The sequence below is a fragment of the Saccopteryx bilineata genome, chromosome X, assembly GCF_036850765.1.
Source record: "Saccopteryx bilineata isolate mSacBil1 chromosome X, mSacBil1_pri_phased_curated, whole genome shotgun sequence".
Taxonomy (NCBI): Eukaryota; Metazoa; Chordata; class Mammalia; order Chiroptera; family Emballonuridae; genus Saccopteryx; species Saccopteryx bilineata.
Window position 1 is genome coordinate 68431544 of NC_089502.1, and position 72089 is coordinate 68503632.

General features: G+C 34.3%; 2 protein-coding genes across 4 annotated transcripts in view; both read right to left on the bottom strand.

Annotated features, from left to right (window-relative positions):
- Window positions 1-5291: 5291 nt before the first annotated feature.
- LOC136316901 (putative P2Y purinoceptor 10) lies at window positions 5292-38200 on the bottom strand. Of its 2 annotated transcripts, XM_066249249.1 has the most exons (4): window positions 38082-38200; window positions 14345-14423; window positions 7780-7877; window positions 5292-7091 (listed from the first exon to the last, which is right to left on the bottom strand). In XM_066249249.1, the coding sequence occupies exon 4, from the start codon at window positions 7040-7042 to the stop codon at window positions 6011-6013; it is 1032 nt and encodes a 343-aa protein (XP_066105346.1). In that variant the 5' UTR covers window positions 7043-7091; window positions 7780-7877; window positions 14345-14423; window positions 38082-38200; the 3' UTR covers window positions 5292-6010. The 2 variants fall into 2 exon arrangements, with proteins under 2 accessions (XP_066105346.1, XP_066105347.1); XM_066249250.1 differs by lacking the exon at window positions 14345-14423.
- A 28551-nt stretch (window positions 38201-66751) lies between these two features.
- Window positions 66752-72089, bottom strand: part of LOC136316913 (putative P2Y purinoceptor 10) — a 23822-nt gene continuing 18484 nt past the window's right edge. For both annotated transcript variants that reach the window (XM_066249270.1, XM_066249271.1), the window contains one exon: window positions 66752-67809. In XM_066249270.1, the coding sequence (XP_066105367.1) occupies window positions 66774-67760 (987 nt within the window). In that variant the 5' untranslated portion in view covers window positions 67761-67809 and the 3' untranslated portion in view covers window positions 66752-66773. The remainder of the gene's footprint in view (window positions 67810-72089) is intronic.

The window sequence follows — 72089 nt, forward strand, 5'->3', positions numbered from 1 at the left end:
AAGAAAACATGTCTAGGTTATTTTGTCATCAAATTATGTTGCAAACCCCTCGCCCAAAGTCAGATTGTCCTCCGTCACCCTCTATCTAGTTCTCTGTGCCCCTTCCCCTCCCCCTAACTCTCTCCCTCCCTCCCTCCCATGTCCTCCCTCCCCCCCACCCTTGGTAACCACCACACTCTTGTCCATGTCTCTTAGTCTCATTTTTATGTTCCACCAATGTATGGAATCATGTAGTTCTTGTTTTTTTCTGATTTACTTATTTCACTCCTTATAATGTTATCAAGATCCCACCATTTTGCTGTAAATGATCTGATGTCATCATTTCTTATGGCTGAGTCTGGGTTTTTATGCCATTTGCAGTGGATGCCAAAAAAGATATACTGAGGCAGGGAACTAAGAGGTGATAATAGAATGTAAGGAACATATGAAACCAGACTATAATCTAGTTATAAGCATTAACAGAGGTTGTTTCCTTGTATGGCCTTTCCTATTCCAGTTCTGGACTGATGTGGTCTTTAATGGCCTTCTCCTCCTTCCCCAGAGTTGCTCTTCTATTAACCCACTTTCAAAAACAGTCAAGGCATTAAATTGCATTGAGTTCCAGTTGGGACAAACCCACAGATGTACAATGAAAATCTAACTGAGAAGCACCACTGGCCAAGAATGGCTCATAGAAAATGGAGTGACTACAGAATGCTAAGCTGAAGTAGTAGCAAGAGTAGAAGCAGATTTATGGAACTATAAAAATTTGGATGAAGCTCACTATGTCTGACTTTATCAATGCTTTATTGAATCCATTGGAAATAAAATAAAGAATTGGGAATATAGATGAAATAAAAGGTAAATGATCTTGTGACATATTATCTTTTTTGCACTTACTCCTTCATACCTTCAATTCCCAATTGAGAAAGGGAAGCATGAGTGATCTTTGTTAATAGCAACAACCACAGCATGGAGACAAAAAGGAGTAAAAATTCCAGAAATATTTTTATTGTTTTAATAAACAGATTTCAAACATATTTTAAAGCACTACAAAAGTCAGTTTACTGTAATATGATTGATTACCTAGTTAACTGAGAGACAGCCAGACACTGGACCCATTTGTATTAAAAAAACTCAACTAATCTCCACTATATATGCCATATAGTCATTCTAGTGGCATATATGCATCAGATATGAATTTCAAATCATCATGTTGTATAATTTAGATATATACAATTATATTTACTTATTTATTAATAATACTGAGAAAAATAATATCTTCTCAAGCCCTGATCTTTTCGTATTTATGATGGTAGTTAAAGACAGAAAGAATGAAGGCATAAATCTTGTGACATTTATTGATGTTAACTTTATAAAAAATATTTTTTCAATACTTAACTAGTCCCTATAAATTTTCTTTTAAATCAGTCAACATATATTTATTGGGCACCTACAATTTGCATGGTGCTGATAGAATTAGATTAATTATATGATTACCATATATCAATGAACTCTCTAGTTTATGTTCAAAATGTAGTTTCTCACAGAGAAACATGCAAGCCTTAATTAACCCAGCAACAGAAACTAACTACCAGAGTCTTAATATCCATATTAGAAATTAATTTTAATTAAGTTCAATTAATATCTTATAGAGTATAACATATTATACTGTCCTCAATGGGTACACTCAAAGACTTGACTGTATAGAGGAGATGATATGGTTTTACAGTGAAGTAAGATTTAAGCAAAATATCAACTAATTTGTAAAGCTAGATAGACTAAAGAAGCAAAGACATACATGATAGAGAAACAGTGTGAGCAAAGGCAGAAGTGTGTATGTTTAATGATTTTTAGAGACTTTGAGATCTTATGTTTATGTAGCTTTGATTACCCCATATGTTTAATCAAATCAATTATCACAGAACTGAAATAAAGTTATTTGAACCTTTAAATGCCCCACAACCAATATATCTATGTCCAAATAGTGAGTCTAGGTAATCTATTCCTTCCCTCAGTCCTCCTACCCCTTTACAACTGTTAAGTTTCTCTAGGTTTGTTTCCAATACATTCCTTCTCAAAGTTCTGGAGACCTTGCTTTTTAAAAAAATTTTATTTAAAAAGTTACATTTAAAGAGGTGACATTGATCAATAAGAGTACATAGATTCCAGGTAAACATTTCTACAGCATTTGAACCATTGATTACCCATCACCCAAAGTCGTCATTTTCCGACACCGTATATTTGTCCCTTTAGTTCCTTCTACAGAATTCATTCATAAGAACACTGACTGTACTCTACTTTTTCTGCATTGTTTTCCCATGGCTATTGTCAATCTCTGGTTATTTATTTATTCAGAGATCCTTAACCGTAATTATAACTAACTTAACTGAAAGGCTGGACATAACTGATAATAAGCGACAAGATAAATAGCTTCTGTTAGCCTTAGGGGACTCAGCCAACATTGCCTTAACCCTGGGAACTATTTCAAACCTTTAAGTTATCTATTCTAATAGGTTGTTCAAAATCTTTAATAGTAACCACTGTGTTGTTATGGGTTGAAGAGGACACTTTATCTCCCATCCTTGATTCTTTTCCAAATATTACTTCTCCTTGTGTCCTTATGTTTAAATAATCGTTATAGTTTTGAAATAAGTCTCATCAATACTTATTATTAGATTTTTACAAGAGTCTTATGAAGAAGAAAGGGTAAAAATTATTATCACCATACTGCTGATGAGCAAATAGCTTCAGAATGGTAAAATGTCTTGCACAAGGTCATGCAATTAAGAAAGGGCAAAGATTGTACTACAACCCAAGACTATCCAATTATTATCAATCAGTTACAATTGTATACTTAAAGTTGACATTCTTGAAACTCCTGCACTCCAATATTTTGTGAGGACAGAGAGTAGAACGATGTAGTTGGACAATTGCCTGGCTCCAGAAATACTGGATCAATGTGACTACGTGTAACCTCTCCACTTCACCTATAGACATAAAAGTAAATTGGAGCCATCCAGATAATTTTGGTAACTTCAAGAAAGCTGATAAACCAGTCTGTTATCTGTGCTTCTAAAAATATTTTGGGAAATTTTTATTATTCATGGTATCAATAGGCTAACTTCAAAAACAATTAACATATCTCAAATAGAATTTTCAATAATACATAGGCAATATCTACTAGAGTGAGCAGATATTTTATTAAGACATTTATAAGAAATATAAAATCTTCAAAACAAAAACAAGTAATGATTTTGGAATTATATATATATATATGAACTTTATAAATATAAATGACTTTATATATCAATATATCTCTATATCTAGGTATAGATATAGATGATATAGGTATATGCTTGTGATATTTATATTCCAAAAGTGTCTGATGTTATAAACAGCTTGTCACAAGTCAGCAAACTGGAATATCTGGCAACCTCCACTATTCAAACACTGCTGACAGAACCAAGAAGGAAGAAAAATTGTACTGCAAAGCAAAAATGCATGTCATGAAGTCCATAAAATAAAACCCATATACTTTGTTCCATAGGATATTTTCCCTTTTTAATGCATACCCTTTCCAAATAAAATAAAATAAGCAGGTTTTTATTCATTTTTGTTTACTTTAAACTCTGTTTTAACTAGCATGATTAGTGTATTTTTAAAGCCATAAAATATTAGAAAGTACTAATTAAAATTATAAAGGCTATATTAGAGAATCTCATTGACAATGGCAACAAGTAAAAACAGCCTAATATGGTGAAGAAATAAGCCCTCATAAAATAAAATATATAAAAACTAAAAATTCATAGAGCTAATTTAGTGTAGATACAAGTAATACTACAAATTTCAATAGCCCTGAGAGAAACAAATGTGTACAGTACAATAACTGATGCTTATAATAGTTATCCTCAGTCATCCTGAAAAAATTACATTAAATGTTAATTTGAAGTTCTTCTTAAATAATAACAACAATTTTGATACCAAAAACAATCATTTGTTAAGTGCTTTGGGTTTTCAAAAGCATATTCTGCAAAGTATGTCTTATGTTTAAGATAATCTAGTCTAGCTCCCTTCTGAAAAGTTAATAAATATGAAAACCAAAGAGAAAGAACTTGCTCAAAGTTGCAGAGTTAATCAATGGCAGACCTGAAACTAAGATCCTGACCCTCTGAAACTGAATGAATACTTCTTTCATACACCATGTCCTCTGGTTTAAAACAAATGGCATTAGTGGGTAGGAGATAAAATAATTTAGAAACGTTTCCACCTAAAATGGTGTTTTAAATATTTAGGTACCTAAAGAGATTGTTAGATCATTTATATAAGATACAACTGTGTAAAATACAGATCTTTCATTAATGAGTTTAGAGAACTTGAGTTTTCCCCTGTTAATTTTTCCTCCCCCTGTGGTAAATGTTATCTGATTTTGTTTTGATAGGCAATAACTATTACAAAATAATTCACATACACACAAAAAAACATTTTGCGAATTTCCAGTCATAAAAATAAGATAATATTTGATAAACACATTAGACAATTTTATCATTGATGGAACAAAATAGAGTGCACTTACATAAATCTAAATGGTAGAGTCTGCTACAAACCTAGGCTATATGCTATAGCCTATTGCTCCTAGGCTAAAAACTTATATAGCATGTCACAACAAAACAGAGCAACACATGATTAAATCAAACACAAGATGAAGTAATGCAATCAAGAGACAAGGTAAACATGAAATGTGTAAGCTTGCTGCCAGTGTAGCACAACATATTATTTTATAACATACACTTTTTTCATAAGTAGAAAGAGTACACTCTAAAATAATAATAAAAATAGTATAGTGAATACATAAACCAGTAACAGTCATTTATTATCATTATTAAGTATTACATACCACAGAGAATTATATGTTACTTACTTTTTTATGACTGGCAGAACATAAGTTTCTTTGCACTAGCATCACCACAAAAATTATGTTGTGTTATGATGGCTACAATTTTATTAGGCAATAATAATTTTTCAACCCCACTATAACCTTAAGGGACCGCCATAATACATGTGGTCAACCATTGACAGAAACATTGTTATTCAGTGCACAACTGTAATTTTATAAAACTAACCACCGCTTTTTAAAATATTATTTTAATACAACTAATATATGAAATTTTAAGTTTCAAATAGAAATAGCTTCTATTGATAGTGATTTGTATTACAAAATGATTTAACTGCGGTGATTTTAAAAATAACAATTTTTCATTTTCCATTTTAATTCACCAATGTTTTATTTCCAAATATATTTACCTGTGAGAAATGAGATCTACTAAAAATTGATATGCATATGTGTAAATATTTGTTTTTTAAATCTGTCAAGGAAAATTTTGACTGAGGTTGTATGTGGGTTTATTAATCTAAGTAGACCATGGTATAATTGATTTTAACAAACACATGAAATATTTTCTGAATGAGTGTCAATATATAAATGAATTATTTGTTTTCCAGAGAGGAGAAAGAAAAAGTCTCAGAGATATTTCAAATTAGAAGAATATCAATTCTCATAACTTTTATTAATATTAATAAACCTTTCTTCTTTAGTGTATGCTGTTCAAGTAGTATGTTAGTTTCTAAACAAAACCAAGACCATAATGCTTTCATGTACATTTTTAAGCCTTTCAAAAATTCACCCTTACATCTGTTTTCAATTTACATTTTTTTGTATGTAGGTTTTTGTTTTAGTTGGTGAGAAGGTAAAAAGACTGGACCCATTGCTGAAAAACAGTTTTGCATTTCTTTTTGTTGCTCATCACTTTCTGTAAAGAAAAATATTTTTTCATGCTCTCCATAGAACAATATGTTCCCATTTGAACAGAAAATATTGCATAGATATCTACTTGAAAGGAGTAATTTTGAGAATGAAGGAAAGGGGGCTATGTTTTATTTAGGCAACCAACAACACTGTTTTTAAGAAAATTCTTCAAAGTGACATAGTTAAATTGATAGAGCATACAGATCATTCTTATTAATTATTTGTTTATGTTGTCTTGGAATCATCCAAAAACTCAAGAGAGATAGTTTGAAGATCCTCCTTCTTCTGGTGAATTTTCTTGCATCTCACACATGACTGAAAAACCAGGACACCGTGTTCTGAAAATCTGTCACGAAATTCTGAGGTCATAAAATAATATACAACAGGATCAAGACAGCAATTCAGATTTGCAAGACACAGGGAAATTATATGGAAACACAGAGTACTCTTAATAAAGGAGCAATTTGAAAACACATCTTGCTTCACCATCATAAAAAGTGGAAAGTTCAGGTGGTAAGGGGTAAAACACACAACGAACACCACTGCACAAATCAGGACCATCCACAAAGCCCTTTTTCTCTCTTTTGTATTCTGAGGGGTAACTTGGAATTCTTGTAAAGATTTTCTTGTTTTCCATGTGCAATAAGTAATAATTATCACAGGTAATACAAACCCTCCAAGTTCAGCTACAGTTACCATGACAATGGAGGAAGCCATGTTAATATGTTGAAGCCCTAAATCAGCAAAGCAGGATTCAGTGTTGTTGGTTAAACCATTACTTCTCAGAATTGGAAGTGGCAAACAAGCAGTGCCCACGATGACCCAGATGGCAGCACTGATGCCCACATCGTACCTACGCTTCCAGTCTCTGGCCCTGAAGGGCTTGAGGAGAAAGAAGCACCTTTGAAGGCTGATGCAGGTTAGGAAGCAAATGCTGGCATACATATTGAGATACTTTAGATAGAAACACAGCAGACAGAGGGTCCTCTGGAAAGGCCACTGGTGGCTGATGTAGTAGTAAATCCGGAGAGGTAAGGACAGCACATGAGCAAGGTCAGCCACAGAGAGGTTGATCATGAAAATGATGGCTTTATTTTTCTTGCTGATGAAGCGGCACAGAATCCACAAGGCTGCACTGTTGGCCAGAAGACCAGGGATAAATATGAGAATGTAGGTAGTTGCATAGAGGGTGTACTGAAATGGCATTTGAAGATCAGTGCATTTTGCTCTTGTACTGTTTGTGCTGTTACTTCCCATCTTGAGGATTTATGTTCCTTTCTTAAGGAAAGCATCAGAGTGATGATTTCTGCACAAAATATAGTAAAAATAACGTCAAGGGCATGTCAGTCCATATTTGGCTATATAAATGGACCAAAATATATTTGTTTCCTACCAAAGTAGTATTTAAGTGTAACCTTTTATTCATTCAAAAAGTCTTTTCTATGTAAACTAAAGATATCATGCCAATCCACAAGTGGATAACAGTATTTTGGAAAATATACTGAGGAATCCACAGGATCAGTATTTTGGCAATAACTTCAGGCAGGGTTTCCTTGACAGTCTGAGGGAGTAATCAAACTTGTAGTGATAACAAGCAAGCAAGACTTCACTAAAGAATACCCCCAAACATACATTCCAACACTTGTGAGGGTTCTATATTTTAAGTTTTTAGCTGTCTCCATCTGTGTTGTACCTTTGAAATTTGCCATCAACTCCGGAAGAATGAAAAAATTAATTCATTTTTAACTACATTTCTGTCAGGGATTCGGTGAGTGCTGAGGTGAGTCTATAAAATTTTGGGAATGAAACATGGTATAAGAGCCTGGGAAATGGCTGTCAGATCTCCAGGTTTGGAAGGATAGGGGCTTGGAAAGATGGTACAATTCAGATGACCTTTGCCTTTTTCAGAATTTGACCAAGGACAAAATTAGTTCTGCTTATGAGTCCTGACACTCTAGAAGCTTCTGTCACTTTAAAGATCTTTGTTTACTTACAGAATTATAGTAGCTTCAGACATTTGCATGTGTTGAGACTATTCTTGCATACAATCATTTCAAGAAACTTCCAGAGTATGTGAAGAAGTAATAGGTATCTGTTGGTAGATACAACAAAAGAGGCTATTTCTATTTCAGATCTCAGGGAAAGCTCAGTGAAAAGTTATTAATATAGATGGTTACACTTTAAAATATTTTAAAGCATATGTGACATACTACATTATATTATTTTCAGTTGTACAACATAGTGGATTAGATATTTATGTACCCCGATAATACTAGTACCCATCTGACACCATACATATTTATTATTATATTATTGACTATATTCCTTATGCTATATTTCACATCCCCATGCCTACTGTTATTATAACTAGTAATTTTTATTTCTTAATCTCTTTCATTTTTTGATCCATCCACTCCCCAGCTCTTCTCCTATCTAGTGGCCTTCAGTTTATTTTCTGTATCTATGAGTTTCTGTTTTGTTCCTTTATTTCATTCTTTAGATTCCATATATAAATGAAATCAAATGGTATTTCACTTTCTCTGACTTATTTCACTTAGCAATCAGGGGTCGTCAAACTTTTTATAAAAACCGCCCACTTTTGCAGTGCTGGTCGACCTGGTCCCTACTGCCCACTAGTGGGCGTTCCAGCTTTCATGATGGGCCAATCGCAGTGCTGTTTGGTTGCACAGTAGGGACCAGGTCGACCAGCACTGCAAAAGTGGGAGGTTTTTATAAAAAGTTTGACGACCCCTGCGCAGGATCTGTAATGTTGCAAATGGCAAAATTTCATTCTTTTTATGGTTGAATAGTATTCTATTATATATAATATTTATAATGATTATAATATATATAATTTTATCTATTCATCAATCAGTGGACACCAAGGCTACTTTCTTTTTTTTTTTATTTTCAATAATGATAAACTAAACATCAAGTGCATATATCTTTCTGAATTAGTGCTTTTGCTTTCTTTGAATACATACCTAGAAATAAAATTACTGGGTTATATGGTATTTTTATTTTCAATATTTCGATGAACCTTCATACTTTTTTCAATAGTGACTGTCCCAACTTACAATCTGATCAACAGTGCATGAGGGTTCCCATTTCTCCACATCTTCACCAATGCTTGTGATTTGTTGAATTTTTAATTAATAAGCATTCTGAAAGTTGTGAGGTGATAGTTCATTGTGGTTTTGATTTACATTTTTGTTATGATTAGTAATACTGAGCATCTTTTAAATGTCTGTTGGCTATCTGCACATCTTCCTTAGAGAAATGTCTATTTTTAACTACTGTAATTGTTAGAAAGTTCTTTCCTCTACTGAGTCAAAATCTGTATCCTTGTCATTTCAACCTAGTCCTATCTACCAAAGCAAATAAAATCCTGTTTTATATAAAACTCTGCAAATATCTGAAGACATAAATCCTATCTTCTCTCAAATCTTCCCTTGTTCAGGTTAGACATTAATTTCTAAAATAGCATTGCCCTAGCCCTGGCTGGTTGGCTCAGTAGTAGAGTGTCGGCCTGGTGTGCAAGAGTCCTGGGTTCGATTCCCAGCCAGGAAACACAGGAGAAGTGCCCATGGGCTTCTCCACCCCTCCCCCTCTCCTTCCTCTCTGTCTCTCTCTTCCCCTCCCGCAGCCAGGGCTCCATTGGAACAAAGTTGGCCCCGGCGCTGGGGGTGGCTCTATGGCCTCTGCCCCAGGTGCTAGAATGGCTCTGTTGCTACAGAGCAACGCCCCAGATGGGCAGAGCATCGCCCCTTGGTGAGCATGCCGGGTGGATCCCAGTCGGGCGCATGCGGGAGGGAGTCTGTCTGACTGCCTCCCGGTCTCCAACTTCAGAAAAATACAAAAAAAATAAAATAAAATAGCATTGCCTTTGTTTGGATTTTTTTTTTTTTGGTAGGTGATCAGAACATTATTACTTTTGGCAAAAGCCACTATACTACTGCTTATTTTAACCTTTAAAATGGCAATTTAAGTACCCAAATGTTTGATATTTTTAGGAAATAAAATTTATGTGTCCATTGTAGAAAAAATAAAGGATAAATGAAATTTTAATGTTTTCTTGTAATTTTTATTGCTTGCAAAAACAGTTAGTTGGCTTTATATTTTATGTAATTAAAGAGAAAATGATACACAATCAACCTTAACTATTTAAAGGAGCATAGGGTCTAAGAAAGTGCTTATACAACCCCAAACACAACCAGTTAAAACATTTTAATATTCAGTTAACCCACACAATTCACACAATACCAAACAGCTTATTTGGTGCTTTTGCACTGACTTACATGGGACTTTCAAATAGACTGTATTTACTAACTGACACTTTGTTTCAGTCAAACAATCAGCTCATTTAAGTAAACAACTACTTTGAGTTTTGTTGCAACTGAGTTGACTATTTTGCTGAATTGACCAGTTTGTCTAGCAAGCTGTAAATATTGAAAACACTATCTTTTTGTAGTTTGTTTATCCACTGAACTAACTAAAATAATTTATCTCATGTTCTGCCAGTTAGACTAAAGAAAAAAAAACGTATACTTGGACCTGAATTATTTTTAAAATAAAGTTTAGGGAATAATTCATATACATAAAGTCTTCCCTGATTTTCTTTGATTTTGTTATTAATAACAGTTAATAAGCACTGAATGAATACTTTGGGAAAGATGTAATATTAAGTACCTTATGCACACTGTCAATCACTCTCAGAAATCCTATGAAATAGTAAAATATTACCACTATTTTATAGATGAGGAAACAAGCCCCAAGAAAGGCAAGGCTCACTTCCTCCAAGAAACTTTACTGGACATCTCCAAACCACAGGTCAATCTTATATATTCATAAGATCTATAGTTCTGATTTTTTTCTTTGGAAAGTGTGTACTTATATACCTAACATGACTTTCCATAGAGCCTATTCTGTTGCCATAAATAGTGCAATCTCATATACATCTAAAATGAATTATTACTTCTTATTTTCCTCCTTAGTAAAGTGTCTTGACACAGTTTGTGTCCACTAAGTGTTCATTGTGTGAATGACTGGATGCAGGATGACTGGATAAATCGGGGGCTGAGCGCGGGGAGGTGAATCCCATTAAGAAGAAGGGAATGAGTGTCTGGGGAATTAGAATTTGGCTGTGATGTTTGATTTCACCACCAGGTGTCATAAGTATACCAACGTTCAAATATCTTGCTAATTCACACTTAATTTGTTTTAAAATTCAATTAAGAGAGAAACCATATAAAGGAGAGAAGTATAAACAACTACTTGTGCAACTGCAGAAAAGGAATCCTTTAATACATATTTTAAAGAATTTGGATTATTTTCAGCCTCCATGCTTTCTCATATAGTTCTCTAAGGTTGGTTTCTAAATTTATTATAAATTCTTAGAATATTAGAGCTGTAAAACTCCATCAAGATCTTCTGATCTTGCTACTTTTATAGATGAGAAAACAAAGACCAAAAAACAGGGAAATTACAATTTCCAAATTCACACAGAGGATTACTGGCAAAGGCTGAACCATGAATCTCTTGCTTCTAACTACAGAACAATTTTTATTTTCCCAAGAAATTTTAATATTAAACCATATTTCTTTAATTACATAATAATAATACAAACTTTCAAAAATAAATGTATGCTAGATTTTAGAATACTAACCTTGACAATGAACTGTTATAAAAGAGATTAGTTCTTTCCAAATCTTTCAGGACAAATACAAGTGTTTTTAAAAACAAAATGAGTGTCCTTAGTCCCTAATGATAACTTTGTGGAAAAATCTGCTTAAAAGTCTTTTATTAGGTTGTTTTTATACTTTCATTATTTTTTACACAAGTAGAGAGTTTTACGTTAAAAAATAGAGATAAAAAACCCAAAATACATAATTATATATTATCAATATTTCCATTGCTAACATACTGGTGTATAATATTCTACTCCTTTTAAGCCTATAGAACTATAAATGAATGCATATATATATATAAACAAAAATTTACCATATTACCATACTTTTTACTATTTTTCCATAATCATAATTTGTATTCAATCATAATTATGAATATAGTGTCTGTCAACAAGTAGGTATCTATGTAATCATTTTGATGCAGCCTTAGAATTTCACCAGAATTATGTACTATAATTTATTTATCTAGTTGATATTGAGCTTTATTCTCATTTTTACACTATTAGAAACAATAGCTTGATAAACATCTTTGTACATTTGAATAACTATTTCCTTTGAATAAACTATTTAAAGTGGAATTTCTAAGATTTTGATGTATAATGCCTCCAGAAATACATCTTATATGGAATTCCAAAACTGGTATTCTTCACAATGTCAGATTTATTGGTATTCCATATATGTCATATTCTTTTTAGCTAGAGGAAGAAGTATGGTATACAAAATTCTGACCCATTCTTTGAGGTCTACCTCAAAGTAACTTTATCTGCCTAGTAACAAATCAATTCAGAGAGAATTTATTATTTCCACTTTAATACAATGATTTTCCAACTTCAGCATGTTTTAGAATCATCTGGAGGGTTATCCACCCACAGATTTTCTGCTTCAGTAGGTCTAGGTAAGGGCCCAAGAATTTATACTTCTAAAAGTTCCATGTGGTCCAAGGACCACATGTTGAAAACCATTTCCCTAAAAAACTATTTATATCAGCAAGGATCATGTGTTACCTGAGAAAGCATATATTAACTCCTCACAGAAAAATGTGAATCATTTAATTAATGCTATAGACTGAACGTTTGAATGTTTATGTGCCCATCAAATTCATATCTTGAGACCTAATCCCCAATGTGATGGTATTTGGAGTTAGGGCCTTTTGAAGGTGATTAGGTCATAATTCCTTGCTCTTCTCACCTGTGAGGAGACCACTGTCTATGAGCCAAGAAACTGATTCTCACCAAACACTAAAACTGATGGTGTTTTAATTTTGGACTTTTCAACATCCAGAAATGTGAGAAGTAAATGTTTTTTAAACAACTCAGTTTATGATATTTTTGTTATAGCAGTCCAAACAGAATAAGACAATAATATATTCTTTTCCACCTTGAAAGAAGATACATATGAAATTTTGTAACGTAATTTTCTTTTTTTTTCTTTCTATTTTTTTTCCCAAAGTTAGAAATGAGGAGGCAGTCAGACAGACTCCCACATGCACCTGACCAAGATCCACTTGGCATGCCCAACAGGGGGTGATGCTTGGCCCATCTGAGGCCTTGCTTCATTTCAGCCAGAGCCATTCTAGCGCCCAGGTCAACTTTGCTCCAGTGGAGCGTTGGCTGCAGGAGGGGAAGAGAGAGATAGAGAGAAAGAGGAGGGGGAAGGGTGGGAAGCAGATGGCCACTTCTCCTGTGTGCCCTGACTGGGAATTGTACCTGGGACTTCCACACGACAGGTCAACAACTCTACCGCTGAGCCAACCAGAGGGCCGTGACATAATTTTCTTAACTGTGTAGTACAAGTTGGCCAATTTACCTTCATTCCATTATTTTTCTTGTCTTGGTTATGTGGAAGAAAAATGGTAGTAAAACAAAGCAAAAATGATGATAAAAACATTGCATTGTGTTTGAGTTTTAGAAAACAATAAGGATTTCTTTGTTTTAAAAAATCTGCAGTTCTCTTAATGCTGTGATAAAAAGTGAATTTTTAAATACTTATTTTTACCACAATTCATCGTTTGGAAAAAAACCTAATAAAATTATCTGAAACATTTATATCCAACTAATTTAATTTAAAAAGCATTATTAATTTTCAGAATAAGCACTTATTTATGGCTTATAAAATCTGTTTTTAAAATCTAAAACTCCTAAAATATAAAATATGTATATAGATCAGTAAATTACCACCTCAGAATTTCTATATTTTTCTGCTTTGTTGTCAAAAGCAAAAAACAACTAAGATCAACCAAAGGAAAAATGCATTTGTTTCAAGATCTTTCATTAGCTTTTTAAGTTGGATTCATTCAGTGGTATTGGTTAATAAAATCATACAGTTTTCAACTTCATCAAAGTTATTCTTTAGATATGAACAAGAAATAACAACTTTTCTAGACATATAGAAGTTGAGGAAATGTATCACCAGAAAACCCCCATTGCAGGAAATACTCAAAGGGGTTATTCTACCTGATACAAAGAACAAAACAACACAAAACTACTAGTAAAAGCTTCAACAAGCTTAAAATATAAACAAGGATAATGTGTGGCAACAAAAACAAAAGGATAAGAGATAAAGTTCTGAATTAACAAAGGAGTATGGAGGGAAAGCACACTCATAAAATAAAGGACTATTGTATATATTAAAATTTTTTCCACAATAACCTAATGGTAACCACATACCCATACAATAAAACCCATAGAATACATAGCTTAAAAAAAGAAGAAACAAAAGAAAGAAGTATGAAACACCACCAAAATAAAATATCTGAAAAACACAAAGGAATAAACCAAAAGACACAGAAAGCTTCCATTAAAAAAACATAAAATGGCTATAGGAAATTTTCAGGCATTAATAATTACCATAAATGTAAATGGACTGAACTTACCAATAAAGAGATATAAAGTAGCAGATTGGATCAAAAACCAAAACGCAACCATAAGCTGCCTTCAAAAGACATATTTAAGCTGCAAGGACAAAAGTAGATTCAAAGTGAAAGGTTGGAAAACAATTCTCCAAGCAAATAATACCCAAAGCAAATAGCTATATATATATATATATATATATATATATATATATATATATATATATATATATATATATGACAATATTGATTTTAAGACAGCAAAGGTAACAAGAGACAAAGATGGACATTTTATGATGATGATGGGACACTACATCAAGAAGATAAAACATTTCTTAATATACATTCACTGAATCAGGGAGCACCAAAATACATGAAAAAACTACTAACAGAACTAATATTACATTTACAGCTCTAGATAGATCATCCAAACAGAGAATCAATAAAGAAATATCGGTCTTAAATGACACACTAGAGCAAATGAGCATAATAGACATTTATAGAACCTTTCATCCCAGAATGTCAGATTATACATTCTTCCCAGTGCACAAGGTTTCAAGTCTAGAACTCAAGAAAACATCATCTACAGCCTGCATCCTGTGCTCATCACTTAAAATCAAGTCTCTTTTCATTGCCATTTATGTCACCTTTGCCCACATTCACCTCCCCCGCCCCACTTTCCTTATGGTTATTACCATATTTTTGTCTGTGTTTATGTGTCATATATACACTTTTTTTTTTGCTTTTTTACCCTTTTCTCACCCAGCCCCCCTCCAAATCCCTTCCCCCGATAACTACCAACCTGTTCTAGATATTTATGTTTATATATATATATATATATATATATATATATATATATATATATATAATTTTATTTATTTATTTTTAAGTAAGAGGAAGGAGATAGACTCCCACATGCACCCCAACTGGGATCCACCTGGCAACTCCTTTCTGAGGATGATGCTCAAATCAAACAAGCTATACTCAGCACCTGAGTCCAATGCTCAGAACAATTGTACTACTGGCTGCAAGAGGGGAAGAGAGAGGGGGGGAAGAGAGAGGGGAGAAGAGAAGCAAATGGTCAGTTCTCATGTGTGCTTGACCAGGAATCAAATCCAGGATGTCCAAACACCAGAATAATGCTCTATCCACTGAGCAAAACAGCCAGGGGTCAGGTAGCTAAGTTTACATTTTACTTGTTTAAACATTTTCTTGATTACATTCTACATATAAATGAGATCATATGATATTTGTTTTTTTTAAATTTTTTAAAGATTTTTTTTATTCAGTTTAGAAAAGAGAGAGAGCGAGAAGTGGAGGAACAGGAAGCATCAATTCCTATATGTGTCTTGACCAGGCAAACCCAGGGTTTTGAACCAGTGACTTCAGCATTCCAGGTCTATGCTTTATCCACTGCACCAGCACGGATCAGGCTTGTCTTTCTTTTAATGGCTTATTTCACTTAACATAGTAATTTCCAGGTCTATCCATGCTGTCACAAAAGGTTATAGTTTCTTCCTTTTTTACAGCTGAGTAGTACTCCATTGGGTAAATGTATCACAGCTTTATTATGCACTCATTCACTGATGGGCACTTGAGATGTTTCCAGATGTTGGCTATTGTAAATAAGGCTGTCAGGAAAATAAGGGTGCATATATATATACACAGGGGATCCTTGGGTTATGGCAGTCTCAACATATGATGTTTCAAGTTTACAATGCTCACTACCATAAAAATTTTTTAAATCGAGAAGTGAGTATTTCAGGTTACTCCATTAGTATATTTATGGATTACCTGGGTGAACTAGTTTGGTTGAACACGGCAGAAGAATATGCAGTAACATAGCATAAGAGTGAGGTAGTTGACGTCTCCCAGTATGATGCTGACCTACACCATCTTGGACTGTTAAAAGCACAAGTGTCCTGACCTGTGGTGGTGCAGTGGATCAAGCGTTGACCTAGAATGCTGATGTCACCAGTTCAAAAGCTTGGGCTTGCCTGGTCAAGGCACATATGGGAGTTGATGCTTCCTGCTCCTCCCCCCTTTCTCTCTCTCTCTCTCTCTCTGTCTCTCTTCTCTAAAAAAATGAATAAATAAAAAATAAAAATAATTTAAAAATTACTATTTAAAAAAAAAGCACAAGTGTTCTGTTTCTGTTAAGCTAGGTTATGTTTCGACTTACACTAAAATTTGGGTTACGTCACAGTCATAGGAATGAAACTGTGTTGTAAACCGAGGACTCCCTATCTATATAAATATATATATTTATATATATATAACTTTTTAAATTATTTTTCAGGTTTCTCTAAATACATTCCAAGAAGTAAGATCACTGGATCAAAAGGCATTTTCATTTTTAATATTTTGACATAAAACTATACTATTTTCCTCAGTGGTTGCAAGAGTCTTCTTTAGCACCAACAGTGCACTTTTCTTCACATCCTCAGCAGCACTTGTTTGTTGACTTATTAATGATAGTCCTGCTGATAGGGGTGAGGTAACATCTCATTGTGGTTTTTAATTTGCATCTTTGATAATTAGAGGCATTGAGCATTTTTATATGTCTATTTGTCATCAGTATGTTCTCCTTGGAGCACTGTTTATTCATATCCTTTGCCTATTTTTTAAATTGGGTTGTTTGTCTTATTGATGTTGAGTTTTATAAGTTCTTTATAAATTTTGTCTATTAACTACTTATCAGATATATAACTGGCAGATATGATCTCCCATTCAGTGAGTTGCTTTTTAATATTTTGTTAGTTTCTTTCACTGTGCAAAAACTTTTAGTTTGATGTAGTCACATTTATTTTTTTTCGCTTTATTTCCCTTGCCAAAAGAGACATATTGGCAAAAATACTCCTACAAGTACAAGAGATGCCTGATATTACTGCCTTTGATTTCTTTGAGAATTTTTATGGTTTTGTAACTTTCATTTAAATCTTTTATCAATTTTGAATTTATTTTTGTAAGTGGTGTAAATTGGTAATCTAGTTTCAGTTTTTGCAGGTAACTGTCCAATTTTCCTAACACTATTTATTGATGAGATGGTCTTTATTATATTGTATGTCTTTGCCTTCTTTATCAAATAATAATTGACTGTAAAATTTATTTATTATTGGGCTCTCTGGTCTATTCCATTGATGTTTATGTCTAATTTTTTGTTTGTTTCTTTGTTTTTGCCAGTACCATGCTGTTTTTATTACTGTGGCCTTGTAGGATTATTTTCTATCAAGTAGTGTCATACCTCCAAATTTGTTCTTTCTCAAGATTCCTGAAGCTGTTCAAGGTCTTTTGTGGTTCTGCATAAATTTTTGGAATATTTGTTTTAAATCTGTGAAATATGCAGTTGATATCTAATAGGAATTATATTGAATTTATAGATTGCTTTCAGTGGTACTGACTTTTTTAAAGATTGTATTTATTCATTTTAGAGAGAGGAGAAAGAGGGAGGAGAGAGAGAGAGAAGGAGGTGAGGAGCAGAAAGCATCAACTCCCATTTGTACCTTGACTGGGCAAGCCCAGGGTTTCAAACCGGTGACCTCAGTGTTCCAGGTCAATGTTTTATCCACTGAACCACTACACTACAGGTCAGACCAGTAGTACTGACATTTTAATGATTTAAATTTTTCCAATCCATGAACACTGTATATGTTGCCACTTATTTGTATCTCCCTCAATTTCTTTCTTCAGTGTCTTATAATATTCTGATTACAGGTCTTTTACCTCCTTGGTTACATTTATTCTTAAGTATTGTATTTTTTATGCAATAGTAAATAAGATTATCTTCTTAATTTCTCTTTCTGATAGTTTTTTTTTTTTTTTGCATTTTTCTGAAGCTGGAAACAGGGAGAGACAGTCAGACAGACTCCCGCATGCGCCCGACCGGGATCCACCGGGCACGCACACCAGGGGCGATGCTCTGCCCATCAAGGAGCGATGCTCTGCCCACCAGGGGGTGATGCTCTGCCCCTCCGGGGCATCGCTCTGCCGTGACCAGAGCCACTCTAGCGCCTGGGGCAGAGGCCAAGGAGCCATCCCCAGCGCCCGGGCCATCTTTGCTCCAATGGAGCCTTGGCTGCGGGAGGGGAAGAGAGAGACAGGGAGGAAGGAGGGGGAGTGGAGAAGCAAATGGGCACTTCTCCTATGTGCCCTGGCCGGGAATCGAACCCAGGTCCCCCGCACACCAGGCCGACGCTCTACTGCTGAGCCAACTGGCCAGGGCTGATACTTCTTTATTGGTGTATAAAAATGTCACCAATTTCTTAATATAGATATTAATTTTGCATCCTGCTACTTTACTGAATTCATTTGTCAGTTTTATTTTATTTTTTTTTTGGTGGAGTCTTTAAGGTTTCTATGTACAGTATCATTTCATCTGTGACTAATGACAGTTTTAGTTCTTTTTATCCAATTTGAATGCCTTTTACTCCTTCTTCTTGTATGATTGCTGTGGCTAGAACTTTCAGTACTATGTTGAATAAGAGTGGTCAAAATGGACATCTTGATCTTGTTCCTATTTTTAAGGAAAACATTTTCAGTTTTTACACATTGACAAAATCTTACACTTTGTTGAACTATGTCTGATTTCATTTTCAAAAGGAAAAATAGTTGTTTTACCCCAGAAATTGGAGAAGCTTATACTCCTTTTCCCACATTTACCTATTTAAAATTATTTTTTCATGTGATTATGATATGTTTTTAATTCATTTTTTTATCTTTTTCTTAAGAGACACACAGTGTAGTAGCTCAGCCTTTGAAGTCAGACAGACTAGAGTTTGAATCTAAGTTTCTCTGTTTATAAGTTGCATTTCTTAATATATCTGATCCATAGTTCCCTCCACTGTAAAATGTTTCTGTGTTCTTTCAAAGAAATAAGATAATATATACAATGTACCCATTGGGTGCACAGTAATATTGCAACAACTGCTTTATTATTCTAATGTGTTTTGTATATTTTCTCAAATTTGTGAAATAAAGTGAAATACAAATACAGTTTAATACTCAGCTCAAGTACTATATACCCCAGGAAGCTGAATTTTTTTAGTTTTAGTTTACTTCAATTTTCTTGGCATTTCTGAAGTATCTAGCAAATTATCCTACATGACATCAATATTTAATAACAATTAAATCAATTGAACATGTAATATGTGACAACCACTTCACATATATTCTATCATATAATCCTCATGGCAATCTCATAAGAAAGGTATGTACTTTCATTATGCCTATTTGACCATTAATAAATAGTCAAAATTGTACTTATACATTATTACCTCCTACTAATGCATTATTTGTTATTGTGTCTGAAGCATGGATAATGAGTTGCGAGTCCTTTGGCAAACATCTTTTATTTCCACTGAAACACAGACTACAGTAGTAATAGACAGAGAAACTTACTGGGGAAATCCCTCTTCAAGCATCCTTGGCTTGATCACTAGCATTTCCAGGATTTTCCTAGTTTTCCTTCATAATCATATACACTGCTCAAAAAATTAGAGGATCAAAGATTGTGCAGATACTTCAGTACTTTCAGCCTTTTGTATAGTGCATTTTCACCAACGAAATAAAAATTGGTTTTGTATCTTATTTACATACTCAAACAACTTTCTTTGACATGTCCCTTGCTTTTACGATGTTCTTGTTTAATATAAAAAATATCAAATGCTTCTTTTTTATTGCTTCATATTCATTTTGAAATATCTCCTAATTTCTGTGAGCAATATAGTTAAACTATATTCTCTGGAGACTCTGATTTTAAAAATTGCTTTAAAAGTCCAGAGCTACATTTATATTATTTAAAGTGTTCTGCTTTTCATGAAATACTGCCTCTGTAAATGGATTTTAGATAGATTGTAATCCATGTAGGCTAGAGACCACATCCTCTTTCCTGCAACTGCAAGACAATATTTCCCACCTCTGCCTGTCAATGCTTGCTAGAGACAGCTGCATGTTTCAGATAACAAAAAGCTTAGGAACAGAATAGTCTCACCACCATGGTTCCTCTTATGCAGTGTCTGAGTTTCATGTTTCTTCCTGGGGAATGAGCTAACAGAGGTGGTTGGTTGCAGAGCACTAATTCTTCAGAAGGTTAGCAACAACAGCTGTAGTAAGTTGCCAGCTTAAGTATGGCATCACTCATTGACCCAAGTTATGAAAGATTCTACTCACAAAATAAAAATTAAACCTCTTGAATCTTCACATTCATGATCTCATTTGGGAAGGCACAAAAACATATTGTTGAAGCAACTTGCTTGGGAATAAATAACCCCATTATTATTTAGACTTTGAAATAAAGCTAAATTATCAGACTTTCACTCTCATATTCTTTCTACTTCACTTAGCTGCCTCCCTGATAGAAAAGTGCTATGTGACCCTCCCACAAACAGGTTCACTGATGGTAGAGGAAGAGATTGAACTGATTGATGACTTGTGGTACAAGAAGAAGACGGATAGATATTGATAGGAATTTTCAAATAAAATAGATTTATGTAATGGAAACACAACATAATCAACCATTCAAATGCCATAGAAATGTTTACTTGTAATTTATTTACTTTTATTGATCAATGCCACCCCATTAAATATAATTTTCTAAATAAAATTATAAATAAAAAATTAAAATAGCCTTCTCAATCCTTCTCCACTTATAGCAGTCATTCTTTGGAGTACACACTGGATTTAGGGCTCTTTGCCTAGTTCTCTACTATCATGTGCCTTCAAGTGCAAATCCTTATCTTAACCATAGGCCAAAAGTTTCCCTTGAAATATAATGAGTATTAATTAATTAATGAATACTATAACAAGAGACAAAGAAGCTCATTATATAATCAAAAGGATTTAACAATTGTAAACATATAAGCATACAACATTAGAGCACTTAACTATTTTAACTAAATACTAACATGTCTGAATAGAAAAATAGAAACCAATGCGATAATAATAAGAGAATACAATATTTCACTTTAACAATGAGTGCCTCAAACAGACAGAAAACCAATGAGGAAATGTTGGTCTTGAACTGTTAGCATGAGTAAATAGTATTACTAAAGAAGGGGAGCAAATGGAATCAGAAATTAAACTTAATAAACTAGGGAGCTGAGTTGGACATTAAGCCTGATGATTTACTAAGAAGCTGTAACCACAGCATCAGGTGTCTATGACTTAAACTCCAAAGTGGGCTCCCTGGGTGACAAGTAGCCATTATCCAGGATTACTGAGGGAGAGACAAAACAATAAAGGGAAAACTGAGCACATGAGCAGTAGAAACCAGGATGGCACAGGGCAGGTGTTTCTACTTTGATGTATGTGTAGTAGGAACTAAGATGGCCACCTAAAGGGGAGGAGCTTAGCTTGGGAAAGGATCAAATTGTATAAAGTAAACAGAACCCTGAAAAATCTAGAGAAAAGATTGTTTAGATGGAGGACCCAGCACAATCAGCTAAGAAACAGGAGAGAGATTGGTTAATTATAAGAAAGCTTACCCTTTCCTAAGCTGGACATACAATAATCAAAATTTACAAAAGCCTATTTTGGTAACACACATCAGCTGTTGGTTCTCTTGTGTTTTTCTCTCTCTTGCAGTGCAGTGGGCTTGCAGCTGGGTGTAGGGTCAAGGGTGAGCAGGCTCCAAGTGTGGGCCTGGCTGCCACAGCACAGAACTAACAAAGCACAGCCAAGGACAGAGACTAAACCAGCCAGATGTGGAAAGACACTTGAGCTGGACTAAACTTTGGCATGGACTAAACGGAACTATGAAATTTTGAATGCCCTAGTGATGCTGGGCTCATGGCACTGAATCTCTGGACCCCAGTCTTTTTTATGTGTTTGGTGAAAATAAAGCTATACTAATTCCACACTGAGATGGAGCTTGAGACACCTAGTCATAGATGAGACACTGTAAACCTGGTGATAGTTTTTTATTTCTACTCCAATAAATCTTACCACTACAGCTCATCATCCCATGTGTGAGTCCCCAAAATGCTTTTCTTGCAACTCCATAGAAGAAAGAACGCCATTTCCACTGACAATGAAACTATATCTTACAGCAAATGAATCTAAAATATATAGGGAGAGAGCATTTTAGCTTGACAGCAGCAAAATAGATCTTATTCATTAGTGCATATGGAACATTCTCCAGGATAGATGATATGTTAGGTCACAAAACAAGTCTTAGCAAATACAAAATGATTGAAATCATGCCAAGTATATATATATTCTATGTTATATATATTAATTTTATGTTATATATATATTATATATATTGATTATATCAAAACATATAGAATGCAACATAAGCAGAAAAGTGAATAATTATTATAGTGATAAACTCTTACACTAAGAAAGAAAAAAGTATCTTAAACAACCTAACATTCCTCAAGAATCTAAAAATAAGAAGAAGTTAAACCCAAACTTAATAAAAGAAAGGAAATAATGAAGGTCAGAGGAAAATAAATTAAATACAAATTACAAAAAAAATAAAATAGATCAAAGAAATTAAGTGCTGTTTATTTTTTTAGAACACAAAATTGACATTTATCTAGAATAAGGGAAAAGGATATGAGTCTCAGGTAAATATAATAAAATAAAAGAGGAAACATTACAACTAATATCACAGAAATAAACATAAAAGAAAATAATGCATAATCATATGCCAAAAAAATTATAAAACTAAGAAGAAACAAATGTATTTCTTGATACAATCAATCAAAACAGAAGTGTGAAGAAATAAAAAGTCTGAACAGATCAATAATAAGTAAAGAGAATCAGTAATCAAAAATTTGCCAACACAGAAAAGCCCAAGATCAGATGGTTTTACTGGTGAATTCTACCAAACATTTAGAAACAAATTAATGAAAATTATTCTAAAACTCTTCCAAGAAATTAAAGAAAAGAAAAAACTCACAAATTCATTGTATGAAACCAGAATTTTCCAATACCAAAGCAGGTAAAGATATCAAAAGAAAAGAAAACTATAGACCAACATTCCAGATGAATATACATTCAAAATTACTCAACAATATAGTAGGAACCTAACTTCAATAGCACATTAAAAGATCACGCACTCTATTGAAGAGAATTTTATCTCTGAGATGACAGGAAGATTTAACATATGAAAATTAATAAATGTGATGTATCACATTACTACAGTAAAAGGTAAAAATAATATGATTATCTTAATTGATACAGAAACAGCATTGGAAAAAAGTCAACATCCATTAATAAAAACAATTTTTTCTCAACAAGTTTGTACAGTAAGAATATATCTCAACATAAGGAATATACCTGCCCATACCTTATTTCCCCATGTATAAGATGCACTTTTCAAGAAAAATGTGGGGTCTAAAAACTGGATGCATCTTATACAGTAGTTGTAGATTTTTAACTTCTATTTCCCACTTTTTTGCACTTGTTTTTGTGCTCATTGTTGAAAACAGTGATTCATCATCAGATACAGATGAAGATAAGCTAATTGATGGGATTTTTGACAGTGATGTGGAGTTGTATGAATTTTATGATGAATAAAACTTAGTTTGATAACTTTATGTAATACATTTTTTTTTCAAATTTCAGGCTCCAAAATTAAGGTGCGTCTTATACAAGGGAGCATCTCATACATGAGGAAATATGGTATATGACAAATCCACAGCTAAAATCATAGACAGTGGTGAAAGATTCACAGTTTTCTTATAAAATCAGGAACAAAGGAAGAGGGCCCACTCTCACAATTTCTATTCATTATAGTAAGGAGGTTCTAGACAGAGCAATAAGGCAAGAAAAAGAAATAAAAGGCAAGCAAACAAGAATATAAAGTGGGAAATTTTCTCTGGTTGCAGAACACAAAACCTTATATATAGAATATTATAAAGAGTTCTCCAAAACAGTATTAGAATTAACAAATTTAGTAAAGTTTACAACACAATTCAGCATACAAAATATTGTGTTTCTATGTACTAACAAAAAACTACTTGAAACAGAAATAAAGAAAACAATCCTTTTTACAATAACACCAAAAAATATTGAAAACTTAGGGATAAACTTAATGAAGGAAGTGAAAGATCTATGTAATCAAACTATAAGACTTTGATAAAAGAAAGTGAAGAAAACACAAAATGGATATATCACATGTTCATAAATGATAAGAATTAATATAATTAAGTTTATTAAAATATCTATAATTACCAAGGTGATCTATATATCAAAGCAACCTCTATCAGAATTCCAAAAGTATGCCCTGGCTGCATAGCTCCGTTGGTTAGAGCATAATCCCAACATGCTAAACTGTGGGTTCAATCCCCAGTCAAGACACTACAAGAATGAACTGGTGAATGCACAAATAAGTGGAACAACTTGTTTCTATCTCTTTCTCTCTCTCTCTCTCAAATCAATCAATCAGTAAATTCTTTTAATTTCAAAATCATTTATAACTGAAATTAAAAAAATTTTTTTGAAAAGTCATGCAGAACACTGAACAGTCAAAACAATCGTAAGAAAGAAGAACTAAGCTAGAAGCATTATACTTTTTCATTTAAAACTATATTATAATTCAATATTACTCAAATAACATGTTACTAGCATAAAGACTGATATATATATCAATGAATAAAATCAAGAGCCAGGTAATAATTCTACATACTTACATTCACCTAATAATTGAGAAGGGACCAAGAATACTAATTAATAAAAGAATCTTTTCAACAAATGGTGCTAAGAAAATTGGGTATTTCATGCATAGAAACTAAAGTTGGTCTTTATTTCTGTCACATAAATTAAGTCAAAATAGATTAAATACTTAAATGTAAGACCTGAAATCATAAAACTTCTAAACAAACTTGAAATAAACTGTTTGACACTGGTCTTGACAATAAGTTTATGGATATGAGACAAAACACAAGTAACTAAGGCAAAAATGAACAAGTAGAATTACATCAAACTAAAAACTTTTGCAAAGCAAAATAAATAATCAACAAAATCAAAAGACCTGTACTCTCTGGTTACTGTGCCTAATCTCCAGTGTAGGGTGAGAGGGATTCCAGAAAATGGATCAATGAATTGAACATCTGAAACCTTTTTAGTTATATGAACCAGTGTCACCCTAATAAATTCAATTTATAAATCAAAAGGCAACTTTCAGAATGAGAGGAAATATTTGCAAGCCATAGATATGATAAAGGATTAATATCAACAATAAATAATAAATTCATACACTTAAATAACAAAAAAATAAACAATTAAATCAGGGGTAGTCAACCTGGTCCCTACCACCCACTAGTGGGCATTCCAGCTTTCATGGTGGGCGGTAGCAGAGCAACCAAAGTATAAATAAAAAGACTTAACTATAGTAAGTTGTTTTATAAAGATTTATTCTGCCAAACTTAGCAAAAATACAACATAAAGTACTTGGTAAGTAATTATTATCATATGCTTTAACTTGCTGTAACTCTGCTTTATAAAATTTTTAAAGTAAAATTACTTCCCTACTTTATAAATCACCATTACTGTGGAACCGGTGGACGGTTAGAAAATTTTACTACTAACAGAGATACAAAAGTGGGCGGTAGGTATAAAAAGGTTAATTACCCCTGAATTAAATTTAAAAATTGGCAAATGAGTTCAGTAAATATTTTTTCAAAGAGGACATACAATGGCCAATATGTATATGAAACATTTTTAACATCACTAGTTAGCAGGGAAATGTAAATCAGAACTGCAATGAGCTGTTATCTCACAACTGTTCAAATGACTATTATCAAAAGCCAAGAGAGCCCTGAACGGTTGGCTCAGTGGTAGAGCGTTGGCCTGGCGTGTGGGGGACCCGGGTTCGATCTCCGGCCAGGGCACATAGGAGAAGCGCCCATTTGCTTCTCCACCCCCCCCCTCCTTCCTCTCTGTCTCTCTCTTCCCCTCCTGCAGCCGAGGCTCCATTGGAGCGGGGATGGCCCGGGCGCTGGGGATGGCTCCTTGGCCTCTGCCCCAGGCGCTGGAGTGGCTCTGGTCACGGCAGAGCGATGCCCCGGAGGGGCAGAGCATTGCCCCCTGGTGGGCAGAGCTTCACCTCTGGTGGGCGTGCCGGGTGGATCCCGGTCGGGCGCATGCGGCAGTCTGTCTGACTGTCTCTCCCCGTTTCCATCTTCAGAAAAATACAAAAAAAAAAAGAAAGAAAAAAAAAAGAAAAAGCCAAGAGATAATAAATGTTCACAAAAATATACAGAGCAAAGAATCCTTGTGCACTGTTGATGCAAATGTAAATCAGTACAACCACTGTGAAAAATTAAAAATTAAAAACAGAAATACCATGAAATAATTAGGCAGACAAAGAAAAACATAATAATATATCAATGACAGGGTATGTTCTGAGAAATGCATCATTATGATATTTGGTTGTTGGATGAACGTTATAAAGTATATTTACCAAAACCAAAATGGTATAGCCTATTACTATAACTGTATATGCTATACTTAATACACCAGAATCACCACAGACACATGAGTAATACATTATGCTACCAAGTTATGATGGCTTTCACATCACTAAGCAACAAGAAATAATCAGCTCCATTATTATCTTATGGGACACCATTATTATCTTATGGGACACCATATACATGGTTCCTTGTTGACCGAAATATTTTTATGCAGCACATGACAGTATTGTCTGATTTCACATACCGGTATATGTTAAATCTAAAAAAATAAACAAAAAACAGGCTCATAGATACCAAACATTAATTTTTGTCTTCCAAAGGTGTTGTGGTGTGGGAAGAATGGGTAAAGGCAGTCAAAAGATATTATTTCCAGTTATAAAATAAATAAATCATTGAAATATAATTTACAGCATGGTGACTATAGTGAATAATGATTTATGGTATATTTGTAAGTTTCTTAGAGAGTAAATCTTAAAATTTTCATCACAAGAAAATAAATACACTATGTATAATAAAGAATGTTGACTAGACTTATTGTGGTGATCATTGGAAATATACACAAATACTGAATCATTATTTGAACACAGAGAACTAGCATATGATTCCACAAACCTTATGGGTATATATAAAGAAAATAAAATCTCTGTCTCAAAGAGATATCTGCACATCCATGTTTATTGAAGTGTTATTTACATTATCAATACATGGAAACAATTGTCCATTGGATAAAGTGCAATATATATTTATATATATATACACACACACATATATACACTATATATATGTACATATGATATATATACACCCACACAACACATGTACTGATTATATATGCTATATATACATATAGAAATATATGTGCAATATACATATATATATACATACATACACATATATAATGAAATATTATTTGATGACAAAAATAGAAGGAAAATGCTCCATTTGTGGACAACATGGATGGATCTTTAGGACATTATGCTATATGAAATAAGTCAGACAGAGAAAACAAACACTGTATGTTTTCATTTATATGTGGAATCTAAAAAAAACAAATACAAAAAAAAATAGAGTAAAATGGTTTTCAGAGATTGTGTAGTAGTTGGAAATTCCAGCTGCAAATCAGTAAGATCTGGAAATATATGTACAACATGATGCCCATAATCAACAGTTCTATACTATATACTCGACATTTGTTATGAGAGAAAATCCTAAACACTATCACAACAAAAATATATTTATGTTAGTTAATGGAGATTATAACTAACTATTTTGGCAACCATTTTGCAATATATCATATATATGTATAATATCATTACCTTCTACACCTTAAATTTATGTATGTTATATAGCAATAATATATCTGTTTTTAATTTTTGTTAAATTTATCATGGTGGCATTAGTTAATAAAACTATAAAGGTTTCAGGTTTGTAATTTATAATATATCATCTGTATATTGTATTGTGTGTTCACCACTCTAAATCAAGTTTTTTTAATCACTATTTATCCAACTCTTTATCTTCTATTATCCTGACCCTCTTTCTCTCTTGTGAAATTCCCATATAGTTGTCTGTGTCTATAAGGTTATTTTTCTTTGTTTGATCCCTTTACTTTTTTCATGCAACCACCCAACCCCTATCTCTCTAACAGCTGTCAGTCTGTTCTCCATATCTGTGAATCTGTTTCTATCTTGTTTGTTAGATTACACATATAAGTGAAATTGTATGGTAATTGTCTTTTTCTGACTTATTTATTTCACTTAGCATAATGTTCCCCAAGTCCATCCATGCTGTTGCAAAAGGTGAAATTTAGAATTCCTTCTTTCTTACAACTGAGAAGTATTCCATTGTGTAAATGTACCACAACATTTTCTTATCCATTCATCTACTGATGGACACTTGGGCTGCTTCCAAATATGAGTTATTGTAAGTAACATTTCAGTGAACACAAGGGCACATATTTTCTTTAAAATTAATATTTTGGGTTTCTTTGGATACATTTCCAGAAGTGCAATTGTTGGGTCATAGAGGTCACAATAATATCTAAAACCTGGAAAATTAAAAATAACTTAAAATACCACAAAATGAAAAAAAAAAAGTGACTTAAAGCAATAAAGCACAGTAAGAATTCCCACTGCTATACAAGTGATGTTTTCTAAGTTTTAAGTGTATCGGTTTTATTAACTATTGTATCAAAGTAACTAAGCATTTAGTGTTGTGGTTTTATATTGAGATTTTATGTTTCTGTTTAAAAGAAAAAAAAAGTGGTCATATGCATATATTTTGGAAAATAATTTTTTAAATTTATCTACAATTGACTCTTGAACAATGTGGGCTTGAACTGTGTGGATTCACTTATACTCAAGTTTTCAACAGTCCATGTATAAGTTGTCTTGTGCAGTTCAAGCTTACATTCTACAAGGGTCAACTGTATTTTTGATTTGTAGTTGGGAATATACATATACAGAAAGACAACTTAATTTATACAAAGATTTTTTGACTGGACAGATGGTCAACTTCCTTAACCATAATAGCCAAATGCTGTTGCAAATATATCACATCTATTTTATCCATTCATATATTAATGAACACCTAGTTACTTCCTTATCTTGGTTATTGCAAATAATGTTGTACTTATCATTAACATTATTATTTATATTATATTATATTATATTATATTATATTATATTATATTATATTATATTATATTACATTACATTACATTACATTACATTATATTATAATATTAGCTTCAGGTGTACTACTTAGTAATTACACATTATACAGTGTTTTCGTAAAGTCATGGTGCACTTTTGACCGGTCACAGGAAAGCAACAAAAGACGATAGAAATGTGAAATCTGCACCAAATAAAAGGAAAACTCTCCCATTTTCATACCTATTCAGTGCAGTTCGATGTGGGCTCATGCACAGATTTTTTAGGGCTCCTTAGGTAGCTATCCCGTATAGCCTCTACAGACTCGTCACTGACTGATGGCCTACCAGAACGGGGTTTCTCCACCAAACTGCCGGTTTCCTTCAACTGCCTATCCCACTGAGTAATGTTATTCCTATGTGGTGGCGCTTCGTTATAAACGCGCCGACATTCACATTGTATTTTGGTCATGGATTTGAATTTAGCGAGCCACAGAACACACTGAACTTTCCTCTGTACCGTCCACATCTCGACTGGCATGGCAGTGGGCTGCTCTGTTGTATACACGGTGTTATATCATAATCTGCACATGCGCACATGCTGCCACATCATCCTACAGAAACTGGGAGGGTTTTCCTTTTATTTGGTGCAGATTTCACATTTCTATCTTCTTTTGTTGCTTTCCAGTGACCGATCAAAATTCACCATGACTTTACGGACACATTATATAACTTTCTATGTGATCATCCCAATAAATGTCATAACCATTTGACACCATACATGGTTATTAGAATATTATTGACTATATGTCCCATGTTGTACTTTATCCTCCATGACTATTCTGTAACTACTAATTTTTGCTTCTTAAAAAAAAAGTTTAATCGAACAATTTTTCCTCATCTATTATGTAATTTTAGTCAGCATTCATTGAACATGGGGATGCATACTTCTTTGTGAATTGGAGTTTTCATTTTGTTCAAGTAAATATGCAGAAGTAATATTGCTGGGTCATATGTTAGTTTTCTTCTTAACTTTTTGAAGATTCTCCATCCCATTTTATATAATATAATAGCTTCACAGATTTGCAACCTAACCAATAGTGTACAAAGGTTCCCTTTTCTCCAGATGTTTATCAACAATGTTGACTTTTTGACAATAGCCATTCTGACAGGTATGAGGTGATATTTCATTTCAGTTTTAATTTGCATTTCTCTGATAATTAATGATGTACATCTGTTCATATATCTCTGTATGTTTTCTTTGGGGAAATATCTCTTCAAGTCATTTGCTTACTTTTTTAACTTATTATTCCTTTATAATTTATATACAATATTAAATTAGTTTCAAGTGCAAACCATAGTAATTAGACATTTATTTACCTTTTGAGGTAATCACCCCAAAAAGCCTAGTACTCATCTTGTACTACCATATTTATTATAATATTATTGACCATATTCTTGATGTTGTGTTTGCCACCCTGTGACATATTTTATAATTGTTAATTTGTACTTTTTAATCTTGTTCACCTCTTTCATACATTCCTCCAAGCCCCTTGCATCTGACAATCATCAGTTTGTTTTCTGTACCTGAGTCTGTTTCTGTTTTGTAAATTTTGTTTTTATATTCTATATATGAGCAAAATCATATGTTATTTGTCTTTTTCTGGTTTGTTTTATTTAGCATGTTTTCATGTGCTGATTTAACCATTTTATATACTTTTGGGGGGACATTTTGCAATTTTGTTATTTGTCTTTTTATTGTGAATTACGAGAGGAATTTTTAAAATACATTCTGACCCTGGCCAGATAGCTTGGTTGGTTAGAGCATTTTCCTGCCATGAAAAGATTGCTGGTTTGATCTCTGGTCAGGGCACATACAGAAACAGATCAAAGCTTCTGTCTCTTTCTTTCTCTCTCTCTCTGATTTCCTCCCTCTAAAATCAATAAATAAATTTTTTAAAATATTCTGGATATAAGACTTTCATCGGACAATTTTCTAACATTTTTTTCTCAAATTATGAGTGTCTTTTATTTTTTATAGTGTCCTTTGGAATCAAAAGTTTTAGTTTTTTATTCTCAATAAAGTTCAGTTTATCTATTTTTGTCTATTGTTTTGTTGAATGTACTTTTGGTGTTGTATCTAAGAAACCATTGCTTAATCCAAAGATACAAAGCTTACTCCAATGACTTCTAACAAAAGTTTTATAGCTTTAGCTCTTACATTTATGTCCATAAATTTTTGGTTAAGTTTTATATTTTCTGTGGTAAGGGGCTGTATATTTCAAGATTCAACAGAAAAAGCAAACCTATAAAAGATCATACAGATAGATAATAGATAGATGATAGATAGATAGATGATTAGATGATAGATAAATAGATGATATAGATAGATAGATAGATAGATAGATAGATAGATAGATGATAGATAGATAATAGGGATTTATTACAAAGACGGTTTAAACAATCATAGAGTCTGGCTAGGCAAGTCCAAAATCCATAAAGCATGCTGTCAGGAAGAATAGGCTGTAACTCTGACATGAGCTGAAGCTGCTGTCCACATGTGGAATTATTACTTCAGGAAAAACTCAACTCTGCCCGGAGGGCTTTTCAACTATTGAACCAAAACTTTCCAGAATATGTAAAATGATTTACCTTATTTAAAGTAAATTGATTATGAATTTTAATAATGTATACAAAATATCTACACAACAGCACTTACACTAGTGTTTGAGTAACTGGAGACTGTACCCTAGTCAAGCTGACGCACAAAAAAAAGAACATCACATTCCACCCCTTGTCATCTTTGCACTTATATACATCTTCTTAAAACATATTTAAACTCTAAATAAAGACAATAATAAAATCATACTTCCATATAACATGATCCAACTCTCTAGTGTACAACTAAAAGCATGCTAATTCATTCTACATAAGAGAGTGAATGATACTTGGGTGGTATACACTTTTAAACTTTAATATCCTATAACATATCCTATAATAGACAGTTTATTTTTATCAATATCTATTATGTTGGGTGATAAAAGGATATAGAAGGGGAACATGATGATAGATAGATAGATAGATGATAGATAGATAGATAGATAGATAGATAGATAGATAGATAGATAGATAGATAGATATCTCAGTGTGTTCTCCATTTTTTCATGGTTCTTTTGTGGTAGAGAATTCACAACTTTATTTTTGAATGTTTTAGGCCTTAAACAATCTTACTCAGATTTGGGTATTGTAGTATTTCATTGACTTTACTCACAGGACATGTTAGAACTAAGAGACTCCCTTAGAGATCTTCTCTGATAAAGGCACATTGTTCTTTACCTTCATATACTCATCCTTACCTCAAGTGTTATGTAATACCAACTTAATTACCCTTTAGTAATTAAGATCAATCATTCTAGTCATATATTAATTCTTTTATTTTCTTGTTAATTCACAGATATGAGGAACTCAAAGTGGTATAGTGGCATTCTCATCTTTTAGTTCAGTAGAATTATTGTTGTGTTGTCTACTGCAAGCATTCCTTCCTTTGGAAGTTAGACCTCTAGACCAGCAGAGCCTAAAGTTATAAAAATAGGAGTTTAAAATTTTGTTAATGTATCACTGTAAGTGCTGAGAGGGGTCACACCCATTTCTACCCATTGATTACTGGACATTTAAATCCTGGCTATGTAAGAAAGAACCAGGACATTGATATAAAGTACCTACAGTTTCTTAGACAACACAGCCCCAGTCTCGGAAGGTACTGTCACCTAGGTGATACAGTAACCCAGTCTTTGAAAGGCCCTTTTTTTTCAAAAGGTCATCAAACTATGGCTTTATAATGATGAGAGCATGGTAAGAACAGTGAATTATATGAGCATGTGTTCATTGTTACACTTAATTTTGTTGTGAGTTATTTGCCCAAAAACAATACTGTGTAGAATAACATGACAGTAGATAAGGTATTCTGTAAGTCCATAGATGATAATTTTGACAGTAGCATTACACTCAGGGAGAGCAAATCCATATGAAGTGTAAATACCCAATTCAGTAGGGAGAGTTGCCCCACCCATGAAATACCACCAAAAATAATTAAAGAAAAACAAAATCAACATATTAAACTTTGCTAAAAATTAAAAATTTTCTTTTTGAAAAATGTTGTTAATAGAATAAGAAGACAGCCTGACCAAGCAGTGGCACAGTGGATAGAGAGTTGGACTGGGATGCAGAGGACCCAAGTTCAAAACTTCGCTTGCTTGAGTGAAGGCTCATATGGTTTGAGCAAGGCCCACCAGCTTGAGCCCAAGGTTGCTGCCTTGAGCAAGGAGTCACTCATTCTGCTGTAGCCCTCCCTGCCCCTGTCAAGGCACATATGAGAAAGCAATCAGTGAATAACTAAGGAGCAGCAACAAAGAATTGATGCTTCTCAACTCTCCCTTCCTGCCTGTTTGTCCTTCTGTCTCTCTATGTCTCTGTCACAATAAATAAATAAATAAATAAATAAATAAATAAATAAATAAATAAATACTGAATCTCTCATGATTTCTGTTAAGTATGGTTACTGGTACAAGTATTCTAAAAAATACTGATAGGTTTTTTTATAAAATAAATATTCACTTACTGTATAACCTAGACATTCCATTCTGTTATCTAGATAAATACTGAAAAGAAATCAAAATATATCTGTCCACACAAAATCTTTTACATTAATTTTTATAGCAACTTTATTTTAATATGCCAAAGACAGAAACACCCAAATGCCTATAATGGATAAATTAGTAAAAAAAAACTGTGGTAACAACAAATGTTGGTGAAGATATAGAGAAAAGGGAACTCTTGGGCATTGCTGTGTGAATGCAGATTGGTGCAGCCACTGTGGAAATCTGTGTGGAGTTACCTCAAAAAATTAAAATTGAATTGCCTGTCTGACCTGTGGTGGTGCAGTGGATAAAGTGTCAACTTGGAAACACTGAGGCTGCCGGTTCAAAACCCTGGGCTTGCCTGGTCAAGGCACATATGGGAGTTGATGCTTTCTGCTCCTCCCCCCTTCTCTCTCTCTCTCTCTCTCTCTCTCTCTCTCTCTCTCTTTCTCTTTCCCCTCTCTATAATGAATAAATAAAATCTTTAAAAAAAATAAAATTGAATTGCCTTATGACCCAACAATTCCAATTCTAGGAATATATACAAGGAAACCTGAAACACTAATTCAAAATATATGCACTCCTATGTTCATTGCAGCATTATTTACAACAGGCAAGATTTGAAAGCAAAATGCCCATCGGTAGATGAGTGGATAAAAAAGCTGTGGGCATTTACATAATGGAATATGACTCAGCAATTAAAAAAAAAGGAAATCTTTCCTTTTATGATGGCATAGGTGAATCTAGAAAGTAGTGCTAAGTGAAATAAGCCAGTCAGAGAAAGACAAGTAGCATAGGATTTCACTTAAATGTGAAATCTAATGAACAAAATAAACTAACATTCAAAATAGAACCAGATTCAAAGATGTTGGAGAACAGACTGACAGCTGTTAGAGGGGATGGAGATTGTGGGACTGGCTGAAAAGGATAAAGGCAAAGAAAAAACTCATAGACATGAGTATTACAAAAGGGAAAGGGGAGATAGGATAAGATTAAGGGTTGGCTAAATGGTAATGGGAGAAGACTTGACTTGGGGTGCTGAACACACATAGCCAATGTGAAAAAGTTACATTTATATAATGCCCTAAAAATGACAGAATTATAGGGATAGGGAACAACATATCAGTAGTTGCCCAAATGTTAGGGATGGGAGTAATTATGAGGTAAAAGTATAGCACAATTATTATTTTTTGTGTGTGTGATAGGTCATGGAACAATTCTGAGTCTTGATTCTGGAAGTGGTTACACAAATATATACATGTTATAAAATTTCATAGAATTATACACACAAAAAAAAACACTGTATGTAAAAATAGGCAGAATCTAAATAAGGTCAGTACATTTAGTTCTACCAATGTCAGTTCCAGTGTTTTTGATAATATGCTATAGTTTTGTAAGGTCTTAACATTAGTGAAAGCTGAATGAAGGGTACATAGGTATGCTCAATACTGTTTTTATAACTTTTTGTGAGTATAAAAATATTTCAAAACAAAAAGTTTAAAAAAGACTTTCTCCTGAAATGTGTACAGTCGTCTGGCTTCATGAGGAAACCAATCAAAAATAATTTATCTCATGGTTTTCATATACAACACACTTTGTAGAAAATCATTTCCCATGCTATTTATTCTCATGAATGTTGATCCACAGTTAAGAAATCGTTTTTTGCTTGGTTTTGTTTGACATACAAATTGCTCTCTGGCTTTGGCAAATACAATACAGATCCTTCAGAAGTCTCTCTGGGGAAAAAATGTGCTTATTTTGCAGTCATTGAACTGAATCTCCTATCAGAGCCAGCTCTCAGAAAAGACATTCAAATTTTTTATGGTAAATTCAAACCAACTCTGAAGCACACAGAGATGCAACAACATTGCTCTAGTCTAAGCCAGAAAAGAAAAGTTAACTCCATGATTGGTACTACTTACTCTGGGCTGTTTATAATTATTTTCATAGATTGTTGCCTAGGTATGGATGGAACATGTACAATATAGACTTCTGATTATTAAGTAGGCATGGTGTATGAAGTCAGCAAACTTCCCTTTCCATTACCTTGTATTGTCTTCACTTTTCCTCCCATTGTCTTTTTTTCAATAACTTAGTACCTTTTGAAGTGCTAGCCTTCCTTGTTTGAAAATACCTAGCAGCTTGCTGAAAAATCAAGCTCATAAATACATTCGCTGAATTGTCTTTAGGTTAACCTTTACCACTCCTAAGAACATTAAAGTTCAAAAAATAGGAGTTTAGAGAGGCAGTAAGTAACTTCTGATAATAAATTACTAATAGTTTCATTTCTGATTGGAGACAGACACACAATTAAAGCTAAGAGACACACCAGGTTTGGGGTGCCTTCTTCCAGCCTTAAAATTAAACACTTAATCTGTGGCTAATTTGTAAATCTAATTCTAGTAGAATGTTATTACTTAATACTCTCAGATATTATATACAAGTATTATTTTCCAATCTTGAGCAATAATTTTAACCAAGTGGAAAACTGTCTCAAGCTCTAATGAATAATTCTTCAGTCTTCTAGGACAGTCACATTAACAGCTGCAGAAAGCAAGACTTCAGTAAAATCAGCCAACAGCAAACTCTCCTTCCCCCTATGACTGTACAACTCAGTAAATAGACCCTACCAAGAATCAACTTTAGGCTAAACTTTGCTATTAGGCCTATACAGGTGATTAATTTTCTCCCTCTTCCCACCCAGCCTCAGAAGCTGGTTAAATAATGTCTCCTCCTCAGTTGACTTCTTAGGTAGGTGAGGAAAGGGGAGCAATTGGGGGAAAAAAAACTCATTCCAATGTTTCCAAGTCTGCCGAGGAGGTCTTTTCTTCATATTCCTGCCAAAATGCAATTTCTGGGGAAGATCAGTCCAAGGAACACTGCTGACTTCAGCTCTTCTGGAGTCTCCCAAAGCCCTGCAGCTGTCTTGCCTGCCCGGGTTTCATACACTGTACCAAAGCTCAGCCACTTTGGAACTGCTTCGACAGAGAAAAAGCCCCACCTATACTTGTGGTCAAAAAGATTAGGCGGAGCTGCTTTCAATACTCAACATTATGGTGCCACTTGGCAACCATAACATGCAGTCAGTGCCATCCTGTGAGTCATGCTCATGTAGCCTACAGCTGTTAGTTACATTTTGTTTCTGGAAAATAAAACAAGCAGTACAATAAAGTCTTTATCTTGCTATTTCACTTAAAAATCTTCATTGAATCCTTTTTTACTAAAATGGAATTTAGTATCTCCAACTGTTTAATCTGGGAGAATTCAATATATACAAAATATACTGAAGGCATCAATATGAATAGATCTCACTTATATCCTAGATGACTTGCACTAATTTCTGTAGGATGTATATAATTTTTAGGTATTCTAAATAATCTTATATAATTAAGGATGAAAATCCAAGTGTGAAATTAGCAGATTTCTAAAAAAAGTTAACAACTATTTCATTATTTCAAGTAAAGAAAATGGAAGAAATTCTTTGTAACAAAGAGAGCACAACACTTGGATCCCCTTCTTAAAGTATTTCCCATGTTCTCAAATTTAAAATACATCCAAGGAAATGTGTATCATAAATTGAGAATCTGTCCCTCTGAGATTTGACAGCTGTGCTAAATTCTTGGGCTTGATAAAAATCTGTTTGTGCTATTTGAAGCTGTCATGTTCCATCCCAGAACACATGCATGGAAAATGTCTCAATCAAAGAAAACAGGTCAAGTATAATCTTTTGAAAAGATTTAAGCATTTAAATGTACTAACCATTTGAATGCTGCTTAATTTTGTTGACAAAACCCTGGATTTAAATTTTTAGAGTTTTTTTTTCCTTCCACAGCTCACATTAACAGAAACTTGTTTGATCAACCACTCTCCTAATTTTAACATCAGTTTGCTAGGAGCAATGTTTAATTTAAGTCTGGATTCCCTGTTTATGTCAATTGCATGTTAAATTGTAGAGAAAGGAGCTTTTTATCTAGGCAGCCACATTTCCTATAGAAAGCATGCAGCAGTTTCAGTGAACATTTTAATCATTTAAACTTATAAATAGATATTACCTTCATGTAGTCTCCATTCTTCATGAGAATTCATCCCTTAAAAAGTAGTATATTAGCAGATTCAGAATTACATTTTCCGTGAAGGCAGCAAACACTCACATTGTCGTTTTCAATTCATAGAGAATTTTAAGTTCCGTTTTTTTTTTTTAAAGAATGAAGAGAAAGCCAAGAATCTTACCCTTCCTACCCAGATATCCTGTAGAGAACTGTGGGCTTGTACAGCTACAAGAGGAAATAACGTAGTTTATTCAGTAAAACAGGAAAAAAACAAATCGTTTACTTCTAATGAGAGGTACAACTGCTCGTCAGCAGCATCACTCAGTTGTTTAGGAAAGCATTCCCCTTAGCGGATATTGTGGGCAAAGAAAATTGAAATTTTGGCTTTGATAAATTCAGAGTTTCCATGAGTGGTATACTTCAATCAGGAACAGAGTAACTGACTTTAATTTGTCATGTATTACCATAGTTTTCTCAGTTTATTCTGAAAATTTTTAAAATAAAAACCCAGCTTAACTGTTAGAATCTTACTTCTTTGTTTAAAAATGTAATAAAAATAATTTTAACATTCTTAAAATGATTTAAAATGTCTTTAAAATTTAAATACTTAAAATTCTGATCATTTTTAAAAAGAGAACATTAAACACTGCTTTTTTATAATTATTTTCCATTGTGTACCCAAGTGTTTTGTTTCTTACCATGAGTTCTTTTAGTTTCACAATCTTGCAAGAAATTCACTTCTTTAAAAAAATATTTAATTTATTTGGGTGACACTGGATAATAAAATGATATAGGTTTCAAGTGTACAATTCTATAATACATCATCTGTGTGTTATATTGTGTGTATATATCCATAGTAGGTGGCTAGGGAGACATGAGCAGAGCAAGGACTATAAGCTGGGCACAGGAAATCACCAGGGCAGAAAGCCCCAGGCGCCTAGTAATGGGCAAAACTGAAAAAACAAGGACATTGTCCCCCAGGGTATCCTTTCCTCCTTTAATATATTGCTGGTCATGCAGTTTAGACTCCCTGAACATTCATATCACTGGTCATGTGGTTAGAACACTATCCTGACCTTTTGTCCTCTGGCATATCCTTAGTCATATGATAAACCCCCTTGGAGGAAGAACAAAGGGCCAAACAGTGGCTTCATGCAATTTCCATGTGGGCCTTTCATGAACATTCCTTAAAGGATTAACCTCTTGGTATAACATCTACGCCTCAGCCGTGTTTCCGCTCCAGGCCCCAAAAAACAAAACCAGACAAGTGACACCATGGCTGACATCAAAACTAGCTGCATTCACTAATGACCACCTGTTCTGGCACTGACCAATCAGTTAAGACCACAACCCTGGAATGATACACTTGGAAAACAGGTATATTGAGATGCAACCCTAAGACATTTACATAAATACCCTCAAGACACAGGTCCCAGCGCGGCTCTTTCTACAAAGCACACCCATCTCTTTCTCTGCTGTCTTTTGCCAGACACATTTTCCTTACCTCTGTATTTCTCCTATGGTCCAAGGGTCCTTCTTTGCTTCTGTAACTGGTTTCCTGAACCCATTTATTCTATAGCTTACTTCTTCTACTTCTGTGAATGTCTCAATAAACTTTCTTTTATAGTTTGAGTCTTAACTCTGAATTCTTTCTTATCCAGAAATGAAGTTACAAAGGGTGCTAAACCAAGATCCAATCTGACTCCGCCAATCTAACATATGGTGCTATTTAGCAGCCAACACTTCCTCCACCCATTACCCTCCCTTTACCGTCTTATAACTTCCTCCAATTCCTTTCCTTCTGTCAGTCACCATACTTTTGTCTGTGTTTGTGACATTTTCTTTGCTTTGTCTTTTCAACTTTTTCATTCAGCCCACAACCCACCTTTCTTTTGACAGCTGTCAGTCAGTTCACTGTACCTATGAATCAGTTTCTATTTACTTGTTTGTAAATTTAGTCCAGTAGTTTCCATATATAAGTAAAATTAAATGGAATGTCTCTTTCTCTGCCTGGCTTATTTCACTTAGCATAATACTTTCCAGGTCTCTCCATGCTGTCGCAAAAAAAAAAAAAAAAAAAAAAAAAAGATTTTCTTCTTTTTGATGACCACGTAGTATTTCACTATATAAATGTATCACAGCTGTTTCCAAATCTTGGCTATTATAAATAATGCTGCAATAAACATAAGGCTGTGTATATTTGTTCAAATCAGTATTTCCGGTTCCTTTGGATAATATAGTCACAGAAGTAGAATTGTTGGGATATAAGTAGTTCAATTTTTAATTTTTTGATGAAAACCCATACTGTTTTTCAAAGTAGTTGCACCAATCTGCATTCCCACTAATGGCGTACATGGGTTTCCTTTTCTCTACATCCTTGCCAGCACTTGTTATTTATTGATTTATTAATTTATTCATGATAGCCATTCTGACAGGCGTAAGGTAATATGTCATTGTTCTTTTAATTTGCATTTTTCTGATAATTAGCGACATTGAGACATTGAGAATTTTTTTATATATTTATTGGACATTTGTATGTTTTCTTTGGAGAAGTGTCTATTCAGTTCCTTTGTCTATTTTTAAATTTTTTTATGTTAAACACTTATCTGGTGTATCATTGGTGAATATGTGGATTGTGTTTTAATTTTGATGATGATTTCTTTTGCTGTGCAAAAACTTCTGTTTTGATATAGTCTCATTTGTTTGTTTGTTTTTGTTTCCCTTGCAAGGAGATATATCAGAAAATATTGCTTAAAGAAATGTCCAAGATTTTACTGCCTGTTTTCTCCTAGAATATTTATGGTTTTGAGACTTACATTTAAGTCTTTAATTCATTTTGCATTTACTCTTTTGTATAGTGTAGGAAGGTAGTCTAGTTTCATTTTTTTATGCGTTATCTGTCCAATTTTTCCAACACTATTTATTGAATAGACTATCTTTATCATATTATATGATATTCTTGCCTCCTTTGTTAAAAATAAGCCCTTCCTGTGTTAATGCAGTAGATAAAGCATTGACCTAAAACACTGAGGTCTCAAGATTGAAGCCCAGGCTTGCCTGATCAAGGCACATACAGGACGCAACTACTATGATCTGATTCTTCCCACTTCTCTAACACCCTCCTCTCTCTAAAAATTAATAAGTAAAATCTAAAAAAAAAATAATTAACTATAAAATAGTTGATTTACTTCTGACCTTTCTATTCTGTTTCATTGATATGTTTGTCTGTTTCCATGCCAGGACCGTGCTGTTTTGATTACTATGGCCCTGTACTACAGTTTGATATTAGGCAGTGTGATTCTTCTTCCTTTGTTTTTCTTTCTCAAAATTGCTATGGCAATTCAGAGTCTTCTGTGGTTCTAAATAGTTTTTTTGAAATATTTGTTTTAGTTTTGTGAAATATACCATTGGTATCTTGATGGGAATTGCATTGAATCTCTTTGGGTAGTATAGACATATTATTGAGCTTAATTCTTCTTATCCATGAGTGTAGTATATGCTTCAATTTATTTGTATCTTCTTCAATTTTTTTCTTCAGTGTCTTATAATTATCCAAGTACAAGGCATTTTTTCATTTTTGGTTAAATTTATTCCTAAGTATTTTTTGATGCAATTGTAAATGGTATTGTTGTCTGAGTTTCTTTTTATAATAGTACATTATTGATGTATAAAATTCAACTGATTTCTGGATATTTATTTTGTATCTAACTACTTTACTGAATTAATTTTCAGTTCTACTAGTTTCTTGGTGAAGTCTTTCAGATTCTCTATATACAGTATCATGTTATCTGTAAATAAATTTACTTCATGAGGGAATTCATTTGTACTATTCTGAAAGCTAACAGGAAGTTATTTCATAGCTTGCTAAATTTACAGAGGATACTGTACTTCATCAATAGATTTCATGGATGCAATGCCTGCTGTTCTACCTAATGATATGAAATGTTGTGTGTCTTTGTTATGGTGCTTTGAATGTTAAGTGTCAAAAATGTACTGCTCTTCTTGTTCTGCACACACCCACCATACTCTATCATCTTTTTCTTCTTCCTTTTATTGTGTGTGTATGTATGTGTGCACATGAGTTAAATATGATTTTTAAGCTGGCTATAGAAGATAAATATTTCTGAGATATATTGAAATGCTTAGACCACATTGCTATGCTTTGTCATCTTGTATGTTTTAAGTGTTAAAGGGTTGTAATAATAGAAACTTCCTTTGTAATAAAGAACAATCTTATCAAGTCACCAAATTGAAATAAATTTTTTAAGTGAGAGGAAAGGAGATAGTGAGACAGACTTCCACATGCACCCCTACCATGATCCACTCTGCAATCCGCATCTGGGGCCAGTGTTAGAATCAATCAAGCTATTGTTAACACCTGAAGCTGACATTCTGGGACCAACTGAGCCATCCTCAGTGCCTGGGTCCAGCGTTTGAACCAATCAAGCCACTGACTGCAGGAGGGGAGGAGAGAGAGAAGGTGGAGAAGGAGGAAGAGAGAAGCAGGTGGTCACTTCTCTTGTGTGCCCTGATCAAGAATCAAACTGGAGACTTGTATATGTCAGGCTGATGCTCTATCCACTGAGCAAACTGACCAGGGCCCAAATTGAAATAATTTAAAGTTACCAGGTATACCATATCTCATAATGTCTCTTTTAAAGATGACTAAAATTCTTTTTTGAGGCACTGTTTTAGTTTAAGCTTTGCCCTCTCTGTTCACTTGTCTTTGAAAATGCTAATCTTATCACATAACATTCTTAAAATTATATTGGTACAATATCGTTTAGGTAATTTTTGGAAAGGGGGGAAGAGAATTTAAATTTCTAAAAATGGAGAAAGGTGTTCAGAAGGAAGGTGTAAAGATTCCAAATACAACTTTCAGGATTTCATGAATTTGAAATTGACTGATCCCATTAGACAGACTCACTAACAGTCTTTCAACAGACTTTTGTCTGAAAATGTTATTTAATGCATAAAGAGCAAAGTTTTAAAACTCAAAAGTGAGTGAGATATTTGGAGTATGTCTTAGTGATTTCTCCCTAAAATATTAGTTTTACTATTGATGTAGTTATAGTTTGAAGGTGGAATATTTTAAGTGGCTCTCTGGAACCATCTTTGCTTTTTGGATTATTTTTTACCTGTTTATATAGAAGAAAAATCAAATGATTGTGATATGTTTATAAACCATGGCACCTCAATAAAGCTTGGCATGGTAGAATGATTAATGTAAACAAAGCCAGGACCAATGTATATGGTTGCACAGTGCAAATGAGTGACTATCTAAGATATGTATAGCAGCTGAAATCTGAGCCAAACAGTGCTCATAAAAACAGTCTTGATTTACCTGGAGAAGCAGTCAATGGCACAACTAAGTGGAACAACAAGTTAAATGAGTTGATGTTTCTCTCTGTCTCTATCTCTCTGTCTTTCTCTCTCTATCTCTCAAAGAAAAAGAAGAAGAAGAAAAAGGAGGAGGAGGAGGAGGAAGAGGAGGAAAGCTTAACCTATGGTGGCGCAGTAGATAAAGCGTCGACCTGGAAATGCTGAGGTCACTGGTTCGAAACACTGGGCTTGCCTGGTCAAGGCACATATGGGAGTTGATGCTTCCAGCTCCTCCCCCCTTCTCTCTCTCTGTCTTTCCTCTCTCTCCTCTCTAAAATGAATAAATAAAAAATTTTTAAAAAAGGAGGAGGAGGGGAGAAAAGGAGGAGGAAGAAGTCAAATCCTGCTTTACATGGAGGAAGATGTATAATTTTCTAATTAACAAAGGCAAGTCTTTTAACCATAGGACTATCTTAAACTGGCAGGGATACTTTTTCTTTTTAATATTTAAAGAAAACAGATGGACTGAAGATGGCTCTGATCAAACCCATTATTTATAATAATCTTTTAAGCTAATATACAAATAAATTGGGGAAGGAGTGTGTCTGACTGAAAGGAAATCAGTCAAGAGAAATGTAATTATCCAAGCATGAGTTGATAAAAGATTTGAAGTTGAGACATGTCCTGAACAGACCATGAGCAATTAAAAATTAGAGTTGAGAATAAAGAGTCAATACAAATAAATGTGTTGTTATTGGAAAGAAAGAAACTAAATTGCTATCTCATAAAAAAATGTAGTCAAGAGACCAGATACTTTAAAGAGTAGATGTGACTGACGACTGACAGCTGTCAGAAGGGATGGAGGTTGAAGGACTGGGTGAAAAAGCTGAAGGTATTAAACAAAGAAAAAAACCTTACAGACACAGAAACAGTGTGGGGACTGCAGGGTGGAAAGGGGGTGAAGGAAAGTGGAGGAGAGTAGAGAAAAGATAGCTGGTTATAGAGGGACATTTGACTTGGCACGGTGAATATGTAATACAATATACAGATGATGTATTGTAGAATTGTGCATCTGAAATTAGTATAATTTTATTAACTAATTCCATCCCAATAAATTTGATACAAAATTTTAAATAAATAAATTAACAACACACACACACACACACAAAAGTAGATGTCATAACCTTTTAGTAGTGCTGCCTGACAATGAGATTGAATAGCCAACTTAGTTAACCTTTTCTCCGTCTTAATTCCTAAAACATTCAGAGCTGAATTTAGTGTCTTAAATTTCCTGTTTCTTTGACCTATCTGAATCCTTTTTTGTTCTTCTTTTAAAACAGGAGATCTTAATATGATTCAAGTGATGGATTTCAATAGATTCAAAAAACTTAAAATTATGGTCAAAATGTTAATGTATTTATTAATTTAATATTTATTTGAGCTGTCATGTTTTAGAATCATTTTATTGTAAATTGTCTTCAGATTTATTTGGGGATAAATGTGTAAGAGACATTGTTGAATAGATGATAGATGATAGATAGATAGATAGATGATAGATAGATAGATAGATAGATGATAGATAGATAGATATAGATGATAGAGAGATAGATGATAGATAGATAAATAAAGATGATAGATAGATAGATGATAGATAGATAGATAGATATAGATGATAGATAGACAGTCATGATTAAACAGACTCAGAGTCCTCAAGAGTCAAAGAAACTAAAATAGAAGTTAAACTAAACATAGACTCAGTACCCAGAAATTTAATATAAGCAGAAAAGAATGTGTGCCAGAAAGTTTTGAAAAGAGCAGAGAAGAATGAGAGGAGGAGAAAAGAAGCCATGTCTTCAGAGTGAGAGCAGAGAGAATGCAGAGTGCTGAAGAAGAAGCCATGTGGGCAGGGAAAGAGAAGGTTTGCAGATGGGGAACCAGAGCTGAGGGGCTTTGGGAACCCTACTGAGACTGGTGAGGCCTTTGATTCTAGGAGGAACCAAAGAAGATTCTCTTGGTTGTGGAACCAGAGAATGTGTCGGGGCTTTGGGAGTCCTGAGTGAAAGGGAAGTGATTTCCCTGTGTGTTTGCTTGTCGGCTGGTGCGAGACTTTAATAAAGGAATGGCTCACCATTTTTTTGTCTCCACTGTTTCTTTACCATCTGTCCAAATTCAGTGAGAACCAGCATGTGAATGGCCATAATGACTACAACTACTGGCCCTACAAGATTAAAAATAACCAGTCTATTTTACAAAAATAATGTGATTTCCCTAACCTAGAGGACTTATTGACACAGCATGGACCTCTTTTTAAGAGCAGATAAGTCATACAGCAGTGATTTTAGTGTTCTTTAAATGTTTCCCATGAGCACCTAAAATGCTATATGCAAGTTGACAGTCCAGCTCTCCAACTAAAGACTTTGACATCAACTAAAATAAAAACCACCTCACTTGGGGTAATATTTTAAGCTGTGATCTGTGATTTCCTTGAAGGTAAGAATCCTATCTAATTCATTCCTAAAAGCTATTCCAGTGTCTTAAAATAAGCACTCTAAAAGAAGAATAAATGAACAAGTCAATCAAATATCACCATAAATAGAAGACAAGTTTTGAATGTGAAGAAAAAGTAGCATATAAACACCCTTAGAGTAGAAGTTGGGGATCAACTCAGAGGAAGAGAAACTTGAAACAAAATTAATCTTCTTTGCATTTTGACAAGAGTTTAATTCTGGTTTGCTAAAATGTTGCAAAACTTCTTTAAGCTTCACTAGCCATCTGTAACACTAAAACTTTCCTCTGTGGCCTATTCAGAGTCCATGTATGATATGCCACTGACTTTGGGCTGCCCAAGAGAGCAATTATTTTATTTTGTTTTCTCAGAAATGGATACTCTGAAAGGACACTAATGGGTTACAGTAAAATATATTGTAAAATACTAAATACATCATTTTCATACCCACATTTGAATCTGGCTCTTGCTCCAGGAATCTAAAGAAGTCACTGAGTACGAAAGAAAGAAAGGAAGAAAGAAAGAAAGAAAGAAAGAAAGAAAGAAAGAAAGAAAGAAAGAAAGAAAGAAAGAAAGAAGGAAGGAAGGAAGGAAGGAAGGAAGGAAGGAAGGAAGGAAGGAAGGAAAGAAAGAAAGAAAGAAAGAAAGAAAGAAAGAAAGAAAGAAAGAAAGAAAGAAAATACATTTCTGTAATTTAATATATTGCTTATAAGCATGTGACCATAATTTAGAAGGGCTCCAGAACAGAGTATATTCACAAGAAGGGGAAAGAATGATACAATTTTCTTCTTGTATATCTCTCAGAAAAATCTACTTAAAATTTCCTCCAGAGAGAAATTCAGAAGGGAAGTGATAATTTACAGTTCTTATAATAGTATATAACTTGATTTGATCTGTTTCCACACATTCACATTTATTATCTCAGCAGATGTCAGCACTTTTTTGTAAATCTTTCTAAGTATTTTTTTTATAATCTGTATGATTTTGATATTAAAATCAGTCTTAATTGGGATCTTGGTTTTGGCAGAAATGTTTCTAGATGAAAGCCAAACCTTAATTCCTAATAAGAATGCTGGTTTGTGCCGAGCTGGGAAACCACTGGAGCCACCTATAATTGATGAGCAAGTGAGTGTCCTATTGATCTTTAAGGACAAAGTTTTAAAATTAAAAAATATTTGGCCTGACCAGGTGGTGGTGCAGTGGATAGAGCGTTGGACTGGGATGCAGAGGGCCCAGGTTTGAAACCCTGAGGTTGCCAGCTTGAGCACAGGCTCATCTGGTTTGAGCAAAAGCTCACCAGCTTGGACTCAAGGTCGCTGGCTCGAGCAAGAGATTACTCAGTCTTCTGAAGACCTACGGTCAAGGCACATATGAGAAAGCAATCAATAAACAACTAAGGTGTTGCAACGTGCAATGAAAAACTAATGATTGATGCTTCTCATCTCTCCGTTCCTGTCTGCCTGTCCCTGTCTATCCCTCTCTCTGACTCTCTCTCTGTCTCTGTAAAATATATATATTTGGAGCTTTATTACATAAAGGCAGGAAAAATCTAAGTAAAGATTTCACAAGGCCCTTGTTGTCATTAACAAATTAAATAAGACACAATATCAAGGGGACATAATATAAAATGCAAGTAGAGAAATAACTATGTAAGAGAATTTAACATTAATTCAAGGCACTAGACATTTAAGATATGTATGTGCTACTTTTTGTATAGTTTGGTTATAGGGAAATCAATACATCAAATGCAAAAATTTCAAAATAAAAAAACTATAGTGTTGACTTCTTTAAATTACACAATTATGTGCATTAGAAAATATTATAATAAAATTATAAAACAAGTCATTAACACTGGAAAAATAACTGTAGTTAATATTTAGATTATCCTATTATTGAAGAGCTCTTATATGTCAATAGAAAAGATTTAAGTTTTAGCAGAAAACTAAAATAAACATAAGACATTTGCAAGAAATAAAGGAGAGAGGAAATAAAAGCTTATAAATATTTGAAAAACTCTTTAGATAACATCAGAGTAATGATGGCTTTACATCATTACCCCAGGTGGTGCGAGAGATATTCCTCATCTCTCTCCTTGACATTTCAACAATTTGAAAAGCTATAACACAGTGAAACAACACCAGTTGGGCTGACAGGCTTGTATACCAAATGGACTAAAAGTGGGAAGGTTGAGAATGGATGCTGAAGATAAGACATACTCATTGTCAATTCCAGAGAGGAGAGAGGACCTATCCGTCTGGGATTTTGTCCACTGAGACTTGGGAGAGGAGAGAAGCTTGGACAGTTTGGGTTTTCTCTGTAAGAACAACAGAGAGGGGAGAAGCCCAAACTGTCTGAGCTTTTCTCTGCTGGAGCTATGGACAGGGGAGAAGCTCATAGTGGCTGGGTCTCCTTCTGTGGGAAGAAGTTGGGACATTGAAGGACAGAGGGGGAGATAGTAAAACAAAGTGGTGTGAGAACAAGGGGTCACAACTAGTTTTTCCATAGTCTACCCACAGCTTGCACTCAGTCTACAGACAGAGAAAATCAAAGTGCAGCCCACCAGGCCCCCAAATCCTGCCTACATCACCTCATGGGGTTTGGTGAATGAAAGAGAAAGATTACACAGCTAATTCTCTAGAGCCACTCTCCCCATGAAGAACAGAGGTGCACCATGTCTGCTGCCCTATTCTGTTGAGAAATTGGGAGGAATGTCTGGAGGCCTGAGATTGCCATTGCTAAAGCTATAAAGTTGTAAAGCCATCACAACACACCCCACCCACCATGACTACAACCCCGCCTACACCACTGTGACAGAAATACCTCGCAGAAATTAGCCCAGGAATTTCACAAAGCTAAAACTTGTAATACAGTTTCATCTAATGGATGAAGACAGAACAACCTCTCAAAACTAAAATCCTTTTTTTCTTTCTTTTTTTTACTTATTTTCTTCTGAATTTCATTTTCTTTGATTTTAATACTTTTATTCTTAATTTTTGAGGGTATTTTGTTTGTTTTGGATTTTTTTTTGGTTTTCCCTTTTTGTTTTTTTGTGGGGTTTTTTTTTTTTTTTTGGTTTTTTTTGGGGGGGTGTGGTTTTTCTTTTTGACCTGTCATTAGTTTAAAACTTCTTTAATTTTACATTGTATTTTTTAATTTTTTAGTTGTTTTTTGTTAGAGTTCATAACAATACCACTTCAAATGCCATCAAGGAAGAAGAAATTGAACACTATTGCTACACAAGAAACACACAGTCTGACCTGTGGTGGTGCAGTGGATAAAGTGTCAACCTGGAAACCTGAGGTCACTGGTTCAAAATCCTGGGCTTGCCTGGTCAAGGTACATATGAAAGTTGATGCTTCTTGCTCCTCCCCCCTTGGTGTCTCCTTTATCTCTCTCTCTCTCTCTCTCTCTCTCTCTCTCTCTCAAATAAATAAATAAAATCTTTTTTAAAAATTTTAAAAAAGAATAAATAATCTCAGGAAAGAAAGATCAATCACATTGAAATTTGGAGTTAAATGATAGAGAATTCAAAATTAAAGTTCTGAAAATAGTGAGAGGCAAGAAGACACTGATAGGAAATTCAATGAGCTCAAAAAACAAATTAATGAACAAAAGGAGTACTTCACCAAGGAGATTGAAACCTTAATAACAAAGAGGAAGGACTCAATACGTGAATTGAAAATGGAGGTAACAAGTGTAGCTAATATAGCAGGCCATATGGAGGAAAGAATCAGTGACATTGAAGACAAGCAACTAGAAATGCTACAGAGAGAAGAGAGATACTCAAGAATTTTTTTTTAAATGTTAGAACTTTATAAGAACCATCTGAATCCATCAGAAAGAGCAAAATAAGAATAATGGGTTTATCAGAAGAAGAAGAGAGGAAGAAGAGAATGGAGAGCCTATTCCAACAAATTATTGATAAGAACTTCTCAAGCTTATGTAAAGAATCAGATTCTCAAATCCAAGAAGCAAACAGAATATCAAGTTACTGCAACCAAAACAGACCTTCTCCAAGGCACATCATAATAAAATGATAAAAAAAATCAAATAAAGAATCCTCAAGGCAGCTAAGGAAAAGAACAGAACACAAAGGAAGGTCTATAAAGTTATCATCAGACTTAACAGCAGAAACTCTACAGGCCAGAGAGGAGTGGACCCAAACATTCAAAGTACTGAAAAAGAGGAATTACCAGCCAATAGTACTATATCCATCAAAGCTATCCTTCAAATAAGAAAGAGAAACAAAAACTTTTGCAGACATATCAGATCTGAGGGAACTTATCACCAGAAAACCCTCACTGTAGGAAATACTGAAAAGGGTATTCAACTAGATAGAAAGAACAACAAATCAAAACTACAAGTAAAAGCTCCAACAAGGTCACGATAAAAACAAGGATAATCTGTGACAACAATAACATAAAAGGGGAGAGAATAAAGATCTGCAGTAACAAAGGTGGATGGAGTGCAGAGGCACTCATAACACAAAGGACTCTTATACATATGAAAATGTTTCTCTTAATAACAAGAATGACAACACAACATATCAAAATTTCTGGGATACAGAAAAAGCACTAACAAAAGGGCAATTTGTATCGAGAAGCAAAGAGATCGCAAATAAGCAAGATAACAGCACATCTGAATTTATTAGAAAAAGAAGAACAAGGTAACCTAAAGTCAGTAGAAGAAAGGAAATAGTAAAAATTAAAACAGAATTAAATAAAATAGAGAATAATAAAACTATAGAAAAAATTAATACAACAAAGAGCTGGTTCTTTGAAAAGATCAATAAAATTAATAAACACCTGGATAGACACACTAAGGAAAAAGAGAAAGTACTTATTTAAACTAAATCTTAAATGAAGAGACATCATAGATATACAATGGAACATACTAGAATACTATGAATGATTATATGCCATCAAATTCAACTATCTAGAAGAAACGAACAGTTTTTTAGGACTCTACAACCTTCCTAGACTGAGTCATGAAGAAATAGAAAACATTAATAGACCCATAGCATGGAGGAAATATATGATAGTTATAAAGAGCCTCTCTCAGTCTGATCAGGTAGTGGTGCAGTGGACAGACTGTTGGCCTGGGATGCAGAGGACACTTGTTTGAAACCCTGAGGTCACTGGCTTGAGCACAGGCTCACCGTTTGAGCGCAGGTTCACTGGCTTGAGTAAAGGATCGTAGACATGACCCCATGTTTGCTTGCTTAAGCCCAAGGGTCACTAGCTTGAAGCCCAAGGTCACTGGCTTGAGCAAAGGGTCACTCATCTGCTGTAGCTCCCCTCCAAGACAAAGCACATATGAGAAAGCAATCAATGAACAACTAAGGTCCCGCAAAAAAGAATTGATGCTTCTCATCTCTCTCCTTTCATGTCTGTCCCTATCTATCCCTCTCCCCTTCTCTCTGTCTCTCTTGCAAAAAGAAAAAAAGAAAGAAAAAAAATATACCCCAAAATAAAAGTCTAGGACCAGATGGCTACACGAGTGAATTCTACCAAATATTCAAAGAAAATTTGGTACCTAGCCTTCTTAAAGTCTTACATAAAGTTGAAGAAGGAACCATACTCTTTAACATATTTTATGAAGCCAACATAACCCTTATATCAAAACCTGGGAAGGATAACACAAAGAAAGAAAAAAAACTATAGACCAGTATCTCTAATGAATACAGATGCAAAAATCCTTAATAAAATGCTAGCAAATAGAATACAACCACACATTAAAAATAATAATACATCACAATCAAGTGGGATTCATTCCAGGGGCACAGGAATGGTTCAATATAACTAAACCGATCAACATAATACATCACATTAACAAAACAAAAATCATATAATCTTATCATTAGATGCAGAAAAGGGATTTGATAAGATACAACATCTATGTATGTTTGAAACACTCAATTAAATCAGTATAGAAGGAAAGTACATCAACATAATAAAGGCCATATATGGCAAACCATCAACTAATACCATACTAAATGGTGAAAAAATAAAGGCTTTTCTTATAAAATCAAAAACAAGACAAGGCTGCCCACTCTCCACTCTTATTCAAAGTAGTTCTGAAAGTTTTAGCCAGAACAATCAGACAAGAGAAAGAAATAAAGGCATCCATATCTGGAAAGAAGTAAAGGTATCACTTTTTACAGATGACATGATCCTGTATATAAAAAAACCCAAAGAATCCACCAAAAAACTATTAGAAACAATAAATCAATAAAGTTTCAGGATACAAAATCAATATACAAACGTTTATTACTTTCCTATATGCCAATGACAAAACTTCAGAAAATGAACTAAAAAAAATATTTTATAATTGCAACTACAACAACAAAATACCTAGGAATAAACTTACCTAAGGATGTGAAGGACCTATATACTGAAAAATATAAAGCATTATTGAAAGAAATTGAAAAAGAAACAATGAAAAAAATTTATGTTCATTGATTGGAAGAATCAACATAGTTAAAATGTCCATTTACCCAAAGCAATATAAAATTTTAATGCAATCTTCATCAAAATCCCAATGTCATTTTAAAAGAAATAAAACAAAAGAAACACACCAGGTTTGTATGGAACCATAAAAAAATCCAAATAGCCAAAGTAATCTTAAGGAAAATTAATAAAGCCAGAGGTATCAAACTACCTGACTTCAAATTATACTACAGAGCCACGATAATCAAAATAGAATGGTATTGGCAGAAAAACAGAGATATACAGACCAGTGGAACAGAAACAAGAGCCCAGAAATAAATCCACATATATATAGACAAATAATCTTTGACAAAAAAAGCCAAAAATACACTTTAAAAAAAAAAAACAAAAAAAATCCTCTTCAATACATGGTACTAGGAAAATTGGAAAGCCACATACAAAAGAATGAAACTTGACTACAGTTTGTCTCCCTGGACAAATTTAATTCAAAATGGATCAAAGACCTAACTATAAGATATGAAATAATAAATTATATAGAAGAAAACATAGATACCAAATTCATGGACCTTGGTCATAGAGAACAATTCATGAATTTGATACCAAAGGCAAGGGAAGTAGAGGCAACAATAAATGAATGAGACTATATCAAACTAAAAAGTTTCCGCACAGCAAAAGAAACTGATAACAAAACATAAAAGCAGCCAACTAAATGGGAGATTATATTTACAAACAACAGCTCCAATAAAGGGTTAATATCTAAACTATATAAAGAACTCACAAAGCTCAGCAACAAACAAGCAAACAATCCAATTAAAAAGTGGGGAGAGGAAGTGAATAGCCACTTTTCCCAAGAACACATACAAATTTCCAACAGATATATGAAAAGATGTTCACCTTCACTAGCTATGAGAGAAATGCAAATCAAAACTACAATGAGATACCACCTCACACCTGTTATATTGGCTATGAACAACAAGACAGGTAATAACAAGTGTTAGAGAGGCTGTGGAGATAAAGGAACCTTCATTCACTGCTGGTGGGAATGTAAACTAGTACAATTGTTATGGAAGAAAATATGGTGATTCTTCAAAAAATTTAAGAATAGAACTACCATATAACCCAGCAATCCCTCTACTGGTAATATACCCCCAAAACTCAAAAACATTGGTCCATAAAGACACATGCATCCCCACATTCATCGCAGCATTATTCACAGTGACCAAGATATGGAAATAACCGAAGTGCCCTTAGAGTATTGTTTAAGAAAAAGCAAGTACATATATATAACCGAATACTACATTGTAATAAGAAATGATGACATATTGCCATTTACGATAACATAAATAGACCTTGAGAACATTATACTCAGTGAAATAAGTAATTCAGAAAAATCTGAGAACTATATGATTTCACACATAGGTGGAATATAGAACTGAGGCTCATGGACATATATATTGTTTTAAAAAGGAATGGTAATGAGATGTAGGTGTATTCTGGCAAGGGTGAAGAAAATGGGGACAGAAAGTGACTTTACTCGAGGCAATGAACACACAATGCAGTGTGCAGATGACGTTTTATTGAGTTGTACACTTGAAACCTACATGGTTTTGTGTACTAATGTCATCCAATTAAAATATTTTATCAAGTTTATATATCAATACTATATTTTCTTTGTAATAAAAATTTTAATGTAAAAAAGAGTAAAATTATATTTTTGACAGAGACAGAGAGTCAGAGAGAGGGACAGATAGGTACAGACAGACAGGAAGGGAGAGAGATGAGAAGCATCAATTCTTTGTTGCCACACCTTAGTTGTTCATTGATTGCTTTCTCATATGTGCCTTGACTGGGGGCTACAGAAGACTGAGTGACCAATTGCTCAAGCCAGTGACCTTGGGCTTAAAACTAGTGACCTTTGGGCTCAAGGCAGTGACCATGGTGTCATGTCTATGATCCCACGCTCAAGCTTGTGAACCCATGCTCAAGCTGGTGAGCCCACGTTCAAGCTGGCGACCTTGGGGTTTCAAACCTGGGTCCTCTGTGTCCCAGTCCCATGCTCTATCCACTGCATCACCGCCTGGTCAAGCCAAAATTATTGTTATTCAGAAGTGCTTCTATGGTTTGTATATGTGTTTTTCATCACAGGGAGAACTTGGCCATCTTCTTTTGGTCTTTGTTTGGAAGTAATCTGTATCCATGTCATCTGTAGATATTTGTAAAAAAATCCATATGTAGCCACATTATGTATCAGGAACTAGTGAGTCATTATTGTGGCTTGCAGATGACATAGAAATAGGCTCAGTAAGGCAGAATTCTTTTCCCTCAAATACTTTAGTGTCTTGAATAGCAAAAAGAAATATTTTTTAAAGCAATGAAATGAGGACTTTTTTTTTACAGAGTCAGAGAGAGGGATAGAAAGGGACAGACAGACAGGAACGAAGAGAGATAAGAAGCATCAATCATCAGTTTTTCATTGCGACACCTTAGTTGTTCATTGATTGCTTTCTCATATGTGCCTTGACTGTGGGCCTTCAGCAGATCGAGTAACCCCTTGCTCAAGCCAGCGACCTTGGGCTCAAGCTGGTGAGCTTTTGCTCAAACCAGATGAGCCTGCGCTCAAGCTGGAGACCTTGGGGTCTCGAACCTGGGTCCTCCGCATACCAGTCCGATGCTCTATCCACTGCGCCACCTCCTGGTCAGGCCAAATGAGGACTTTTATCTCTTGGTTGCCCACTAATTATATTATGATAGTTTTTATAGTTACCCTTCCAGAAGACACAGTTCTTAGTTTTAAAAATTTGCCAGATGTCACAAAACTAAAATGTTGGCCCAGGTTTTAATGCCTCGCCTTTATTTTGTCTATGTCTATATACATAACTATCTTGCCATAAGCATGAGCAGATGCTGATGAGAGAGACTGTTAGTAAGTCTTTCTTCTATCCCAAACCTAGGTGAGACTGACCATGTGTTTTGCAAGTTGAAATCTACTTTCTTCCATGGAACAAGCATCTATAGGCTGCCAAATGTTTGAAGACATTGAAAAGGTCAATTTTTTTCTGGAGCCTACTATTTAAACATATCATTGAATTTCATTTCTGATCAAATGGTAGTAAACAAATTGCATATCTGTGCTTTTTGTTCTTTTTGACAATTTGATAATAACCAGATGATTAAGACAACCAGATAAAGGTCACTTTGTTTTATTGGCCTATCCCTCACAGATTTACACGTTTGGATTTTCCCATTGAAGTTACATTTCATTTTCAGTTAGAGGAACAGAAACAAAGGATTGTTTTGTTGTTTTTTTTAGTTTTATTTATATTGGAATAAATTATGTTGATCTTTTCTTGTATTCTTGGAATTGTTCTGAAATCACACTTAAATAAATTATGCTATAAAATTTCTGCCTTAAATGGTAGTATAGGTTATTATTGAATTACAGAATTTTGCCAGTGTTTTATTTAGTTTGCATCTAGATGTATAAATAACATTTATTTATTTTTTATGTTTATCTTAATGTGAACCATGATTGCATTGCAAAATGACTTAGAACCTTACCTTTGTTTCTATACTTTAGAAACAGTTATGAAAATGGGAAATTGTGTAGTCATTGAAAATTTTAAACACTGAATTGTGTATAGCTTTTATGGGTGAAATATAATTAATACTTTTCTTAATTTATTATTTTAGGTTTTGTTTGTTTGTTTTATAGAGACAGAGTCAGAGAGAGGGACAGACGGGGACAGACAGGGAGAGAGGTGAGAAGCATCAATTCTTTGTTGCGACAACTTAGTTGTTCATTGATTGCTTTCTTATATGTGCCTTGACCATGGGCCTTCAGCAGACCGAGTAACCCCTTGCTTAAGCCAGAGACCTTGGGTCCAAGCTGGTGAGCTTTTGCTCAAACCAGATGAACCCGCGCTTAAGCTGGCAACCTCAGGATCTTAAACCTGGGTCCTTTGCATCCCAGTCCGACATTCTATCCACTGTGCCACCACCTGGTCACTCTCTTAACTTCTTATGCAGTAAATAATTTCAATTTTCTTGCATCATTTTTATAATTCTTTTAATGGAAAATTATTTATTTCAATTCATTTGAAAATTTATTTTAATTAGATTTATCATAACATTATCTTCTATTATCTTGTATTTATTACTGTGTCCATTCTATTTACTACTATTTGCAATCATGGTCATTCTAATTTTGGTTATATAACGCCATATGCGTAAGTACTGCTTGTGCATCTGAGGCTTCCTTTCATAAACATTCCATGAATGTTTCAGAATCTACACCCCCTTTTATGTGATTTAATTTCTAACAACTAACCATTAAAACTTAATTGGGTTTTATAATTGATTCAAAAAATGTTAATTGTTCTGAAGTAATTGTACTTTCCTTCATTTGCTTAATTGCTAATCTATGTTTATAATATTTATTATTTTCTGGTTAAAATGAATATGTTTACCAAATAAATTCTGGAAAATCAAAAAATTAAAGTAGAAATTGATAATAATTCATAATTAGTCTCTTAAAGATAACTAACTTTAACATTTCAATTTACTCTTTTTAGGTTTTTAAAGACATTTTATGTACTTACTGCTGAAGCCAGACATATAATCATGTATTTATTTGAACTAATCCCCAGGGCTTTGCTGCCACACAGGAAGCTGAAATAAGCATTTAGGAAAAACAGTGTGACAAAAATGAAATTTTAGGATACTATAACATGTTAAAGAAATATCAACTCAATTATCACAACATTCTAAGTGTATGCTTTTTTAATAAAAGGGAAATCCACCTTGAAATGTGAAGATTTCTCATGAAATTAATTCTACTGTAGTAAGATATGGGCTAATATTTTAGAGATTAGACACATGATCTCTGGACTCATACTTTCAGAATTAAATCTCCCAGCACTGTTACTAATTATTAGATGTATACACTTGAGGAAATTACTTAGCCACGAAGTACCTCATTTTTAAAAATTCTGAAAACTGAGGAAAATTATAATAACTACCTCATGGAGTTAGATAACTAAATATCTATGTGAAAGCCCTCATATAGACTCAATATATGATAATTATTTCTGTTGAGGTAAGGTACCCCAACATGATGGAGACCAAATATGACAAGTCCACAGCTAACATTAAACTCAACAATGAAAAGCCAGAAGCTTCTTCTCTAAGATTAGAAACAAAACAATTATACTCACTTTGCCATTTTCATTTCAACATAGTATGAGAAGTCTTAGCCAGTGCAATTAGGTGAGCAAAATAAATAAATAAATAAATAAAAGACTTCCAAATTAGAAAGAAAGAGGTAAAACTGTCGCTATACAGATAACATACTATATTCTATAGCATTATGTGTAATAATGTCTTATATTATTTAATATACAGGTCCTTTACAAGATTTTATTGAACCACAAAGACCCTGAATAATCAAAGCAATCTTGAGCAAGAATAACAAAGCTTTTACAAAACCTGTGTAATGAAAACTATAAGACATTGATAAAAAAAATTGAAGAGGACATTAATATATAGAAAGATATTTCATGCTGTTGGATTAGGAGAAATTTCATTGTTAAAATGTCCATACTACACAAAGCAATCTACAGATCAGTGCAATACTTATCAAAATTCCAAATGCATTTTTCAAAGAATCAAGCAAACAGTACTAAAAATTTTTTTGAACCACAAAAGACTCTGAATAATCCAGGCAATCTTGAGCAAGAAGAACAAAACTGAAAGCATCATCCTCCCTATTTCAAACTATATTGCGGACTATAGTAATCAAACATATGGTATTGCCATAACAACAGACACACAAATCAATAAAACAGAGTAGATGATCGAGAAATACACTCATAAATATATGGTCAGTTAATTTATAACAGAATTCAAGCATACTAATGGGGAAAAGACAGTCTCTTCACTTAATGGTGTTGGGAAAACTAGATGGCCACATGAATAGGATTGAAATTGGACCATTATCTTACACCACACACATAACTAACTCAAATTGATTAAAGACTTGAAAGTAAAACTCGAAACCATAAAACTTCTAAAAGAAAACAGAGGTGCTAAGTTCTTTCACATGGTCTTGGAGATGATTTTTTTTTTTTTAATTTGACACCAATCAGAAAGGGAGCCAAAGCAAAACTAAACAAGTAGAATTACACCAAACAAAAAAGCTCCTGCATAGCAAATGGAGTGATTGGCAAAAAGAAAAGGCAACCTACTGAATAGGAGAAAATATTTGCAAATGTTTAGTGAATGCCATGGACTTTTGGTATGTTGTATTTCCATTTTCATTTGTCTCAATATATGTCATTTTTATTTGTTTTTTGACTTCTTCAAAGACTTAATGGTTGTTTAGTAGTATGTTTTTAAATCTTTACATATTTGTAATTTTTAAAGTTTTTTATTCTTGTAATTGATTTCTTGTTTTAAACCATTGTTGTCAGAAAAGATGTTTGATATGATTTTAATGAAGAAAATTGTTTAGCTTTAAACTATAGAGTTTCTTGTATGCAACATACAAATAGTTATTCTTTTATTCATTGAATCACTCTGTCTTTAATTGGGAGAATTTAGCTATTTAAAGTAATTATTGAAAATTAAGTATTTCTTTCCATATTGTTAATGATTTCTGACCATTTTAGAGTTTCTCTGTTCCTTTATTCTTCTGTTGCTCTCTTCATTTATGGTTCAGTTATTTTCTGTAGCAGTATGCTTATATTCTTTCCTCATTATCTTTCATGTATCTATTATAGTTTTTTGCTTTGTAGTTACCACGAGGCTTACATATAACAATTTATATTTAATACAATCTATTTTATGTTTATAACAATTTTAAATGTATTCTAAATCTCTATGCTTTTATTTTCTGCCTCAGGTTTTATATTTTTGATACCACACTTTTCCTATGTATGTTTCTTCAACTTTTATGCAAGCTTTATATGTGATTAATCCACTACCTTTACTATATGTACACTTTTACCAGTGAGATTTATAATTTTATAAATTTTCTTTCAAGCATTATTTGTTCAAATAAGTCTTCTGCTTCTTTCTCTCTGTCTACTCTTTATGGGACTCATATAATGTGAATATAAGTCTGGCTGATTTTGTTTCATAAATCCCATGAGTTATTTTTACATACTTTTAATCCATTTATTTTTCTGCTGTGATTAGGTGATAGTTCCCCTGGCCTATCTTTGAATTCCTAATCTGTTCTTCTGTTTCATCTAGTTTATTGTTGAACTCTTTTACTGTATTTTTTACTTCAGTTATTGTTCAGTTATTATTCAGCTCTGTAACTTCTATTTGATAGTTTTTTATATATTTACTATTTCTTTGTTAAACTTTCCACTATATTCATCTATTCAATTTCTTCTGAGTTCAGTGAACATCTTTGTGACAATTACTTTGAAAATTTTATCAGTTTAATTATTTATCTCCATGTTATTAAAGCTTTATCTGAGCTTTTATCTTGTTCTTTTGTTTGTAACATTTCTTTGTTTCTTCATTTTGCTTGACTTTCTGTGATTTTCCCAGGCATTAGATGAAATAGCCAATACTCCCAGTCTTGAAGGCCTGGTTTTGTGTGGGAGATGAACCTAATTGTTCAACCCTGTACTAACTCTTGGTTGCCTGTGAAACCTTTGTGATTGTCAAGCACCCTATGTTATTTTTAATAGCTTCCAGTAGTTGAAGATGTGCCAAGACCAGTGTCCCAAAAGGGAGGATTTTGTCAGCAGTTAAATTCAGGCTGATTGGAAGCCAGAGTTTCAGGCAACAGGTTTTTAAAAATGCAAATGTATAGAGCCCTGTGGAACTACAAGCATAAACTCCATTCTCCATCAGAGGCAGGTTTTCTGGAGGTGTCCTCTAGGTGACATTTGCCAATATTGAGGGTCAAGACAAATGTATAAACTTTTTTCTAGGTGATCAGAGTGAGCTTTAGTAAGGCAGAGGAAGAGCAGAAAGATAGCATTCCCCCAATCTATTCCCTGCAATCACCTTTTTAATCCCTAAATGTATATCAAACCTAAAGCCTACCCTTAAGGCTAAAACTCTGGGATAAACAAGTAAGCTTCTTTCACAGAAAGGCTGCGTATATATTTTAGACTATTAGCTATGTAGTGTCCTGGGGACTGTAGCTTTCCAAGAGCTGTTTCTTCAGTTGTTATAGTCCCATAGGGACTCAGGAACAAGAGCTGTCTTGTCCACCAAAGTCAGATGATTAAGTGGCATTTCTTGGTCACACACACACACACAAAAAAAAGGTACCAGGAAGAAAAATTGAAGCATCAGTGACATACAAGGGCTCCCCTCTGAGAGATGTTGGTACTCTGGATTGTGGCAGAAGGAAAACATGGAGAGAGTGCCTACCCTCTGAAGTCTCAGGAAAGGTTCACAGTCAGAACTTAGTTTTGTATTTAATTAGAAGCCTGCCACTCAGGTTGCACCAATAATGTTAAGCAAATTAGGCTTCTTTCAGAAAAAGACTGAGCTCCTAGGTCTGTTGTCTTTTGTTGTGTCCTGGGTATAGTCGCTGTTTAAGAATTATTTCTTTATCAATCATTGTCATGTAGAAAGCATGAATGTAAACCCCACTGGCCAATAGAGCTAAATAATGTACAGGTGTTTTCTGGCAAGAGCTGCAAAAATCAGGGAACCAGAGAAGGGTATACGTTATTTTCTGAAAGATACTAGTGAGTCGGAGTGAGGCAAAGGGAAACTAAATTACATTCATTTGTCCCCATTATCTGAAAGTACCTTCACAGGTCCTTATATGTGTGTCATGCCAGAAGCTTGCCTCTCGATCCAAAGCTCCTGGTGAAGCAAATAGCCCCTTTCCCAGAAAGATGAGGATGTGTTTCAGTTTGCTATCTGTACAGTTCCCTGGGAGTAGCAGTTTGTCACAAACTGTCTCTCCAATTATTACAGTCCCATGGGACCCTGGCCTCCAAAACCAGACAATCAAAGAGCATCCTGTACATGACAGCCTCAAAATTTGGGTTACTGGATATAAAAATAAGGGCACCAGATATATGCAGAAGCTCCCCTTCAGAAACAAAGGAAAAAAAGCTTATAAAATGAGCACAGAAATGAAAAAAAAAAAAAAAAACAAGAAAGAAAGAAGAAAAAAAAACATGCTACTCACTGGCTTAACAAAGCAGAATGGGAGCCCAGTAGACAGCTTCCATTGGCCGGAGCCTAAAGAAGGCACCAGCTTGGAGGATAGGAAAGGATGCTGCCTATCAGCTCCAGCAAGACAGAGGAAGGGTAGGAGGATGCCACTTACCAGCCCCTGTCCCTGGAGAGTGTCCCAGGAGGCCTTTGTGCTCAGACCAATGTTTTAAAATTAGTCAATGAGTCTTTTATTTAAAAAAAAAATTCCATTGATTTGAGAGAGAGAAGAAGGATGGGGGAGAGGGAGAGAGAGAAAAGCATCAACTTTTTGCTCTACTTAGTTGTTCTACTTTTAGGTGTGCACTCACTGATTGCTTCTCCTCTGTGCCCTGACCTGCGACCTCTGGGCGCAGAGATGATTCTTTATCCACTGAGCTATCCGGCCAGGGCTGCAAATGAGACTTTTTAACAGGAAGCGTAAGCGCTCTTCAAAGGGTTACTTATGTGCCAAGCTCTGAGACAGACGAGTCAGTACTTGAGTCCTTTAAGAGCTATTTCATAGTTTGCCACAGACCAGCAGCTCTTTTGGGCATGAACCCTGTTGCTCTTCAAAGCTAGATTGTTGGGAGTTTATCCTCAACTGCCAGTCTTAAATTATGGGGTGTTCAATGAGGGGTACAAACCTTTTGCATCTCAAGTCGAAGCTCCAGGTTCTGAACCCCCTTCCAATTGTGGGTTGCCTCACCCAGGGGTGGGGTTTATGGTGAGATAGCATATAAACCTTACCTACATACTTTGATATGGTTTCTTTTCTTTTTTTATATAATGTGAAGGAGTTGTTACACCAGTTTTAGTTTGGTTTTTTTTCACCCCCAAAGGAAAGTGTTCCATATGAAGCTGTAAATTCAATGTGTTCATGAAAGAAAGTGAGTTCAGGATATTCTTACACCATCTTGAACATGAACCAGACCTCTAAATTATATATTTTCATTGATTACTGCTTGCCTGTATATTTATAACTAAACTATAATACTTGATATTAGCCATTTACCCACTCTTTTCTTCCTACCCTTGGATCAGGAGGGTTTCCAATCATAATGCTTACTTTTTCTCCGTATTTAACAACAACTTAACAACTTTCCTATCATGCAAGGCCCAGTTCAACTGCAATTTTTCACGTCATAAAAATGTGCTCCCCCAACTCCAGAATATCAGAAAATCTACAAGTCTATGCTAACAGCTCCTGGAATTTTTCTTCTCTTCTTTCTCTTAGTAGTCAGTTTGAAGTTCAGCTTCTGTAAACCAGTTGTTCTCTCCTTACTCTATTAATTCTATATATTAAAAATTCTCCACATAGCCTGACCTGTGGTGGCGCAGTGGATAAAGCGTCGACCTGGAAATGCTGAGGTCGCTGGTTCGAAACCCTGGGCTTGCCTGGTCAAGGCACATATGGGAGTTGATGCTTCCAGCTCCTCCCCCCTTCTCTCTCTCTGTCTCTCTCTTCTCTCTCTTCCTCTCTGTCTCTCTCTAAAAATGAATAAATAAATAAAAATTCTCCACATATAATTTACCTGTACAAAGTAATAACTATATGAAAAATGGAAACCAATTTTCTGTTTCAAAAACAAAATTGTGGTTAATAATTAAAACATCAAAAATCCAAGGTATCTTAATTATTCATTGGGGCTAAATTTGAAACTCTAAGGAATTAATTCTTTAAGAGCCTTAAAGTATAGCAGCATACTTTTACATGTAATTACATAATGCATTTGTAATATACTGAAAGGCATAGTATTAGCTCTAAAGAATTAATATTATACACAAACTACTTACTGCTTAAAAGAGGAATGTACTTCAAGCAGTAATCTTACCTTTATGGCGAGTTATAGTTTTATAAAATATGCAAAAGAGTAATAGAAATAACTGATTTTCTTACAGAAAGAATTTTATAATAAGGGAGTTAAATTTTCACATAAGAGCATGATTATTAATATTTTATAGAAATGACCACATGCTCCATGAATATAATTTATCTCATCTATGATAAATATTATATTTAAATTATGTGCTAGTATTTAAAGCTTTCTAAAGGTAAACAGTATGACCAATCATGCATAAGTTTTATCTAAGTTTATATAGATTGTTGTACAAAATTATTATATTCATCAAAGTCCAAGATTTTGAATGGTTTCTAAGTGGATTTTCAGGGTATTTTACAGAGATTTAGAAAATGTTTTCTTGGTGACTTTTTAGAAAACTATACTCTTTGTTTTATATCTTGTCCCTGCAATAAGCATAGGGATAACTGTTCAAATTGTTACTCATTGCCATATCTTCAGTCATTCTCACTGACTTCTTGAGATATCATCTTATAGTATGAAGCATTGTCACTTCTTTCACTGACATTTGAAGGTGTCGCAAAAGTAAGTTTACAGTTGTGAGTATGTGGAACAGTTTGTCTTTGCATTATTTATTATTATTATATTATTTTTTCTGTATGAACAACCATAAACTTACTTTTACCTAACTCTGTATAAGGCATCTTAGCTTTTAAAATTCAAAATCTAATTTTTACTTTAATGTTACTTTTTTCTCTCACTACAATAAGGACTTGCATGTCAGAAAAAGCCCAAAGATTCCACTTTAATGGTGGCCAAATGAAAGGCACAATTTAATTTTGCAGTTATTGCACAATTCTGTGCTTGATATACTACCTTTTGCCAATAACTTGAAAGAGGGAATGTGAGCCCAGGCCGGTTGATTCAGCAGTAGAGCGTTGGCCCGGCGTGTGGAAGTCCTGGGTTCAATTCCAAGCCAGGGCACACAGGAGAAGCATCATCTGCTTCTCTACCCTTCCCCCACCCCTTCCTTTCTCTTCCCCTCCTGCAGCCAAGGCTCCATTGGAGCAAAGTTGGCCCAGGCGCTGAAGATGGCTCCATGGCCTCTGCCTCAGGTGCTAGATGGCTCTGGTTGCAGCAGAGCAATGCCCCAGAGTGGTGGAGCATTGTCCCTGGTGGGCATGCCACGTGGATCCAGGTCGGGTGTATGCAGGAGTCTGTCTGCCTCCCCGCTTCTCATTTCAGAAAAAAGAAAAAAACACCAAAAATAAAGAGAGAATGTGGAGTGTGACTATTTAGAATTGGGGTTTCTTTTTAACACAAATATACCAGTATGTGTAGTTCCCAGTGAGTTTCTTTCCAAATCATCTTCTTAAAGTGGGACTGTTTATACAGTCATTCTGGTAATGCTGCCATTCTCCAAGCAGATGTGAAAACCCTCTTTAGGATGTACTTTCAGATGTCAGTTAGTTACCTGACTGGTGGCGGATGGAGCATTACCCACAACATTAAGATCCCTGGCTTGAAACCTCAAGGTTGCCAGCTTGAGTAAGGACTAATGGAATTGAGTTCAAGGTCACCAACTTGAGCACAGTGTAGCCAGTTTGAGTGCAATATCATCAACATGATCCCAAGGTCGCTGGCTTGAACCCAAAGGTCACTGGCTTGAGCCTTAAGCCCACTGTCAAGGCATGTATGAAAAGCAATCAATGAACAACTAAAGTGAAGCAACTACAAGATGATGTTTCTCAACTCTCTCCTCCTCTTTCTCTCCTTTCCTATCTCTCTCTCTTTCTCTTTCTCTTTCTCTTTCTCTTTCTCTCTCTCTCAAAAAAAAAATGTCAGTTAGTAATGCACAAAAAGACCAGTTTTATTATTCTGTAATTATAGAACTCTCTCCCTCTGTAGAAACCTTGTTCTTTTAAAAAAGAATCCCTCTTTTTCAGTTGTCCCTTCTTTTTCCATTGCCAGTTTGTTCAAATAGATATTGTGAGGACTACCACACCAAATATCTGACATGCTAGTTATATTGCAAACACAAAAAATTAGAATGATGGATTGAACTTCATAAATGCCAACCTGAGAAACTGAGAATTGCCTCTACTTCCTTAGTACTGTTTCTGCATCAATAGCTGTAACTTCTAGAAAAATGAAGGTTAGATTTTCAGAAGGATGACACAAACTTTTCTTCATTTATTCATGATGTCATGATATTTTCCATTTCTAATGCAATTTTATGAGCTCTGTTCACAGAGAAGTTTCTTAATAAACACATTTATTCAAATAGATGTATAGTATTATTTAAGAAAAAAGAGTTTAGGCAAACTCCAATTTTTTTTATATTTCACAGAATGCTCATATCTCTGCCTTATAGATTTTTTTCTTTAATCTATTTATGAAATTTTCATGGCCTACATTAAGCTTTAAAATATGTTTTTGAAGTAATAAACTATTTAGGTTTCCTCTACCCCTGATCATCAGGTCTATGTAGATCAAGACAGTATTAGAATAACCTATTTATCATTTGATACCTTGTAATATAAGGCCTGACACCTACTCCCACAATTCACAGACTTTTCAGTTGATCTCAGGCAAACTATATAAAAATGCTTTTGGTCTTATATGGCTTAGTCTTAGTCTGTGTCATCACCATTCAAGTCAAGTTAGCATTGACCTGGTAAAAGTAACAGCACAAATGAACTCAATAACTTAAACATATGTGTTGTATACAGGATAAATATTGACTTACCATTAATTATCCCCAGACAATTTGCTTTACCTTCCTGAAGTTTCATGTATTTAGTTATATTGGAAACTTCTACAAGTTCATTAGAAGGGCCTGAGAAGATGCTATATGTGAAAAGTACCTAAGAAAGTGGCAAACCAGACTACAATAAGCATCCAATACATTTGCAGTGAATGAAAAAATTTCTTTGCCCTTTAATCAAATAGGTTTGTAGTTCTAAAATTTATGCACACATTGCCTCAATCTTCACTCCCTTTTGCCTGTACATTTTATTTCTTAGAAATACAGGATATTTTTACTCTCTCTCACAAATCAATCTCTTCATATAAAGTATTTCCTTTTATAAATAGAAAAAATTCATTAATTGCACTGCATTAACAATATAATATTTACTATAGATGTATATGAAGTAAAATATCCATTTGTATTTGTTGGAAAACATCTGTGAAATCTTGATCTAGGTCTCTTAATTAGGAAGTGCCTTGAATTTCAAAGAGGAAACAGGTAAATCCAATATTTCTTTCCCATATTTTTCATGCTTTGCCTCTACCATCACACCCCTATGACCACAAATATTACACAAGAGGACATTTATTTCTGTTGTTTCTTAAGTTCTATGCAAGAAATTGTTTGGATGATCTTTTGGTCTTTGAAAAAAAAGTTAAACCAAGTCATAATTGAAAAGTTCTTTTATTTTTAACCAATCATTGATGAACCACTCTCCCTGCTCGTGAGGCGGGAACGGGTCATAGAGTTGCTGTGGCGTGATAGTTGGTCACGAAACTCTGAGGCCATGAAGTAATAGAGAATTGGATCTAAAAGGCAGCAGAGACTTGCAAGGCATAGACAAAATGGGTGAAAATACAATGTGCTCTTGACAATAGAACAATTGGTAATGATGGTTTCCTTTACCATGGTGTAAAAAATAAAGTTGATGTGATAGGGAGTAAAGCATATGAAGAAGACTGCAGCACACATGAAAACCATCCGCAGTGCTTTCTGCCTATCACTGATACCCTGGAAAGTCTTTGGTGGCTGTCTCAAGGATATGGTAGTCTTCCAGGTACACCATGCGATGATGACAACTGGGATCACAAATCCTGCAAGCTCAGCAATTGTAATCATCCCAACCAAAGGCACTGTTTCCATTTTTTTGTATCCAAGATCAGCAAAGCAGGACTCAGTTTTGTTGGCTAAGTCTGTGCTTCTCAGGATGGGAAATGGTAAACAGCCAGTGCCCACGATGACCCAGATGGCAGCACTGATGCCCACATCGTACCTACGCTTCCAATCTCTGGCCCTGAAGGGCTTGAGGAGAAAGAAGCACCTTTGAAGGCTGATGCAGGTCAGGAAGCAAATGCTGGCATACATATTGAGATACTTCAGGTAGAACCACAGCAGACAGAGGGTCCTCTGGAAAGGCCACTGGTGGCTGATGTAGTAGTAAATCCGGAGAGGTAAGGACAGCACATGAGCAAGGTCAGCCACAGAGAGGTTGATCATGAAAATGATGGCTTTATTTTTCTTGCTGATAAAGCGGCATAGAACCCACAAGGCTGCACTGTTGGCCAGAAGACCAGGGATGAATATGAGAATGTAGGTGGTTGCATAGAGGGTGTACTGAAATGTCAAATTAGAGGTATTGCAGAAAGGGACAACATTGCTAGTACTGTTGCTATCCATCTTGAATATTTCAGTATATTCATTAAGGTAAGCCGTAGAGTTAAGATTCCTGCCCAAAGCAAAGGAAAAAAAAGAGTATAATGGTTAATCATTTCTTTAGCCAACACCCAGCTTCATATTTTACTTGAAAATATATAGAATATATATAGAATTATATGATTAGGAGTGACCTGTTTGCAGATGAAGAAACAAATGCTAGAGAAAAATATACTATTGATTTAAGGTCACTCAATGAATTAGTTAGAAGAACATGGACTTGTTCTAAAATTGCCCTCCCAGAAAATGAAATCTGTCTTTCACAGATAACAATGTCCTGAAACATTTCGTCTATTGTTTTCATCACAGAAAAAAGGGTGTGGCATTTGATCCTGTTTTGTGTGTGTGTGTGCGTGCATGTGTGTGCCCAAATCTGTCTTGTCGCAAGCCTTGGTTAAAGTGATTACTGTTCACTCATTCTCAATTACTCTGATAGAAATCAAGCTTCTTTTTCTATGTCCCTTTATCTCTTTTTTGTCTGCTACTTTGACTTCCTACCTTAGCACCACCACAGCACTTGGAAAACAGCCTGGCCTCTATTAGCTTGCATTGCTAGTATCCTAGTAGATGTTCAAGGTGTGGGAATGTTACCTTCTCATTATTCTATCACAATAGCTTGTGGTCTCATACACTTGATGTCTCTCTTTTGGTTGGGTTTTATTACAAATTTATATTTTAAAAATTTAGTCATATATGAATTTCAAAGCTGAACTGGGATATTTTGCCTTATATGGTCTGAAAAAGAAGAGAGTAATTCTTTGTCTAAGGAGAATTCTGTACTAGTGTGACATCATGGAAATGTCAGATTATCCAAAAGTCGAAGTAAATATGATTAGGTCACCAGTAAAACATGTCACCAAAATCACTTTTTGGAAACAATTTGAGATTTAATGCTTTTTTGTTTTTTCATTAAACTAATCATAACAAAAAGTAAAAGACTTTTGGACTTCTTTCATCTTGGTTTATGATTTAGTACAGTTTTAATTATGTATTATATATAGGGCTTGGGGAATATAGAGTAATATTTTCAGGGCTTCTAAAGGTCTGTCTGTGGATTTATGCAGGTTGCCTACAAATAAGTATAGCAGAAAAGGAACAAACTCATTGTTTGTTTGTTTATTTTAGATAGAGAAGAAAAAAAAGGAAAGAGTAAGACAGAAACATCGATCTGTTCTTGTATGTGCCCTTACTGGGGATCAAACCCACAACCTTTGTATATCAGGGCAACACTCTAACCAACTGAGCTATCAAGTCAGGGCATAAACTCAATATTTTGTTTCAGTTTACTTGTAGAATTTTAGACTAGTGGGGAGTTTTGAAAATCATTTGATTCACTCTGCACATAATTCAGGTACAAGAAGCAAGGCCCAGAGAGAAGGTATGTTAAGGCAACAAAGCCATGAAATAGAGATCTGTGACTTCAAATAGGAGGACAGGTGCCTAACCTTCACACTCATTTTTCTTTTTATCATTTATTTTCTGTTCAAAGACACATTTTGCAAACAGATTCTTTTTATATTGCAAGAATATTTTTAAACTTAAAGTTAGAAGTAGAAAAAATAATGCAGTGAGGTTATGCCTTGGGTCAAATAAAGGTTTTTGTTGTTATTATTTTTATTATTATTATTTTAAGTTTATAAGAAAAAGAGTGGACAAATGTCTATTAAGGTCCTCTGCTCATTTTTTAAATGGATTATTTTTGGTGTTAAGGTTGCCTGAGTTCTTTATAAGTTTTGGTATTAAACCCTTATGAGATTTATTGATAGTGAATATTTTCTCTCAAGTGTTAGGTTGTCTTTTCATTTTGTTGATTGTTTCCTTTGTTATGCAAAAAATTTTGGTTTTGCTCCGATATATCTGCAACCATACATAATTACTATGATATTATTGACTATATTCTCTATGCTATACTTTACAACCCCATGAATACTTTGAAACTACCAATTTCTACTTCTTAATCCCATCATTTTTTCAACTCAGTCCCCTGCACCCTTTATCCCTCTGGCAAGCATCAGTCTGTTCTCTGTATCTATGTGTTGGTTTCAATTTTGTTTATTTTTTCTTTAAATTCCACACATATATGAAATCATATGGTATGTGTCTTTCGCTAATGGAATTATTTTATTTAGTATAATACCCTCTATGTCCATCCATGCTGTCACAAATGTTAAGATTTTAAACTTTTTTATACCCAAGTAATGTTACATTGCATTGCATATATGTACCACACTTTTTTTTTCTTTTCTTTTTGTATTTTTCTGAAGTTGGAAATGGGGAGGCAGTCAGACAGACTCCCACATGCACCCAACTGGGATCCACCCGGCATTGCCACCATGGGGGCGATGTTCTGCCCATCTAGGGTGTTGCAACCAGAGCCATTCTAGCGCCTGAGACAGAGGCCATGGAGCCATCCTCAGTGCCCGGGCCAACTTTTTGCTCCAATGGAGCCTTGGCTGCGGGAGGGGAAGAGAGAGACAGAGAGGAAGAAGAGGGGGAAGGGTGGAGAAGCAGATGGGCGCTTCTCCTGTGTGCCCTGGCTAGGAATCGAACCCGGGACTCCTGCACGCCAGGCCGATGCTCTACCACTGAGCCAACCGGCCAGGGCTTGTACCACACTTTTTTATCCATTCATCTAATGATAGGCACTTGGGTTGTTTCCATACGTTGTTTATTGTAAATAATGCTGCAATGAACATAAGGGTGTATGTATTTTTTGTTAGTGTTTTGAGTTTTAGTGTTTTTTGTTTGTTTGTTTGTTTTTTGTTAGAGACAGAGAGAGAATTAGAAAGAAGGACAGATAGGGACAGAGAGGCCGGAAGGGAGAGAGATGAGAAGCATCAATTCCTCATTGTGGCACCTTAGTTGTTCATTGATAGCTTTCTCATATGTGCCTTGACTGGGAGGCTACAGCAGACTGAGTGACCCCTTGCTCAAGCCAGCAACCTTGGGCTCAAGCCAGCAACCATGAGGTTATGTCTATGATCCTACACTCAAGCCAGCAAACCCATGCTCAAGCTGGTGAGCTTCCACTCAAGCCAGATGAGCCCGTGCTCAAGCCAGTGATCTTGGGCTCAAGCTGGTGAGCCTTGCTCAAACCAGATGAGCCTGCACTCAAGCCAGAGACCTTGGGGTTTTGAACCTGGGTCCTCCACATCCCAGTCTGATACTCTATCCACTGCACCACTGCCTGGTCAGGCTGTTTAGAATTTGTTTATTTGTTTTTTTTAATATACCCAGAAGTGGAATTACTGGGTCATAAAGCAGTTCTATTTTTAATTTTTTGAAGACGCTCATACTGTTCACCATAGTGGCTACACTAATTTGCATTCTCATCAACAGTGCATGAGAATTTTCTTTTCTTACATTTTTGCCAACACTTGTTTGTTGATTTATTCATGCTAGCCTTTTTGACAGATGTAAGGTGATATTTTATGTAGTTTTAATTTGCATTTCCCTGATGATTATTGATGTTGAGCGTCTTTTATTATGTCTATTGGCCATCTGTATATCCTCTTTGAAGAAATGTCTATTCAGGTCCTCTGGCCATTTTTTAATTGGCTTGTTTTTGGTGTTGAGTTGTATGAGTTTTTTATTATTATTATTGATTGATTTTTTAGAGACAGAGAGAAAAAGAGAGATTGAGAGAAGCATTCATGTGTTGCTCAACTTAGTTGTGCATTCATTGGTTGTTTCCAAAAGGTACAGCATAGATAATATAGAAATTAATAACTATGTATGATACTAGGTGAGTACTAGACTTATTGGAGGAATTATTTTGTAAATTCTTTAAATATCTAACAACTATATTATACTCCTGAAAATTATATAATATTAACTATTAATTGTAATTAAAAATAAATTAAAATGCCATAAAAAAACAAAAAGAGGTCTGATTTTAGATTTTCCTTGTACCTAAGCAGAATGGTTTTCTATATTTTTTAATTCTGACTTCAGGAAATAGGATAAAATAACAAGATTCCAAGTGATTAATTCACAAGTAAAAGAGAGCCAACAGTATGAGCTTCCATTACTCTAAACTCTGCTTTACTTTGTTCTGTCCCTTATGTCCCATTCTTTATACTTAACTTCTCTGTGCTATGTTCTACAGATTCATGCAGTCTTCTTGCTTATGAATGTATGACATAGAAAAGAAGATGGAGGGGTGCTACCAGTGAAAAGACAGGAAATAATCATCATGATTTGACTATCAATGCTATACCCTAGTATCTGCAATGGAATTTTTACATGCATCATCTATTATAATTATCACAACCACCATCAAGGTAGGTTTTA

What these genes read in the sequence shown, in the direction of transcription:
- LOC136316901 (XM_066249250.1), bottom strand. Translation starts at nt 7,042, where the DNA reads ATGGGAAGTAACAGCACAAACAGTACAAGAGCAAAATGCACTGATCTT.